Source organism: Myotis myotis, unplaced genomic scaffold (assembly GCF_014108235.1).
Source record: "Myotis myotis isolate mMyoMyo1 unplaced genomic scaffold, mMyoMyo1.p scaffold_m19_p_19, whole genome shotgun sequence".
NCBI classification, from domain to species: domain Eukaryota; kingdom Metazoa; phylum Chordata; class Mammalia; order Chiroptera; family Vespertilionidae; genus Myotis; species Myotis myotis.
Window position 1 is genome coordinate 10,511,859 of NW_023416323.1, and position 67,946 is coordinate 10,579,804.

Genomic DNA, 67,946 nt, shown 5'->3' on the forward strand with positions numbered 1-67,946 from the left:
CCCTGCCCCCTGCCCCCAAATAAACATGGAACACAAAACACTGTTGAGTTATTGCATATCTCTGGGCTGAGGGGATGGGGATATTTGGGGTTCTGGGAGGTTAGGTCATAGACCCAGAAACAGCTAGATGGGAGGGAGGCTTTGGGGACCCTGGTTCTTTGAGGAAGAATTAGAAGTAGAGGTATTTCAGTCGCTTTATTGAATAGGTTTCCTGTGCCACCACGCACAATCCAGGATGAGAGGGTCAGAAGTCAGAGGTCCCAGTTACAGGGGGTCAGCCCCTGCCAGGCATGTTGATGTAGACCTTGCCATCTTCTGGGGGTGGGGAAAAGAAAGCATGAGGCCTGACCACCCACCACCCACCCACATCTCCACCTCCCCAGGGACCTCCTGCTTCAGGGGTTTCCTCAGGAGTTCCCCCAGCAGGGCCCCCAGGGTTTCCCCAGCAGCACCTCCAGGGCTTCCCCCAGGGGACCCCTCCGTGGGGACCTCTTCCCTAGGGACACCACCCCCAGTCCAGGCCCTGCCTTCACCTTGGGTGGGCCTGCCACGTGGGCTGACACACATAAACACCACCACCACGATCAGCAGAGACACCACAGCATCAGCAGCCACAAGGCCTGCCAGAAGTGGCAGAGGGAGGGGCCCACATCCGGAATAGGAACCTGGAGGGTGGAGGCCAAAACAAAAAGGTGGCTGCAGGGGATTCCAGGCTTTCAGGGCTGTGCTGTGGGCATATGGGCAGAAGTCCCTGATGGGTGACCAATTCCCTGGGGTTGCACTTGAGGGATGAAAAGGGAGATGGAGATCCAGAGAGAGTCTTGGGTATTCAAGCATAGTGAGACATGTGTTGGGCTTTGGGCATAGTGGGCACTCCTGACGAGAGGCTGGGGGTTGGCCAAGTCCCTGGGGCTTCAATTTGCTACAGTGAGATGGGGATCTGGAGAGCCACTGGGGGTATTCCAGGATCCTCAAGCTATACTTTAGGGATGGAAACAGTACCTGAAGTAGCATGGCAAAGAGGAAGGAGTTTTGATATCTCACCTGGAGTTACCTGAGCTGCAGCCACTGTGGGAAGAGAAAGAACATAATCAGTGGGAAAGGTGGTTCCCAAAATAGGTGCAGGGAAAGGTGATGTGCTCAGACGTAAGCTCCACTCCAAAAGAGCAAATGAGAAAGAGCGGCCAAAAGGTAGGGGAGCTCCCAGAAAAGCAGAGACAGGAAATCAGCAGAGATCCAGCAGTGAGAAGGGGAGATTAATAGGTAGGAAGTCCAGACTTCAGCTTCCCTCCCCAAAGAACCAGGCCCAGAAGCCAAATGGATCTCCCGGAAAAGAAGGGGCACTGGGAGAAGAATCTGCCCCCAGCACCCCTCCCTTCAGACGCCACCCAAGCCACCCCTTTCACAAATATCTGCCTGCCACTCCCCCACCCCCACCCAGTAACTGCTGGCTTCACCTGGGAGCAAAAGCAGGAGCAGGATGTTGCCTGGAGGGAGCATGGTGGGTTGGGGGCTGGAAGGGATTTGGTCCAGAGAGGTTCTGAGGAAGAGTGGGGGAGTAGAGAGGCAGCAAAAGCGGATGTCACCCTGCTGGTAGCAAGGCTAACTGCTTCCTGTGGGGGTGGAGGTGGGGCGGGGCGGGGGGAGGGGGAGGCGGGGAGGGAGAGGTGGTGGGTCCCTCTGCCTTTGGGGACCAGCTGGGGGAAGGGACAGAGACTAGGGAAGTTGCTATGATTGTCCAGGTGGGAGGTAACAGGTGGGCCAGGGTGTGGGTGGGCACTGGGGAGACTGGAAAGATTTGGGGGGTAGAGCCAATAAAACTTGTTGATGGAGTAGATAAGGTTGAGTGTGTGTGAGAGAGAAAGAGATCCAGGATGACCAAAGCTTACGGCTTAACCGACTAAAAACAGATGGAGCATCCTTAGACAGGATGGCGGAGGGGAAGCAGTTATGGGGCAGGGGGCAGGGAAGTGCTGGAGGTTTGGGCACACTGAGTTGGAAATGCCTGATAGATCTTTCTGTGGAGTTGAGTGACCACAGCTGCCTCTACGAGTCCAGGGGCTAAATCTCATCTGGAGATGTAAATTTGGGGGTTGATGGCTTATGGATGGTATTTAAAGTCACCAGATTGGATGAGATTGCCAAGGAAGTGAGTACACATGGAGCCCCCACGCCCGCCATCTCCCCCATCCCTTCAAAAATGCTGAAGAGGAAGAAACAGCCAGGGAAACTGAGGAGCAGCAAATGAAGGAGAACCACTAGGAGAGCACGAGAGCAGGGGAGACATGCGATTAACATTGTCCATCGGTGTGTGGACAATCACGGAGCTGGGAACTGAGAGCAGCCCCTCCCTGGAGTGTCAGTCAGCTTGAGGGCGGGAATTCCTGCCTGCTTAGGTCACAGCTAGAACACAGCACCCAGCAAAGTGCTTCCCCTGCGGTAATACATTATTTTAAATGAATGTATGAGAACTGACCTCTGAAAAAGGAGGTGATGTGGGGGACAGGGAGAAATTTGAGTCTACCCTTATCACTCTTACCTGCAGACCTTTCCTCCCTGGAGGCCAGGAAGTCCGGACCCCCAGGCCTCTCCTCCCCCAGGACCCAGTCCGCTAGCCCCCACCCCGGCCCAGCCTAGGGGCCAGGTCTCCAGCACCCCCTGGCAGAGACGAGAATTCCAGGCCTCCAGGGCCCTCCTGCTTCAGGAGTCCAGAGTCCCAGGCCCTTTTTGTTCAGACCAAGGTAGGGAGCCCCCGCTCTCTGGACCCCGTGGGGTCGGGGCTCAAGGTCAGCCCAGCCCCTTCAGGGCCTGTGTTTGCTGGAGCGAGACGCGGGGACTCCCGGGCTGGGGGCGGGGCCGCCCCGACGGGCGGGGCCAGACCCATTTAAACACTCGCGGCGAACAGGACCCAAGATCGGGGACCCGGCGGCACTGGCTGCGGGGTGACAGCGAGGCTGGCGCAGCGCCGAGGCCGGGGCCCTGGGGGCCCGCAGTCCGCCCAGCGGAACCCCAAAGGTAACAGAGGGTGGGCGTGCGGCCCGCTCCGCATAGAGCAGTGAGGGCTGGGAGTCGACTCGAAGCCCTGCGTCCTGAGACTGAGGGTGCCCAGAGTTTGGAGGGGAGACTGGACTCGGATTCCGGGTTCGAGATAGAGGAGCGCTTGCGCTTCTGGACTGCGGGGTGGGGGGTGAGGGGCCTGGGGTCAGGACTGCGGGGTGGGGGGTGAGGGGCCTGGGGTCAGGACTGCGGGGTGAGGGGTGAGGGGGCGGTGAGAGGGCGGCTCCCCGGACCCCGGGGAGAGGGCTGGCGGCGGATCCCTTCCCCTGGAAATCCCTGGCGGCACTGAGCGCCGGGGGGCGTGTGGCTTAAATTCAGCCTCGGGTCTCGGTGGGCAAGGTCGGGCCGGCCGCAGGGTCTGTGCGGGAGAGGCCTCCGCCCCCCGCCTGGGACTCCCGAGTCGCCCTCCCCACTGTCCGTCCCAGCGCCGTGGCTGAACGGGAATTCCCCGCGCGTGGGGATTCCGCGAGCGCCAAGCTCGGCCGCCCGCCCCGCCTCCGAGCGGACACCTGGGCGCAGGCTGCGGGGAGGAGGAAGCGGAAGGTTCCCTTGCGTGTGCGCGTGGCGTCAGCGCGTCGCGGCGTCAGAGCGTCGCCCCCCCTCCCGAGCTGCTTCCGGGTCTGGCCCCCCCCCCCCTTAACCCTTCCTCCGCTGGAACTCGGGAGGGTGCGGGTGTGGGTGCGGACGCGGACGCGAACCTCCTGGGTCGTGCCAACGAGGCGTCGGGAACGCGGGCTCCCGGGTCCTGGGAAGGGGCTGCCAGGCTCGCGGACTCGAGTCCGAGGTGCATCTCCGATGAGCTAGGCCCTAGGGGACTATGGCTGATGGTTACCCCAGGAGAGGGGCTGGGGATGCCTGGTTCCCCGAGGGGAGCATCAGGGCAGCTTCTTGGGAAGAGAGAGGTTGGGAACCTGTGTCCAGGCTGTGATGCCCGACCACCCCCGAGGCCTCAGGACTGGGAGGCCCGGAGGGGGGAATTTTTCACGGAAGTCGTGGGGGGATGCGCAGAGGGGCATCCTCCTCCCCCCGTCCCCAGTTTCCACGACGCTGGTGGAAAGTTGGCTCAGAGGGGAAAGTGCGGAGCGAAAGGAAGGAAACAGCGGAGGCGGGCGCCGCACTCGAAACTTTAGATGGGTCTTGGAGTTCTCAGGCGACATCAGTGTGCCAGTTTTTCCGTGCGGGACGGGACGGCGAGGAGGGTGCCCAAATCCCCGTCGCCAGCTTGTGTTCTGATGACTTCTCTCCCCTCTGCACCCCTTCACCCCCCCCTCCCCCCCGCAGTGAGCCGTAATGAGCGCAGCCACTGCCCATCGCAGACCGTGAAAAAGCTCCTGGAAGAACAGAGGCGCCGCCAGCAACAGCCTGACGCGGGTGGGGCACCGGTGAGGCCCATGAAGCCCTGTCCACTACAGCTCGCAGGAGGCCCTGTGCTGTGAGCGGGCCTGCTGGCTTGCTGGGTCCCCAGGGATGATGAGAGATGTAGTGCTGATTTAGACATCCTAGAGCTGGGGAATGGATGTTGAAGAATCTCCAGAGAAATTCAACCATGTTCCTTTTTCCTTATGTCTCTACAGGGACAGTTCCCACCTCCCCTGGCCCAGCCCCTGACTCCATCTGTGAACGAGGGTGAGGTTGGTAAGTCTGGAAACTCACCTGGTTCCTTTAGCTCCCAGCTCCAGCTTCCCTCTAGGACTCACATCCCCACTCTTAGAACTTTGGGGAACTTTAGGAGTCAGGCCCTGGTTCTTGCCAGGACCCAGTGTAAGTTTGATCTTCCAGAGATTCTCTGCAGCCCAGTAGTCTATGCATATGGTCCTTTGGTGCCCAGGGACCTCCCAGCCTTTCCTATTCTGGGAGTCTAGACCAGGGGTGGGCAAACTTTTTGACTCGAGGGCCACAATGGGTTCTTAAACTGGACGGGAGGGCCGGAACAAAAGCATGGATGGAGTGTTTGTGTGAACTAATATAAATTCAAAGTAAACATCATTACATAAAAGGGTACAGTCTTTTTTTTCAATAGTTTTATTCATTTCAAACGGGCCGGATCCGGCCCGCGGGCCGTAGTTTGCCCACGGCTGGTCTAGACCCTCAACCCCTCAGCATCCTAGGAGTCCAGGTCCCAGAAATCCAACCTTCCAACCCCTTGGTGTCCCAGAATTCTAGATCCTAGAAGTACTAGCTTTCAGTACCTTGGGAGATTCCAGGCCCTCACACAGGTCCTCCAGCCTTGGCTGTGACTTTCCTAACTCCAGTAACCAGGCCCGCCCCTGCTCCTCCTCTCACATGCAGGCCATACTCACTTCCCAGCCCACCAGGAGGCTCTGGGTTCTGGACTTGGCATCCTGGCCCCCACCACAGGCTTTCCAGACTGGAGCCCCAACACCCTTGCTGCCTACACAGACAGTGCCTACTCTTATCCTACTTCTGCTGCTGAAAGTTTCCTGACTTCTGACTTCTGCCCACTCTCGGACCCAGGGCAGCCATATCCATTTCTCCTGGGGATGGAGGTAAGATACAGAGTGGGAACAGAATGCTGAAGGGCCCCAAAGTTCCCAGTTGCCTTCATGCAGCATTCTGAGTTGTCTGGGGCTGGGTTAAGATCCCATTCCTCAGATAGGCAAAACTAAGGCCCAAAGGTCTAAGTTCACTTGGCACAGATGGGGCACGCAGCCACTTTACCTGATACTCTGAATATGTATGTGTGTGGTGGGATGGGTTGGGAAGAGGGACTCCTCAGCTGACTGGCTCTCCTCACCACCTGCACCCTTCAGGACCCCCTGGATACCCAGCTTTATGTAGAACCTTCCCTGCCACAGGTGGGATCCTGGAAAGGTTCTGGACTCCCCTCAGGACCCCCACAGTTACCCTCTTCGGTCACTGGACCATCCCTCGACTCAGCCCGTGCTCAAATGCTGGCCTTGGGGCCACAGCGGCTGCTGGCCCAAGACGAGGAAGGAGACACGTGAGTATAGGGGGAATAGAGTCTGTGGGCTCATGGCCCGGCTGGCCATCTGTACTAACTACTGTTCCCACCTGTCCTCAGGCTCCTGCACCTGCTGGCAGCTAGGGGGCTGCGTTGGGCAGCATACGCTGCAGCTGAGGTGCTCCAAACATACAGACATCTGGACATTCGTGAGCATAAGGGCAAGGTGAAGGCCAGGGGCTTGGATTACTGAATCTGAGGGCAGAGGGTCTGGGGGCCTGGATTCCTGCGAGGGGGCTGGGGCTCAGTCTGACTTCTCCTTTCACCTGCAGACTCCTCTCCTGGTGGCTGCTGCTGCCAACCAGCCTCTGATTGTGGAGGATCTATTGAACCTGGGAGCTGAGCCTAATGCTACTGACCATCAGGGACGTTCTGTCTTGCATGTGGCTGCTACCTATGGCCTCCCAGGAGTCCTCTCGGTATGGCTGTGGTAGATGGGGTCATTGATTGCCCAGATTCTGGCTTCTAGGACTGGGAGGCCTGGGGAGACCCTAATCTAGCTCTTCCTTCTCTTCCTCCCAGGCTGTGATTAACTCAGGGGTTCGGGTTGACTTGGAAGCCAGGGACTTCGAGGGTAAGTTGGGTTGTGGGCAGGGCGGATGTGGCAGGTGGGGTTGGGCAGGTGCAGAAGGTGGGGCTGGGCAGGGTGGGTGCTCCAGATGCAGAGCCCTCACTATCTTCATTCTGCAGGACTCACCCCCCTCCATACAGCCATCCTGGCTCTCAATGTTGCCATGGTCTCACCCGACCCATGTTCCCGGGTGCTGAGTATTCAGGCCCGAGACCGGCTGTCTTGCGTCCAAATGTTGCTACATATGGGTGCTGATCACACCAGCCAGGTGAGCTGGGCTACGGGAAGCCAGTCTCTAGGAGGACTTGTGGGATGGGGGCACCTGGCTGCCCACTGATGTTACCTCTTCCCAGCTGCGTGTCTGGGAGCACATTACTTCACTTCTTTGTGTCCCAGTTGTCAACTGGAAATAATATTGTTGACCTGAGCTTATATTTATCAAGCACTGAGTTTCATAGAGTATTGAATTCTCACAAACACCGTTTATGCATGTGCTATTATTTCTCTGTTTTACTGATAAGGAGACTGAAGCACAAGATGTCAAAAATCTTATAGCTTGTGAGTGTCAGAGAGGAGATTAGACCCAGGAAGTCTGATCCCAGAATTGAGCTCTTTATTATATATTTACGAGCTAGCTGAGAAAATTAAACATCCACATATCGCTTTTGGGGTTTTTTTGTTAAATTTTAACACAGATAAAGTACAGAAAATAGTATAATGAACTCCATGTACCAAGCAAACATCAATAACAAGCAACTCATAGCCAGTCCTGCCCCATCTATTCTTCCACTTAGCTATATTACTTTTAAGCAAATCCAAGCATATAAGTTTATTCATAAATATTTGTATGTCTTTAAAATAACCCTTAACCTTAATATCATTATTCCACCTTAAAAATAATGAACAAGCCCTAGCCAGCTCGGCTCAGTGGATAGAGCATCTGCCTGTGGACTGAAGCGTCCAGAGTTTGATTTCAGTCAAGGGCAAATGCATTGGTTGTGGGCTCGATCCCCAGTAGGGGGCGTGCAGGAGGCAGCTAATCAATGATTCTCATCATTGATGTTTCTATCTCTCCCTCTCCCTTCCTCTCTGAAATCAATAAAAATATTTTTTAAAAATAACGAATAATTTCATAATGTCAAATATTCTAGCTTTATTCAAATTTTGTTTGGCTCTAAAGTGACATACATTTATTTTTTTCTTTAAAGAACCCCCCACAGATCCAAATAAAGCTCACATATTGCAATATGTTTGTTTGAATATTTTTTTTAAAATATATTTTATTGATTTTTTACAGAGAGGAAGGGAGAGGGACAGAGAGTTAGAAACATCGATGAGAGAGAAACATCAATCAGCTGCCTCCTGCACATCTCCTACTGGGGATGTGCCCGCAACCCAGGTACATGCCCTTGACCGGAATCGAACCTGGGACCCTTCAGTCCACAGGCCGACGCTCTATCCACTGAGCCAAACCGGTTTCGGCTGTTTGAATATTTTTAAAATTGATTTTAGAGGGAGGAAGGAAGATAGAAACATCGATTGGTTGCCTCCCACTGGGAATTGAACTGGTGACCATTTGGTGCACAGGATGATGCTCAACCAACTGAGTCACACCAGCCAGGGAGCAATGATATATCTTTTAAGTCACTCTTAATCTAGAGCTTCCCCATCTCTATTTTCTCTTCATAATTTATTTGGTGAGCCAACTAGGTTGTTTTGCCCTGTATAAACACCTAACATCTTTAATGTTTATTATCATTATAAACTCTTTAAAGGCACATATTAAAGTTTCATTGTGGAAAATGGCTTGCTTTACTCCAAAATGTGAGAACAGCTTAATATGGAAATGGATACAGGCTTAGGTTAGTCCACTAAGTAATGTTGCTCAGCTCCCATCCTTGTAATAGATAAAGTACCACCCATATAGGATGTAGGTACAATTTACTATGCTTAATAGAATGTGGGGTGGCCAAGGCAGCTGCTAGCCCAGAGAACACCTTGGAGGATTAGAAAGAAGCGTTTTTCTTAGACACTTGGGCTGGAAAATTATCTTAATAAATGTAAAGTTCTGTGATTTGTGTGACGTGAATGGCACTCCCTTAAACTTTTGTATAGTGCGCAGTCCATACAATTGTATAAGGCACCCCTGGGTACTTACAAAGGAGAGGCAGGGTCTCTACAGGCTCTTGGGCTCTGTGACAGGAGGCCTGAGTGTGAGGACTGGCCTGACCTCTGCTGTACCCCTCCCCACAGGAGATCAAGAGCAACAAGACTGTTCTGCATTTGGCTGTGCAGGCTGCCAACACCGTCCTAGTTCAGCTGCTGCTGGAGCTGCCACAGGGAGACCTGAGGGCCTTTGTCAACATGAAGGTAGGGTCCTAGGCTAGAATGTGGAGATTATGAGAGATATGGCAGAGAGGGCAGTGGGATGTTGGGGGTCCTATGGGCTGTGACCGTAGAGGGGACATTTTTCGGGACCTGGATGGGGACTATACAGGTTGTGACTGTAGACTGAGATGATGCATAGTATATAGACAGAGGAGTGCGTGTAATGTGGTTGTGGAGGGAGGTTCTGGAATGTGAAAGGGGTGTATGGGATGTCTCTGTGAAGTGAGAAATCTGTGCTGTGCTGTGGATGTGGCAGAATATGAAGTGTGGTGCTGAGGGCTCAGGTTGGCTGAGTCTGAATCCTTATCAGTCCTCCCCTCATTGTCCCCAGGCCCATGGGAACACAGCCCTCCACATGGCAGCTGCCCTGCCCCCTGGGCCACACCAGGAGGCCATAGTGCGTCACCTGCTGGCAGCTGGGGCAGATCCAGCATTGCGAAACCTGGAGAATGAGCAGCCCATCCACTTGTTGCGCCCTGGGCCGGGCCCTGAAGGGGTGAGCATTGAGTGACCTCTGACCTAACTGGGTGAACCCCTGACCCTACACATTCCTGACCTTAGAGGTAATCTCAGAAGGTGACCTTAACAAACCCTGACTTCAAAATGTGACCTCTTACCCCAGGTTTTGATTCCTTATCTTGTAATGGTGACTCCTCTTGACCTCTACTTAAACCCTGACCTCAACATATGGCCTCTACTTCCAACCCTGAATCCTGACCTCAGGGAACGACCTTTGATCCTCAAGTATGGCCTCCAATCCCTTGCCCATAACCCTGAGTCCCGATCTCAAAATAGGACTCCTGACCCCCAAATGGGACCTCTGGCCCCATGTCTCTACCCTTCAACTCCCAGCCCTCAATGCAGACCCAAAGGAGGGAACTCCCAACCAGCAATAGCTTCCCTTCATCCCCAGTTCTGGCTCTGAGCCTTTTCACCCTCAATTCCAAATCTCGACTCTGAACCTCTGATCTTCAAACCCAACTGACTCCACTCAACTTTTCTTCTTTAACCTCCAACTTCACCAGCTCCGCCCGCCCCCCCCACCCCCCCACCTCTCCTTGCACCTCCAAGACATCTCTCTCTGCCTTGTCTTGTTCACAGCTCCGGCAGCTATTGAAGAGGAGCCGCGTGGCACCCCCAGGCCTGTCCTCTTAGGACTCAAAACCCAGAACCTGGACTGATTTTCCAGTCCCCACCGTCCTGTGGGACAGCCAGCGTATGCTAATGTTGCAAATCCATGATAATGTATGTGGAATGTCCTGCCCTTGGGGTCTTACATTAAAACCTCAAAGTGGCTGCTGTGGTGGGGGTAAACAGTCCCCAATATTTGGGGTGATGTACTATCCCTCTCCCACCCACAAGGAGCCCCCTTGATGATTTCTGTGAAATCGAGGCCCCTTGCTTGTTTCTGTGAAACACCCTGAACCCCTACCCCTATCCTCACTTAGCTCTTCACACCTGGAACCTGAGATGCAATTCCCCTACATGATACTTGGGGCATCCCAAAACAGTTCCCAGTATCACCCCAATAGAGTTCTTAAGATGAACCCCCAGCCTCTTCAGGTCTTTAACCCTAGGTCCTACTGCTTTCTAATTCAAAACTCACCCAAGCCCCTATCTCGGACCTTTACATTTCCAGTGAATCTCTTTATGAAACTCCTTATTAAACTCAATTTGGGCCCGGCTAGTATGGCTCAGTGATTGAGCTTTGACCTGTGAACCAAGAGGTCACCAGTTTGATTCCTGGTCAGGGTTCCCAGTAGAGGGCCTGTAGGAGGCAGCCGATCAATGATGTTTCTCATTGATGTTTCTATCTCTCTGTCTCCCTCTCTAAAAATCAATAAAAACAGATTTAAACTCAATTTGGACTAGAATTGTTGTCATCTAATCTCTGGAGGCATTGGTGTTGGGGAGTGGCTGTGGTGCCTGGCTGAGAAGTAGTGTTTGGGTGACAGCATGTAGCAGATACTGTGGGTGCTAAGTCCATATCTCGTCTCCCTCCCCCTATCAATACATGGTGGTTTGAGTACCAGTGCCAGCACATGAAGCTTTATCTGGGCATTCTCCGACCTCTTTTGAAAGATTGTATGTCTCTAGGAATTTATCCATTTCTTCAGATTGTCCTATTTGTAGGCATGTAACTGTTCATAATATTTTCTTATATTTTTTTGTATTTCTGTGGTGTCAATTGTTACTTCTCCTCTTTCATTTCTGATTTTAGTTATTTGGGTCCTTTCTCTTTTTTAATTGATGTATCTGGTTAATAGTTTATCTTTTCAAAGAATCAGCTCTTTTTTTAAAAAAATATATTTTATTGATTTTTTACAGAGAGGAAGAGAGAGAGATAGTTAGAAACATCGATGAGAGAGAAACATCGATCAGCTGCCTCCTGCACACCCCCTACTGGGGATGTGCCTGCAACCCACATGCCCTTGATTGGAATCGAACTGGGGACCTTTCAGTCCGCAGGCCGACGCTGTATCCACTGAGCCAAACTGGTTTCGGCAAGAATCAGCTCTTGATTTCATTGATCTTGTTGGCTTTTTTAAGACTCCATTTCATTTATTTCTACTCTGAACTTTATTATTTCCTTCTTTCTGCTCACTTTGGGCTTCGTCTGTTATTCTTTTTCTACGTACTTTAGGTGTAAGTTTAGATTGTTTATTTGAGATTTTTCTTGTTTCCTAAGGTAGGCCTTTAGTGCTATGAATTTCCCTATTAAGACTGATTTCACTGTGTCCCATAGATTTTGGGTTGCTGTGTTCTCATTTTCATTTGTCTCAAAGTATCTTTTGATTTCTTCCTTGATCTCATTGTTAGTCCATTCATTGTTTAGTAACATGACATTTAGCTTCATTGTTAATCTATTCATTGTTTAGTAACATGCTATTTAACCTTAATGTGTTTGTGTATTTTTCAATGTTTTTTTTCTCTTATAATTGATTTCTAGTTATGAACCATTGTTGTCAGAGAAGATGCTTGATACAATTTCAATCCTCTTAAATTTATTCAGACTTGTTTGGTGTTCTAATATGTGTTCTATCCTAGCACATATTCCATGCCCACTTGAAAAAAATGTATATTCTGTTACTTTAGGGTGACATGCTCTGAAATATCAATTAAATCCATTTGTTCTAGTATGCCATTTAAGGCTGCTATTTCCTGTTGATTTTTTTGGTCTGGTAGATTTAGCCATTGATGCCAATGGCATGTTAAAATCCCCTACCATGACTGCATTACTGTCAATCTCTCTCTTTATGTCCCTCAAGATTTGCTTTATATATTCAGGTGCTCCTATGTTAAGTGCATAAATGTTTACAAGGTTTATATCCCTTTGTTGGATTGACCCTGTATCATGTAATGTTCCTCTTTGTCTATTATTATAACCTTTGTTTTAAAGTCTATTTGTCTAATATAAGTATTGCACTACCAGCTTCTTTCATTTCCATTTGTATGAAATATCTTTTTCCATCACATTACTTTCAGTCTGTGTGTATCTTTCATTTTGAAGTGGGTCTCTTGTAGACAGCATATATATGGATCTTGTTTTCTTTTTCTTTTTTTTTTTAATATATTTTATTGATTTTTTACAGAGAGGAAGGGAGAGAGACAGAGAGTTAGAAACATCGATGAGAGAGAAACACCGATCAGCTGCCCCCTGCACACCTCCCACTGGGGATGTGCCCGCAACCTAGGCACATGCCCCTGACCGGAATCAAACCCGGAACCCTTCAGTCCGCAGGCCGACACTCTATCCACTGAGCCAAACCGGTTTCGGCTGGATCTTGTTTTCTTATATACTCAGCTACCCTATGTCTTTTTAAAAAATATATATTTTTATTGATTTCAGAGAGGAAGGGAGAGGGAGAGAGAGATAGAAACATCAATGATGAGAATCATTGATTGGCTGCCTCCTGCACGCCCCCCACTAGGGATCAAGCCCACAACCCGGGCATGTGCACTTGACCAGAATCAAACCCAGGATCCTTCAGTCCGCAGGCCGACTCTCTATCCACTGAGCCAAACCAGCGAGGCTGATGCTCTATTCAATGAGCCAAACCCTATGTCTTTTGATTGAAGCATTTAATCCATTTATATTTAAAGGGATTATTGATAGGTATGTATTTATTGCAATTTTATTTTATAACTATGTTCCCTCCTCTTCCTCCTTCTCCTCCTCTCCTTTTTCATCTAGATGTCCCTTTAACAGTCTTCTAATGCTGGTTTGGTCTCTGCCCCTTCAGTTTTCCCAGTGAGGTTTGTACCCCAACCCTTCCCTGCTATTACATCCGCTGGGGCTGCAGCCAGTGCCAGACTGTGCAGCTGTCTCTGTCCTTCCTTTGTCCTGTCTCCCCTGCTTACTCCTGTCCTTCTGTTGTCCTGTCTCTCCTGTTCACTCCCATATGCCTGCCTTCAGATGTCTCAATGCATGGAACTCAGACATGTTTGTGTATTCAGCAGGGAATCCTTTGTTGAATTACAGCTCTCCAACTTGAAACTTCAAGGGGAGAGACCTGGAGGTCCTCTCATGCCACCATGCTGCTGATGTCACTCCCCAGAAAGCCTTTTGACCCATCATAGCCTTCCACTGTTCAGAGCCTCTCATGGACAACAAACCAGGCACACATGTGCCAGTGTCTCCACCACAAAACTGGATGCTTAAAAAACCACCATTTATTCATAATTCCAAAATCTGGGCTGAGCTCAGTTGGGCAGTTCCGTTATCTTGCTTTGGTCACTCATGTGGCTGCAGTCAGGTGGAAGCCTAATTGTGCTGGACAACTTCCCTTACATGTCTGATAGCTTAGCTGAGATGGCTGGAACCCCTGGTGGCTCCAAAAGGAAGTGTTCCAAGAGAACAAGCTCCTGCTTGCATCATGCATGCTGACATCCTATTGGTCAAAGTCAGTCACATGACCAACCCCAGAATTAGTAGGGAGGGAGGCACTACACAAGGCCATGAATATTGGGAGATGGGATCAGGGGCTGCCAGTGTAAGTTTCCTACATCAGCTCCCCTGAACCAGCATACAAGTGCTCTTCTGAGTACTCACATAGTGACAGTTAACCCATGAATTCCTAAGAATATGTTGTATTTCATTGATTCTAAGAACTTAATTGGAATTCATCTTACAATCAATCATGTGGCATAGTTTAATTTCTTGATTTTTTTCCCCTTTGTGGTACATGAAATAATGGTATTTCCTATCACCAATGGCACCTTAGATTCTGTTGACATATAACATGTATAGCCCAACATGTATAAACACACACATGCCACTGACATGATAAAATGTCTCAAAGAAATCTTGCCTTATTAATAACAGAATTATCAGATCATTTTCAATGGGAAAACAAGGATGGCTTAGAGGCACAAGAACATAAAATTGTTTTTCCTGATGGAATTACAATAATAACAGTATTTTTAAATTAATTATTCTAAGAATTGCCATTAAAATTTAAACACAATTAGGAATCAGGCTCTGAGCATATTGAGCAAAATGGCCTTTTATTTCCTATTCTACCCAATTAGAGCTCATTACTTGCTGTTTGCTTGTTGCTCACCCTTGGCTGTCAAATCACAAAGGCAGCTTTTCCCCCTACTTGTGGTGCTAGTTACAGATTTCTGCTAGAGTTGCTAAGGATAACAGATGTTATAACCAGTGTCAGAATATTGCAAATTGGGTTCTCTAATGAAGCTGTGGCATTGTATCCAACTTGCATCATGTAGGCATCTTCCTTTCAATACCTACCAGGTTTATATTTAACTAGAGGCCTAGTGCACGAAATTCATGCACAGTAGGGTCCCTAGCAGCTGCCAGCCGGGGGTGCCTCCCTCCCCCCTGGCCACTTGCAGCCACCAGCGGCCCCATCCCCTGGTCGAACTCCCGGTCAAGGGGACAATTTGCATATTAGGCTTTTATTATATAGGATATACAGGACTTGCATTTACATGTGTATATTATGAAGAGCCACTGTGAGCTCATAGGTCCTTTGGGATAATTAGAAATAGGTACTCCCTCCCTAAGCCATCTGTCAAGAGTGTTATGCTGACATTAGAACATGGTACATTACTGCCACCTCCTGGTAAGTTGTGGTTAAAATGCAACTCTACAATGTCCAGAAGGTGAATAGTATCAATTGGAATTTTGCAATGCACAACCTGAATACCATGTGGAACTGCCACAAACCATTAGATAGCAGGTTAGCAAAATGATCAAGAATATGGTGTTGGAGCCAGGTTGCCAGGGTTGAATTCCTAGCTCTGACCTGTCTTGGATGGTGACCTTAGAAAAGTGATATAACTTCTCCTTGCTTCTATTTCCTTATCTATAAATGAGGATTGTTATAGCACCTACTTCATGGGTACAAGTATTAATGAGGTGTGCCAATATATATAAATTCCTTAGAGCAATGCCTGGCATGAGTACCATACCAGTGTTTGTTGCCATAACATTTTAAAATTTATTCAACAAATACTTGCAAAGTAGCAGGCACTGTTCTAATGTCTCCACATCTATTAACCCTGTAAAAAAATTATTTTATTATTTATCTGTTCGTTTTTCAACATCTTTTTTTTAACCCTCACCTGAGGGTATTTTTCCATTGATTTTTACAGAGAGTGGAAGAGAGAGGGAAAGACAGAGAGAAATATCAATGTGAGAGAAACATCGGTTGGTTGCCTCCTGCACTCACCCTGGAGCCTGCAATCAAGGTACATGCCTTTGACTGGAATCGAACCCGGGACCCTTCAGTCCACAGGCTGACGCTCTATCCACTGAGCCAAACTGGCTAGGGCTATATTAACCCTTTTAATCCTCATAGCAACCCTCTTGTGACAGGTAACACATATGTAGAGGTATAACTACAACATGTCACAAAATAGGCACTTGCAGACACCACAAAACCCTTTCTGGGATATGTGACTGAAATTCCCACACCCAGGAGGATTCCTATTATCTACCCAAGGAAACATGAAGGCTTGGAAATGAGAAGAATGGTTTAAGATTCCCAGGCCCTCATCAGGCTCTAAGGTTGGAGGCTGTGTGTGTGTGATTGTGTATGAGAGAGAGTAGGAGGCAGGGGATACTTGTCAGAGCTCCGCCTCCAGAGGTCACCCTGGGACCCAGCCCATTCAGCACCCAGGAAAGCTCCAGGGTGGGCACAAAGAGCTTGGCCCAGATTTAAAGATCCCCTGGTAGGGATTCACAACAGTGTCCAGAGCTATGATTACTCACTGATTCCCCCACAGAGATGCAGGATGGCCTGGTGGGGAAGAGAACTTTATTGGGATGCTAGTGGGCAATACGTGGGAGGGTGAATTCCAGGGACCAAGCTGGCGGTCACCTTAAAGAACAATAAATTAATTTACAAAATAAATAAGGTGAGGAGGTTCTAAGCAGAGAGGCAGCTGGGAATAGCTGGGGATTTCTTAGGGATGGCATTAGTAATTGGAAAGGGGAAATAAGAATTTCCATCCCCCTCACGAGGGTATGAAATTAACTTTTTCAAAACCCTTTCTCCAGTCTGGGAGTTAGGGTTCTGGGGCTCCAGGAATAGGAAAGGTCTGGGTTCACCCAAAGGGATGAAAGGGGCTGGTTCAGGGTCGTTCCTCCAGAAAGCGGTAAGTGGGGTTCTCATAGCCATGATGCTGCAGTTCCCGCAGCTGCTGCTCCTCCAGGGTCAGCATGGGGTCCACCTGCAGCAGGGCAGGAGAGGGAGAGTGGGGCATTGGGACCTGACTTGATCTTACAGCCCCTCCATGCCCAAGCTCTGGAACTTCTCCCCATACCACGTCTTTATGTCTCTCACCTCCACCACTCCATGGCTGATAGCCCCGTAGGGCTTCTTTCTGCGCAAGAGCAGCATGGAGAGGACGATCAGGGAGCCCCCACCCGCTCCCATGATCAGCAAACCGGACACGGCCTCTCGAGACACTCCTGTCCCAGCTGGTGCCTGTAGGAGAGGAGATGGGGCAGGGCTCATCTTTGAGGCTCACCAGAGGCCAGTGTGGCTTTGGAAGTCACAGCCTAGCCACTGGCCTCTGACCTTTCCCCCCTAGGTACCCAAAATATTCCTCCTCTTACCAGCTCATCTCTCTGAATCTCCGATGAGTGGGAAGGAAAACCCCTTGGAACAGACACATTCACCTGGGGGAGCAGGAGGTGTTAGGGACCCAGGCATATGGACCCCAGCCTCCTCTTCCCCTAGTGCCAGAGAGGGCATCTCCCAGCCTTCTATTTCCCTAGAATCCGGAAGTCCGTGTCCTCAGTTACCTCTTCCCTTAGTTAAGGAATCCAACCCCCTGGCTCCCTCCTCCTTCAGACCTTTGAGTCTAGGCCCCACCCCCAGGCCTCCCACAGGAGCCCATAGGGGTAACTTACCTTCCGTTCATACTGTTCCAGGGGGGACAGCTTCTCTTTTCCAGGGGGTGCAGCATCTTGTTCTGTGGACCCTACCCCCCAAGTTCTAGCTCATTCCTGAGAGTCCAGAGTAGTGCTGCCCGCCCCCCACCCTGAGGAGGGGTTCAGAGGGGTACCGGACTCCACCACAGGAGGTTTGGGGTTCCTAATATATGGACCCTTTTCCATTTTGGGCTCAGAGACTTAGTGGGATCTGATGGCTGTGGTCTACTCTGTGAGATACCTTTTGGAAGGGCTATGGGGATGTCTGTTGGCAGCCAGAGGAGGCAGGGGGAACAGTGAAGAGAGGGAGGGCTTCACTGAAGAAAGGATGGAGAAATACCCTCCCAGGGTCCAAGGCAGGAGGATCAAAGATTCTGCAGAACCTTAGGCATTCCTCCCCATTCTCTCCCACTCACTGTGGTAGCTGAGACACCCCCAGACTTGGGAGATTAGAAATTAGGTTGAGGGCCTGTCTCCCAAAGTCTGAGGTTATCTATAGTTGGGTTATCTCACCATCATTGGAATCCAGAGGCTGCAGCCCACCCTTGTCCTCACTGCTATTCCCGAGGACAGGGATTTCCAATTCACTGGGACTCAGGTGTTCAGAGTGGAGGAATTCCTCTGAGGGGAACACATAGAAAGGTGGTTGAGGTTGTGAGCATAGGAACATCACACACACACACACACACACCATATGCAAAGTGATTGGGGGTTGCCATAAGTGTGACCTGGGAAAGAGGGGAGCTGGTAGGAGGCAACCCTGGCAGGGAGGATAGAGGCCAAAGGTGCAACGGGCTTAAAGAGCAGGAAAATTACGGTTAGATGTGGGACTGCAAAGGAAGTCACAATAGATCTGGGGGCTGTGACAAGTCACACTGTCTGGTATTCCTGCTCTTGTGTAGGCTCTTCCCCTTGGATCAGGACTGGGGCTGTAACTTGCTTTAACCAGCAGAATGTGGGCCCATGTCTTAGAAGACCTGGCAGCTTCCACTTTCATATTTGGGAGCCTGAACCACCATTAGGAAGTCCAGGCACCCTGTGTACAGACAACACGGAGGGTCTCTCTGGAGAAGAGAGGCTTTGAGCCTACATGGAGAGGTAGAGAGGCCCAGTTGTGCCAAAGTTCCAGCCCCTAGCTGATCTGCTAGCTGAATGTAGCTACATGTTTGACTACTAACAAGAAGCACCCAGTAGAACCCAGACCAGACGGCAGAATCATGAACAAAGAAGATGGTTAATTTAAGTTTTTAAGTTCTGGTGTTTGTTACACAGGAATAGATAACTAAAGTGTCTGTGTGTGTGTGTGTCAAAGATTGGGGGTCAGGATCTGCCCTTAGAGATCTGGAATGGGAAGCAGGGGTCATATGTACTCACGGATCTGGGGCCGCAGCTCCTGAGCCAGATGGGGGTTCCGATCAAGCAGCCCCAGGCTCTGATTCATCCTTTCCTCAATTACTTGAAGGTGGGTCTGCACCTGTGGGGGAGTGATTATGAAGGATGAACTGAGAAATGTGGGCTAGAAATGGGGAAACTGAGGTAGGGTGAAGGAAGAGCAATACAATTCAAGGGAAAAGTAGTACATACAATGTACAGAAGTAGCGTACAAGGGCCAGGAATGGGCCATAAGAAGAAGGAATTGAAGGAGGAGAAGCAGAATACAAAGAAAATGAAAAGATGTATAGAAGACAGGAAGTGAGAGGCTTGGAAAAAGAACTAAGGTGGAAGAGAAAGGAGTGATTGCTGGGAAAAGTGGGGCACAGGAGACAATGTAAGTATAGGAAACAAGGAATGTGGTACAGAAGATAGGAAATGGAGGCAAGTGGGTTGGAGGGGCAGAAAGTAGGATCTGAAATAGAAAGTGAGGTTTGAGGGAGGTGCAGAAAAGGAAGTAGCATTGGCATGTCATATGGAAATGATGTGGTTCAAGGGCAAGTCTTGGAGTTCAAGAGCAGGAAGAGAACATCCAAGAAACAGAAATTAGGACCTGAAGGCACAGAACAGGGGTTCCAGGGAAAACAAGTAGGGTTAGGGAGAAAGAAGAATAGAAGGACAAGAACAGGGTTCAAAGCACAGGAAGGGGATTCTGGGAAAGGAAGAAGAAATCCAAGGGACAAGAAGGGTGTCAAAGATACAGGAGCCAAGGGACCGGAAAAGGTTCCAAGGCACAAAAGAGGGGTTCCAGGATAGAAGGTGGCCCAAGAGACAGAAAGAGGGCCTGAAGGACAAGAAAAAGCCTGAGGTATGGGTCTCAGGGACAGCAGGGTATTAGAGTGAGAAGAATCAGCACCTGGAAGCTCATCTGCTGGGCCTTCTCAGGCTCCACGGCAGCCACATGCTGGTAGTGTCGCAGTGTGTGCCTTTGCTCCTTCTGCTCGGCACGCAGATAGCGCCGCAGGGCCAGCAGGACACGCTCTGGCTGTGGAAGGGATGAAGGCTGCCTAGGCCTGCCCCAGCCCTTTCCATCCTCTGCCCTCTGCCCCCACAGCTCCCACACCTGAGGCGGATCTCCCTGCAGTGCTGCCAGGAAACCTTCCAAGGCAGCCCGGCGTTGGTCGTTGATTAGGGCGATGACTCGGGTGGCATGGGTCTCCACCAGGCGCTGTCGCTCACCAGACACCTGTTCCTCCAGGGTCTGCAGAATGGACTGAAAGTGCTATCAAAGGGGTGGACACAAGATCAGCAGAGGTAAATATGGGTGAAAGCCTAGGTCAGTGGCATTCTGGAAAGGCAGGGCTATAGGGCCAAGCAGGGTGGGTGCAGTGGATCTAGGTCTGGGCAGAGTCAACCTGGGGTTGGGACTAGATCACAGGACACTGACTGGAAAGGGTGGGGATATAGGGTAGGACTAGGCCTACTGGGAGCCAAGCTGGAGGTGTAAACTGTACTGGGAATGAACAATCTAGGAACAGAGTTGGCCTATTAAGATCAAAGGGAGCAAGTATTTTAATAAAGGTAGAGCTCTAGGCCTGGGTAGGGCAAACTAAAGACAGACTATGCCTAAATGAGGCTAAGGTGGGTAGGGAGCAAGAGTCAGGGGACTGGAGCTAACCTGAGTGGGGACTATAGGAAGTAGGTCTGTACCAAAGTGAAGTTGAAAGAGGTGGGATGGAGAACATGAGGCTGGCCTACTGAGGAGGGATTGAGTAAAAATGAGATTAGAGGGGTAGGACCAAAGTCAGGGGGCATGGCCTAACAGGGACAGGAATGCATCAAAGAGGCTGAGAGGATCTGCTGGACCTGAGGGGTCAGCATGGGAGAGGACTCCAGAGCCAGTACTCAGAGATAAGAATCAGGTTAAAACAGGGCAAAACATGGCAAATCAGAGAAGAACAATGTCAGGTCCCACATAGGCCAAGAGGGGCGGAGCTAAATGTATGGGTGGGGCAAAGAGAGGCTGATATAAGTAGGAAGGGGTGGAACTGGATGAGGCTGGTGGGACAAGGCCTAAGCCAGGTTGAGACTGGAAGTGCCCCACTGGAAGTTGTCCTACCTCATTCAGGGCCTGTCTGTCAGCTTTAGGCAGATTCTTGGACTGGTTGTCCGCCATGGCCCATTCACGCATCACCTGGGAGCAGGGGAACTTCAGGATTCTATAATCCACCCTGCTCCACCCAGTGAGTTCCCCAATCCTTCTTCAAGACTTGGAGGCTCCAGATAGATCCCTTAAGTCCCATTGGTTCTTGGGTTCCCAACAGAGAAGACTCAGAAGAAATTTAAGGTGGAAGAGTACCATCCACCAGTTTCCTTAGAATCTGTTGGCATCTCAATGGGATTCTATGGGTTAGGGATCCCTGGTCATTTTAGGGGTGGCATTGAGGACTGGGAATTGACAGGGGTGTGGGGAGCTTTTGGAAATAGTCCCAACTTGTCCTCAAGAAATTTCCTTATATTTATGGAGCTCTATGTTATGGGTGATCCTGGGACCCCCACCATCATTACCTCATTAATCTGGCGCATCCTTCGCTCCTCCAGGTCCATCTTGGCCCGTAGGAAACCCTCATGCTCACTGATTTCTCCAGGCATGCCAAAGTACACATCCACACCATCTGTGGGCCTTGGGGTGGAAGTCACTGCAATGCCAGGAATCAGATGGTCAGCCTGAACCCTATCTCCAGATCACCTTTTCTACCCAGAGAACTACATTTCCTAGAGTGCACTGGAAACCACCATGTGTCCACTTTAGCCATAGCTTCTGCCTAGCATCATGGGAAATGTAGTTCAGAACTAGGCAACAGTCCTGAATGTTCTTGCAAAGTTTAGGAATCCATTACACCATCCTCTAACCCAAAATAACCCTTAGATTTACCAAGGGCTCCTTCACTTCCAGGTACCTCCAACCACCCTTTTCAGTCTTCACAGGCCAGGCCTCCCACCTCTACTTTACCCAAAACTGCTCTCATCCCTTCCATTCCTTCCGAGCAGACCCCTCTCCTATTGGTCCCTCCCAAAGATGTTCCTACACCAAGACTCCCCAAATCAGCCTCCCTTCAGAAATGGCCTCACCTTTGCTGATCCCTGCAGGAAGATGGGAGCTTGAAGGTGGGACTCTTTCCTCCTCTTCTTCCTCTTCAGCCTGTAGGGGCTCCACAAAGTAATCGTCTACTGGCTGTAGGAAGGATTCCTCCTCTTTCTCATCCTCATCCCCCTCTATTCTGCTCCCCGGGGGCCAGGACCGGGTGGAGGAGTCGCTGAGGGAGCAGAAGACACAAGGCAATAAGAACCTGGGTCCAGGCCCCAGGCTTCCAACTCCTGCCTCAAGAAGCCTTGGGATGGGCAGGGAAGATTCCCTCTCACTCACCCAACTTCTGTCCTAGATGGGTCAGGGGTCACTGGAGGGGGGCAGCACACATACTCCACACCTCGGAACCGATCCATGCCACAGGGCAAAAGCATGCCCGAGCCATGCAGGATGAGGCCCTGGGAGCTGCAGGCCTGTAGGAAGAGTGGGTCCAGATACCAGGATTGTGGGGTAGGAGAGGGTAAACGAGGGGGGCCTGGATGCCTGAGTGTTGGAGGCTGATGGGGCTGGGAGCCTGAATTACTGGTTCTGTCCTGATGGGAAGAGGGGGCAGAGGCCCAGATTCTTGGGTTCTGCAGGAGGGGGTGTTCTGGGTGTGAGGATGAATGTGCCAGGGTCCTGACCTCCTGTGCTTCCTGATGCCTCCGGGTTGAACTCTCACACTGGTCCATGCGCTCCTGATGCAAGAACCGGCAGCCTTCGGGCACCAGCAGGGCCTCACTCACGAATTCACCCGCTGGGAAATGGGGGCACCAGAGTGAGATCCTCTCATAGCCACTAGCCTTACCCTCCTCAGAATCCAGGTTTATTATCCTCAGAGGCTTCTCTACCCCCCTCAGGACTCAAGCATCAGCATCTAGCTCTCTAATGTGACCCTTGAGGCCAGGGCCCAGGATCTCCCCCTCAGACTCCCACCTCCATTTCCCTCCCCTAGCCTATGACTCACGCAGGCAGCGGAAAGGCACAACCTGGTGGTGAGGGTGGGTACAGCGGCCACCCTGGGCACCTCCGCACCAGCGCTCCATGGGGATGGCCTGCGCCGCCTGTTCCACACGTGCAATCTGCAGCTCCGGGTACATCTGTGGGCACCGGGTGGGGCAATCAACCCACTGTTAGAACCCAACCAGTCATGCTTCTCTTCTGGCCACGTCCCTTTTCAAGACGCCAGTGTTCATAAGGCATTCTTCTCCTTAGGCCCTGCTTCTTCATAAAATTCGTCTTAGATATCTAAGTCCCGTAGGCCCATTGGCCACGCCCCTAGTAACTCCCCCTTACCCCTCCCTCTCTCTTCCCCGCACCCCGCTATCCTTAGGCCTCTCCCCTTTACCTGGCCAGTTCCTTTTCAAAGGTCTCTCCATATACCCACAAACTCAATTTTTCTACGCCCACCTCTCTTCTGGTCACCTTGCCGCTCTTCCCCAATCAGGTTAATCTCTCCGTAGATTCCACCAACCTTTAAGTCTCGCTCTTTCCCCGTTAGACTTCTCAGTGTCCCTTCTCTCGGTAATAGCCCTTCCTTTCATAGCCACGCCTCCTAGCTTTCCACTTTTTAATTGGGCTCCACCCCTTTTCCTATCTTCTAGGTCCCTAAGGACTTTTTGTCAGACCAACCTCTCCTTTGGCCACGCCTCCCTATACACCTGCTCTTTAAGGAGCCCACCACTTCACTGGGTCACCTTCCTTAGCCGGACTTTGCACGGTTCTCCCCTTTCCTGACCTAGTTTCTCTCTTTTCTTTTTTGTTTTGTTTTGTGACCTTTTCTCAAAAACAGGTCCCGCCCTATCTAACTTCGCCTCTGGCCCCGCCCCCTGGCTTCCTAGCCTTCTTAGTTCCCTGGTCTCCTGGCCTTAGGAGTCTGGCTGGGAAACAAACAAACAAACAAACAAACAACAAAACCCACACCAGCCTGGCTAGACCGCGCCCCTCGCTGGCCGCCTTCGCCCCTCGCGGCGGCGCGCCCACCTGTCTGCAGTACTCCAGCGCGCGCTGCGGGTCCCGGAGACAGCGCCGCGAGAGCTGTGCGTCTGGTTCCCAGCGGCCCGTGCGCAGGTCCCGATGAAGGGCTGGGCGCCCGCATAGTCCAGCCACCTGAGCGGACCCCCGGGCCTGGGTGTGTGGGCGAAGGGGTCAGTGAGGGCCGGGGGACGTCGGCACGCTGGTTCCTGGGTCCTTTGCTTTCTAGGACTCAGATATTTAGACCCCAGAACCAGCCCCTTCACCAAGCACTGAGCACCCGCCTAGGTAGAGGTACCGTTTCCCGGGATACAGTTACTACTGGGCGGGGCGCCCCAGCTCTCCTGTTGCTATGGCGACGCGGGTCCCCCAGGATTCTCGCGCCTTGGAGGTGGCTGAGTCAAACTCACGCCCACCCCGGCGCTGCCGCACTAGAGACGGAAGGGGTTAAACCTGAATCGCTGGGGAGGAGGTCAGAACCCAGACGTTCTGGCCCCTCCTCCCTCCATCCCTAGCTCAGGCTCCCGTTCTTGGGTGCAAAGATGAAGACAAGGCCTGGCTTCAGACCCTGCAGGCCTGGACACCAACCCTTGAGGGCTGGAGAGCTATCTCCTGGGTCAGGGAGCGGTGGCTGGAGGCCTAAACTCCTGGGTTCTGGGAGGGCCCAGAGGATGAAAAGGGACCCAGATTCTTGGATCTAAGTGCCTTATTGCTTGGTGGGTCATATGTTCAGGTGGGCAGGGGCTGGGGCTGAGTCACTTAGGTCGAGAGGATCTGAGGGGCTGGATTTCTGGGACCAGGAGCTCTGGGAAAGTCAGTTCCTATGCTGGGGGCGGGGGGTGGCTGGGACGACACAAGATGGGAGGCTGGGGCCTGGACTCCTGGGTTCGTGAATGCCTAGCGCCATTAGGGGACCCGGGGCGGGGGGGGGGGGGGTCCACCTGGCTGGAAAGACTGCACTTTCCGCCCTGGACACGTCCGCGTCGGGTCGAGGCCGGGTCCCGCCCCTTCCCCCACCCCCCAGTCCTCACCTCCGCCGCGCCGGGGCTCCCACCGGCCAGGCTCCCGACGGCGAGCTGCGCGCGCAGAAGCAGCAGCAATAGTGGCAGCAACAGCGGCAGCGGCGGCGGGGCCCGGCGGCGGCCCAGACCGCGTATGGCGGGGCTTATGTGCCCCATGTCTGGGCTCTCACGCCCTCACGTCCCCAGCTCTCCCGCCCAGCCCGGCCCGGCCCCAGCGGTGACAGGAGCTCCCAGCGCCACAGCCACCTCCTCCCGCCGCCCCTTGGCTGCGCCGGCGCCTCCAGCCCCGCCCCACGCCGGCCCCGCCTTCCTGGCCAGGACAATAGCATGCCCGCTCTGCGCAGGCAGGAGCAGCTCCCGAACGCCATGTGGGAGCCTGCGTCAAGCCCCCACTCCCTTAGGATTCCAGGTGTTCCACCCCATGCCAGGATCTAGCCGGAGGTCTGGGTCATGGGCTCTGGGTTATGGATTTTGTGTCCTTCTTCGGACTCAGACACTCACAAATCAGCTTCCTTCTCTTCCAGGAATTATCAGCATTGAAGACAACACCCACCTCCTCACCCTGCTCCCAACCCCAACCAAATTTCTTCTCTTGAGTTGCCAGAATGTAGTCCTCCAAAATTTCCCCAATCAAGAACACAGCAGTTGCCACCCGGTCCTCTTCTCCCTCAGATCCAGGAGTCTGGGCCCCAGGAACCTTTCCTATCAGAACCAGAGACCAAGCCCCCAGCCCTTTCCCCCTAAGACCCAAGAGTCCCAGGCCTTCTGCTCTGCTTCCCAAGGTTCTCAGCTGTCTGGAACTTTAATTCCTTGATCAAGGATCCATGACACGAAGTTCCCAGGCCCCCTTTTAAAAGATGACACAAGTCAGGTACTCAGCACCTCAGGACAATCTTTGCTCTAAGGACCAGGGGATTTCTAATTCCCCACCTCTAGCCTCTCCCTCTCAGCCTCCCCTTCAGGGCTTACTGCTTTGTCTCTTGCAATGACAGTGTAGAATCCTGTCTTCCCCAAGCCCAGTGGAGTAGCCCTGTCATGTGTGTGCATCTGTGCATGTATGTTTGTGTAGATGTATATTAAAAGAGCCCAAAGCATTAAGCGGGTAGCAAGGGGCTTAGGTGTGGCTCCTGGTTTTGTTCCTAGAGTCACTTCCGAGCCTAGGGTAGAGGAAGGGCCTTAATGCCAAGAGAATCCTGAAGACAAATTTTAATTTTTTAAATTAAACATATATCTTCTCATCCCCAGATTCCACCCCCACCCCCTCCAGTGACAATCTCAGCCTGTCCTCACTCCTTGGACCCAATTCTTCCAGGCCTTTAAGGAAGGTGGAAGGGATCAAGATGGTGGCTATCTTGGGTTCCCAAGGAGTGAACTGCCACCTTGGCTTCACTTCTATTGGCCAAGAAAAGTGTGCCTCACGGAGAGCCAGGACAGGGCCTGGTCAGGCCTCTATCTTTTTTTTTTTTTTTTAATATATCTTTATTGATTTCAGAGAGGAAGGAAGAGAGAGAGATAGAAACATCAATAATGAGAGAGAATCACTGATAGGCTGCCTCCTGCACATCCCCTACTGGGGATCAAGCCTGCAACCCGGGCATGTGCCCTTGACCGAAACTGAACCTGGGACCCTTTAGTCTTCAGACTGACACTCTATCCACTGAGCCAAACCAGCTAGGGCTCCATCTTAATCTCTCTATGTTATCTTTCTTCTCAATGCAAGTGCTCATCTTGAAATATCTTCCTTCAGCATCTGTAAACAACTTCTACATCTGCCTCTAACTCCCATCACCCCATCTCTATTCCTCTGTGAAGGGACCATTTGACATCTTGAATCTCTTTTATACAGGGGAATAGGTGGACATAGTGGCCATCTTGCTCCCACTTAGGGCATCCCCTTTGGCTGAGCAAATTGTCCATCAATAACCTAGGCAATAGTAATGATCTATCACTCTCCTCAATGTTTAGTTTTGGAGGAGTAGGTTCGCTAACTTGCTCTGGTTCTTTAGAAATCAGGACAATCTGTTATGGCAAGTTGAAGATCCCAGCACTTTTGAGTTGGAGAGATGCTACACATGCGTTTGGAGACGAGAGTGGCTGGGTGTGGGGAAGGAAGCATATGGGAAGTGGGGAGTCCTGGGGTCCATATCTGGGGGCCCAAAGGATGTGGGTTTGATGTAGCTGGTAAAAGCTCGAGAATGGGGTGTGGTGAGATAACCTGCCTGGGCTCTATACAGTTTGCAGGGGGGAAGCATGCCTAGGTGTGAGTTGAAGTCATAGAAAGGAGGGGTACCCAGAGGTCCAATAGGGGGAGAGGGTGGCAGGAAGAGGCCATCTCCAGGGGTTTTGCCAAGGCTCAGGCTCACACTGACTCCTTGGACCTTGTAGTAACCGTTGGTTGGGTCCTGAGGAGACAAATGAGATTTGTGAGTATGTGAAGGTATAGGGAAGTGAGGACCACTGATGGAGATTGAGTCAGACCTAGTGAGAGGCAAAAGATAGAAATAGGAGCAGGCAGAGACAGAGAGACAGATGTATAGACTGGTAGGAAGACAAAGTAAGACAAACACAGTGACAAGAGAGAAAGGAACAGAAAGAGATGGGCAGAAAGAGACAGTGACAGAAGGATATAGGCCTGCTGAGGGATGGTGGTGTGGAAGGAGGTGCAGAGGGAGCAAGAGAGAGAGAGATTGAGACCAAGATATTTATTCACACATCTTCCCAACAGCCCCATGGCTTTGATTTTGTGTCATGCCCTGTGCAGCTGCTGGATAGACCTGGCCCTGTCCTCATGGAGATACTAGGCCAAAGGAGAAGTGACAGATAACCAGACAGAGCCCAAAGGAGTCAGCACTGTACTGGGGGAAGTAAGGCAGAGTGGCTGGGACTGTGATGATGGGACTTTATGGAGAAGCACAGGCAAGATGATTGGGGTTGTGATGGGGGAACCTTCAGCATAGAGATCAGGCTGTGATGGAGAAGCCTAGATCAGAGTGGTCCTGGCTGTGAGAGGTGAAACATGAACAGAATGATCAGAGCTGGGAGGGGAGGAAGGAAGGAAGGGAGGAAGGAAGGAAGGAAGGAAGGAAGGAAGGAAGGAAGGAAGGAAGGGAGGGAGGGAGGAGGAAGGAAGGAAGGAAGGAAGGAAGGAAGGAGGAGGGAGGGAGGGAGGGAGGAAGGAAGGAAGGAAGGAAGGAAGAAAGGAAGGAAGGAAGGAAGGAAGGGAGGGAGGAAGGGAGGGAGGGAGGGAAGGTCTTGTAGAACCAGAAATATATGAATTGAGACTAGAGGAATTGAAGGAGAGAATTAGGTAGGTATGGGAAGGAAGTTAGGAGGGGTTTAGGCCAAGAGAATAGTGGAATAGCATGTGCTAGGTACAGAGGAGAAAGAAAAGGGATCCTAAAGGTGGGGCAAGTCTGGGGAGATGTGAGGCAAGTGTGGAACCTGGTAAGTGAAAGGGGCCTAGGGAGGCAACCAAGGTGAGGCAACCAGGAGGCCTGAAACATGAGTATGATAGGGAAAGCACAGACAGAGGGAACCCTGATCTGGAGCTAAAGATGGAGTGCAAGGCTAGGACACATATGTGGGCAGAGATAGCAGATAGCAAACGGAGAATGTGGAGGTGGGTGAGACAGCCCAGGAGGCATGAGAAAGAGGACAGAGGGGGCTAGATCCCTGCTCTGTGGGCAACAGAATAAAAAAGGAAGGGACAGAAGTAGTGAAAGAGTTGGAGACACAGAGAAGGGAGTCCTTTCTCTTCCAACATTCACCTTAGTCTCCAGAGCCCCCTCTTCATCCAGAACCAGGTCACTGCTGTCCATGTGCATGATGGGGCCCTGGAGTAGGGTGCTTAGTGAGAGGGAGTGGCCACAGGATCCTCCTACCCCAGCCGGGGTCTAGGCTCAGGAAAACAATGGGCCCTGGGGACATATTGAATCTAGGGAATAACTTGGTCAGGGGCATATTTGAATCTGGGGGACATTTGGATCTGGGGTCAATGTTGGGACTAGGGCCCAATTTGAGTTTAGGGGACCAGTTAGGACTAGGTTACAATTTGGGTCTAGAGGTACAATTAGGTCTGGGGACCCTGGCTTCCTACCTGGTCCTCACTGCTGCCTGTCTCCTCTTCCTCAGGGCCCCGCAAACTGGAACCATGGCTGCTGCCTGGAATGTGAACCTGGTTCTTTTGCTTGGAGAAAGAGGCTGAGGCCAAGGACAGTGGGTGAGGGTGGGAGGACGGAGGCAGAGATAAGCAATGGGGTAGAGTCACAGTTTGTGGAGACCAATGAGCAGGAAGAGAGAGGACTGGGAGGATTAGGTTAGAAACCACTGAGAGCCCTGGTCTGGGAGGGCAAGTAGTAATTGACCTTGAGGAAGTGGAGTTAGGGCTTTAGGAAGGAACCAGGGCCTGAATTTCCACCAGGGGCTAGAGAGGCAGCACTGGGGCCAGGTCCCAAGGCCAGGCTTTTAGGATTCTGTATTTGAGGACCTGTCAGTGAGCAGGGCAAGTGTGTGTGTGTGTGTGTGTGTGTGTGTGTGTGTGTGTGTGTTTGGCAGGAGCGGGAGGGGGAGTTTGAGGGGGTTGGAGTAGAGCTCGGGTACTAACCCTTGCCTTGGCACCAGCAGCAGAGGGCCACCCCAGTGATGACTATAATGAGAGTCGTGGCCAAGGAGGCCACCCCAGCCACAATCCGCATAGTAGGCAGCACATCTGCAAGGAGAAGAGGGGTGGTCTGAGGAGGAACTGGGGAACAGGACTAGGGCTTGGGTTAGGGTCTCTGGGTTCAAAAGTCGCTAGATTTGGAGATACCCAAGATTTATAATATCCTGGGGTTAAGGGCTTATGAAATTGGGGTTTCACAAGTAAACTCCCTGGCTTTAGGGAGTCTTAGAATTTGAGGGATTTTAACTTTGGAGATTCCCATTTGGGGGGCACCAGAATGTGAGGGGTATCTCCATTTAGGATTCTGTATTTGAGGTAATTTATTTTGAGGGTGTCTCAGGATTCAAGGGACTTATAGTTTTGAGGCTCTCAAGGTTTAGGGGTCTTTGCATTTGGAGGTCCTCGGTTTGTAAATTGTAGCCTTTGGGGGTTGGAGGTCTTCAGGTTTCAGGTCTCACCTCTACGGCCCAGGCTGATCCAGGTATCTCCCTCACCCAACCGGTTACGAGCACTGCAGTTGAAGCCCCGGCTAAAGTCAGACTCCTGGGTTCCCGAAATGTGTAGCACAGAGATCAGGCCTGGACCCTGTCCAACTCGGCCCTCCGGGGCTGGGAACGTCTCCACCAGGAACCGACCCCGGGAACCCTTCTCCAGGAAGCCCTCATCCCAAGACCAGACCTTGGGACACAAAAGGAGATCAGAGGAGACTGGGGAGGAGGGAGGGAAACAGCCAGGGTGTTGGGAGAGTCAGAGGGAATCATGCAGTTGTGGGAGTCTGGCTGGGTAGTCAGGGGTCATAGCTCGGTGGGTCATGAAAGCAAGGACATTTCCTTACCACGGCTTCTGGGGCCGGGGAGGCGAAGACTAGACACTGGAGCCGGGCGGGGCCCCTCAGAAAGGCAGTCGATGAATGCAGGGCGGTCACTACTGGGGGAGCTTGTTTGGAGATTGTGGTTCAATCAGAGGAGGGGCCCGACCCTCCCAACCAAAGTCTGTTTCGATAAGGCCAGGCCAGGCACTCCTCACTAACCCCAGCCAACCAGGCCACGCCCCTCAACAAACTCCAAGCCCCGCGGAGACTCGCCTTCACCACATCCCACTGGGACCCCAGGCCCCGCCTCTATCGAGCTTTCACTATGGAGGCCACACCCACTTCGTCCGCTCTGCCCAGTCCTCTAGGAAGCACCGTTTCCTCACCGTTCACAGTCAGCCTAGCCTCTGCAGCGCCGCCCCCCAGGCCGGAGAGCCCCGCCTCGGCCCTGCACACATAGTCGCCTGCATCCTCTGGCCCCACCGAGGGAAGACGCAGCGTGGGCCCGTAGCCCAGCACCTGGGATATGAAGGGGCGTCAGGGGCAGAACCTTGGGAGGAAGCTCCGTCCACTGCCTGCCACCAGTACTAGCCCCAGACACGGCCTTACCTGTGCACCGCCATGGCGGGTCCAGGTCACCCGTGGGAGCGGATTCCCGTGCCAGGCACAGCTAAAGGAAGCTTCTTCCCCCTGGTCTACAGACATAGGCTCAGGCTTTGCCTGTAGAATCGGCCCGACTAGAGGAAAGATAAGGTCACATGACCGGGAGGGCTGCAACTTCTGACCTGGGGTCAGCCACTCAGATTTGGCAACCTCGCCAGCCCTGCGTGGCTCAGTGTTTGAGCGTCGACCTACGGACTAGGAGGTCACAGTTCGATTCCAGGTCAGAGCACATGCCCGGGTTGCGGGCTCGATCCCAGTGGGGGGCATGTAGGAGGCAGCCAATTGATGAGTATCTCTCATCATTAATGGTTCTATCTTTCTCTCTCTCCCTCTCCCTTCCTCTCTGAAGTCAATTAAAATATATTTAAAGAAAAAAGAATTCTTATTAAAAGAAAAGAAAGAAAGAAAGAAAGAAAGAAAGAAAGAAGAAGGAAGGAAGGAAGGAAGAAAGAAAGAAAGAAAGAAAGAAAGAAAGAAAGAAAGAAAGAAAGAAAGAAGAAAGGAAGAAAGGAAAGAAGAAAGAAAGAAAAAAAAAAAAAAAGAAAGAAAGAAAGAAAGAAGGAAGGAAGAAAGGAAGGAAGGAAGGAAGGAAGAAATGGCAACCTCAAGGGCCCAAGTATAGGCCCCTGGTCCACAACCCTGCTTACATGCCCTGACCCCGCCCTGCCCCTGCCCCTGCCCCTGCCCCTGCCCCTGCCCCTGCTCCAATTTGGCATTGACCCAGCACAGTCAAACTCTGCCTACATTTTATGTCCCCCCCACCCACCTTCCACAGCCCATCGCAGCCATGCCCCACTCAATCCTCCGCCCCACTCAATCCTCCACCCCCCACCCCACCTGCCCATTTCAGCAGGTCCCACTTTGCCCACATCCGTGGTCCTGCCCTGGCTCACACTGTACATCCAGTGCGGTGCTGCGGTTGGCAATACCCACGGCGTTGCTGACTTCGCAGGACACTGGCGCAGTTAGGAATGAGGCATCGGCCACCACTTCCAACATTGGTCCTCGGGCCCCCAGCACTGGGGAGCCCCCTTTTGCCCACCTGTGGAGGTAGTGGGATTGTTAGTATTGTCTCTGCTCCCCAGGCTCATCTACTCATGTCCCAGCTCCACCCCTTTCCAAGCTAGTGCTTTGGGCTTGGGAGAGGTGATCATCCTCACCGATAGCCAGTCACAGGAGGCTGGGCCCTGGCCTGGCATAGGAAAGTGACCTTCTCTCCCTCCTGCACAGTCTGTGGTTCTGCAGACAGAGTCACCACTGGGGCGTCTGTGGAGGTGGGCCAATAGTCAGCAATGGTCAAGGACCTCCACTGATGACCTAGGAGTCCAACTCCCAACCCCTCCACCCCAGTGCTGTGGATCTCCAGTTCCCCCTTCCCTTTGAGCTAGGAGTCCAGGCAGGCCTCCAGTTCCGTATTCCCTCAGGAACTATAGATCCACAGCTCCCTCCTTCCTCATACCCTAGAGTCCAGGTCCCAGGCCCCTATTTCACCAAGGACTCCAGGCTCAGGGACCAGTGTCCAATGCACTTACACTGCAGGCTCAGTGTGATAGCTGTGTCCTTTCCCGCAGGCAGGGCCTGGCTTCGGGCTCGGCAAACCAAGGTGGCTCCGTCATCATGGCTGGAAGGGGTAAAGGATAAGATGCTCTCCACGGACTCAACGGTCCCTTTCTTCAGCAGGGTCTGGAGGTTATGAATAATAATAATGATTTTATCTACCCCTAATACAGTGCTAACTATGTGTCAGGCTCTCTTCTAAGCACTTAGAAGAAGTATTGCTTTATTTAATCCTCACAATTACCCTATGACAGTGATAGCGAACCTTTTGAGCTCGGCGTGTCAGCATTTTGAAAAACCCTAACTTAACTCTGGTGCCGTGTCACATATAGAAATTTTTTGATATTTGCAACCATAGTAAAACAAAGATTTATATTTTTGATATTTATTTTACATATTTAAATGCCATTTAACAAAGAAAAATCAACCAAAAAAATGAGTTCTCATGTCACCTCTGACACACGTGTCATAGGTTCGCCATCACTGCCCTATGAGGTACATACTATTATTATCCTCATTGTACAGATAAGAAAACTGAGGGACAGAAGAGGTTAAGTTAGTTACTTACTCAAGATCAATCAACTAAGGAGTGACTGAGCCAGGTAGTCCAGACCTAGAGTCCTCACCCTTAATCATACACCAAGGGTCCCAACCCTTTAACCCCTGCCCTCCCATGCCCTTTTCTTCTCTGGATGAGCCTGTAGTCTTAGTGAACACCCACATTTCCCTGAATAAACAAGGGCTGGCACAGAGACTTGCATCTGACCTGATAGGAGGTAGCCCCATCCAGCTGGACCTCATCTCGAAACCACAGCAGCTCAGGGGTGGGGCGGGCATCCCCACGGCTCCGACAGGTCAGATTTGCAGGAACCCCAGCAACCAGAGACACAGAGGGGCTGCCCAGCACCTGAGGGGCTTCTGGGGGCACTGTGGATGGATCTGGGGTCAGAGCTGGATTCTGGGCCCAGAGACCCTGATCTTCCCAGCTCTATTTGATCACTCCTTTGTGCTCCCTGGACTCTGATACTCCCAGCTAGGACTGGCTATCCCTCTGGGCAACCCTGGGGAGATGAGTGGGCTGGACCCTCACCCAGCACATGCAACTGGGCTGGTCGAGAGCGGAGGCCTGCCTGTGTAGCCTGACACTCATATGCTGCTTGATCCTCTAGTTCCACAGGCCTAATGTGAAGGTTGTGCTGGCCTCTGGCTGCATCCCCTGATATCCAGTACCTGGACCACCCTGGAATCAAGAAAGAGGCAGTCACACCACTGTTCTGAGTTCCTGTTCCCATCCCCAAAGTGGGTGCTGAGATAAGGAGACACTAACCCTCTCCCAGTCCAGAGTCACTTCAAACTTTGGGGGTGATAAATTCAGAGAGAAAAAAGTCAGAAAACAATTGCCATAAAAGGCAGATTAGATGCTACCCCTGGGGTAAAGAGGAAGGGAGTTATGATAGGGGAAAGGAATAAGAAGGGCTCTGGGCCTGAGTAATGGTTATGTGAGTGTCTACTTTATAGTTACTTGGCAAATCTTCTACTTATGTTTTATATGCTTTTCTGTATTTATGTAATATTTTACAATAAAAATTAAAATCTTCAAACCCTATGGATCACCCCCAAAGTATAAACTGAAAGTTCAAGACAACCCTGGCTGGCGTGGTTAGAGTGTCAGACCGAAAGGTCACAGATTCAACTCCTGGTCAAGGGCATGTACCTGGGTTGCAGGTTTGATCCCCCACCCAAGCAGGGGCCCATTCCAGAGACGATCAATTGATGTTTCTCTCTCTTTCCCCCTCTCTGTCTCCATTCCACTCTCTAAAAATCAATGAAAAAGTATCCTCGGGTGACTATCAACAACAACAAAATTTTTTAGGACACCCAAATGTTTACCTGAGCCCATTAATTTTCCAAACTTAAAAATGTCAAAATAGATACTTCAGTTACAGCCTAAGCCCAGCATCTCCTGAAGCTGATGCCAGCCCCTCCCTGAGTACTGAGAACAGCCTCACCTGGCAGGTCCCTCTCACCCCCTAGAGCCAGCCCATCCTTAGTCCACTGGACCACTCCTGAGTATGTGCCCAGAGCACAGGGCAGCCGGGCCTCGTCCCCTAGCAGGACCACCAGGTCCTCCGGCTGTTGCAGGAAGTGGGGTGACAGGCCTAGGAGAATGCAGAAGAAAGGAGCAGAGCTGAGTATAGCATGTTCAAGAGTTCTCTCATTCAGAACCCGGGAGTTAAGTCCCCAAACCCCTCTTCCCGCAGACCCAGAAGCCCAGGCTCCCAGACTTCTGCTCCCTCAGATCCAAGAGTCCCAGCCCTCAGCCCCATTCACTCCAGTAAAAGCGGGAGCTGGCAAGCAACCCTCCCCATATTTACCGCCTCCCCCGCCCTTCCAGGTACCTGCACGCCCTCTGAGGCAGAATAAGAGGACGAGGAGGGCGGGGACCAGCATACTGAGTGTGTGTCCCCCAAGATGCAGCAGACTTGCTGTAGCACTGCCTTCCTTGCCAACTGCTTCCTGGACAGCACACCTCCCACGACTCAAGCCTGGAACCTTCTTCGAGCCCGACTCTTCATTCACCCTTGTCCCTGGCCTGGAGTTTCCCAAATCTGCTCAGCCGCTGGCTCCGACGTTCTGAAACGCAGGCGAATCCCGCTCGCTGCATCTCTGAGACCCCGGCTGGGCCTGATCTCATTCGCGCGCCCCGCCCTCTTTCCATTAAGAAACTCCGCGACCGAAAGGCCGAGGAGTAGGGCTTTCCTCTTGGGCGGGCGCCCCACCCCCATTGGGATCTGGGAGCCGGAACATCTGGATCGAAGGAGGGGGTTTCGGCTGGGTTGGACACCTGCACCCTGCCGGGGTTGCAGGAGTACGGGGGTGAGGAGAAGTAAGGGGAGGGAGTGGAAGAAAGTTGCTCAGCCCAGGTCCTGGAGGGACTGCGCTGAGTGGAAATCGAGCTATAAATGGGAACCCCTGGGGCATCGCTAGTTTCTGCGCCCTAAGGAGGCGGGGCTCGGGGCTCCTCTGAGCCTACAGGTCAGGAAGAGGGCTCCAGTGTGGCTGGGGAGGAGGGGGGACAGCTGGAACCCCCGAGAAGAGGGGGGCTTCTGCTCTCCCCGCCTCAAACCCCCTCTTCAAAATAACCCTTTGCCTGCCTAGTCACTGCCGCAAACCACAGCACGTCTTAAGATCTAGGAATCCAGGCTCACAAACCCTCCTTTCCCAAGACCCCGCAGTCCGGGCTCAGCCCTTCGCCCCACTCAGCTGTGGTTGCCGGGCGACAGCTGGGAGGCGGCGGTGCTGGGTCGGGGCTGGCAGGGAGGCTGGGAACCTCGCAGCTTGTCCTGACGGCTGCATGCAGCCCAGCTGGGGTGTTCTCACGCTGCACGCTGGCGAGTGCGCTGCGCAGCTACGCGGCAGGTGGGTGGGACCCCCAGTCGGCTGAGGGGCGTTTGTGGGCTTGGGACCTGGGTCTGACGTTCCTGAGCCTGTTGGGACTGGGGGTCCATACTCAGGTTGTGAATTGTTCCTGAGCTCAGAATATTGAGTTTTTCACTAAGTAGCGGGGACTTGGACTTCCAGGATTCTAAGACTGGCTGTCAGACCTCTGTTGACTGAGAAGTTGGGAACTCAAACAGGTCCTCTGCCTGCAGCAGGGCGCAGTTGGGAGAGGATGACAGGGGCCAGAAAATCTGGTCTTAAGTCTTAGAGTCAGTGGATTTAAGCACCTGTCTCTCTCCTACTCCCTACACAAGCCCAGGGGGAGGATTTGAAAATCAATAGACAGTGAACATCTACCATAAATTCTGTGGTGGTGGTGGGGGTGGGGGGGGCGGCGGGGAAGGACTTATCTCTTGGGAATGTGGGGAGAAGGGGCTTCAGGCCCGAACTCCTGAGTCCTGGATCCTTGGGACCCAGGCTTGTGAATCCTGGTGGCCCAGACTCTGGGTCGGGGGGCCTGAACTCCTGGCTTCTGTTTTGGGGATCTAGCACCTGGATTTTATTTTATTTTTAAATATATTTTATTGATTTTTTACAGAGAGGAAGGAAGAGGGATAGAGACTTAGAAACATCGATGAGAGAGAAACATCAATCAGCTGCCTCCTGCACACTCCCCACTGGGGATATGCCGGCAACCAAGGTACATGCCCTTGACCGGAATCAAACCTGGGACCTCTCAGTCCGCAGGCCGACGCTCCATCCACTGAGCCAAACCAGTCAGGGCACAGCACCTGGATTTTAAAACAGGATGAGCTTGGGGCCAGCATTCCTGAGGCTTGGGGACAAGTCAGGCAGTAAGACTGTTTTTCTAGACACCTGATATCACTTCCCTTCCTGGCTCTCTGGGGCTACAGGCATGGAAAGATGAAGAGCCTGAGGTCCCAGGAGCATGCAGAGAAGGAAAACAGTCAAAGTAGAGTGTGGAAGGTTTGTGCTAATTAAAGGCCCCAGCAACTGACAGCTCTACACCCTGGCCTCGATGGATACCATCTGGTGAGGAGCCCTATGACAGAACCTCCTGCTCTGCATCCAGCCCATTCCCTAGGGGGTGTGGGCAGTTGGGAAAGAAAATGTGGGAGTGCAAGGATTTAATATGGGAGGGAAGAAGAAAGACTAGAGGCAGCATCAAGGATAGAACTGTAGGGGCTCAGCCCAGATGCCTCATTTTGTTCCTGGAGGAGGATCATATAGGGGGTCGTGGCGGGGGTCCCAATTCTTGTAGGAGATAAGCAGGCAGAAGAAGCTTATCCTATGTGTATGAGCACACTGGGGTGGGCAGGGCCAACCAACCAACATACGGTTATAAAATTCAAAGACGTGGCAATCAGGGGAAACAAATAAAACAAACAGGTGTAGTCATAAGATGACTGAGAACAAATATTTATTGAGCTCCTGGTGTGTGTGAGAGAGTATGGGGTTGGGGGTGGGGGGAGATAGAGATGAAAACAGAGACAGAAAAGTAGAGACACATAGAGGTATATATATATATATATATATATATATATATATATATATATATATATATATATAGAGAGAGATAGAGAGAGAGAGAGAGAGAGAGAGAGAGAGAGAGACATAGTTAAAGGTTGACTGAGATTAACCACCTAATGGAGAGAAAGGAGAATAGAGAAAGACATGGAGACAAAAGAAACTCAGATAGAGAAAGATAGAAAGATAAATCAAGCCCTGATCAGTGTGGTTCAGTTGGTTATATATTGGGCTGTGCACCAATATTGTTCTGTTGCTGGTTCAATTCCTAGTCAAAGCACATGCACAGGTTGTGGGCTCAATTTCTAATAGGGGCTGTGCAGGAGGCAGTCAATCTGATGTTTCACTCTCACATTGATGCTTCTCTCTAAAAAAATCAATAAAAATAGAAAGATAAATCAAGATGGATAGATGGAGAGAGACAGACACAGAAGAGACAGGGAAAGACAGAGGGAAGTTACATGAACTAGATAGAATTCACAAGGCCCTTGCCATAGGGTACCTAGCTGGGCTCAGTGCTGACAGCTCTATACCCTGGCACAGTTAGTGCTGGTGATCTTAGACACTACCTTTCACTCCCACCCATGCTGGCTGCCTTGAACCCTGCACACTTGCACCTTAGACACTCATATACACTCACACACTTGGCAGATACTTTCACAGATCACAATTCACTCACCTTCCCCACACTCACACGAATGCTCACTCACAATGAACTTCACACACACGTGCACAGAAAGGGAAAGATAGCTGCACTCTCCCAGTCTCTCATACACACTCTTGCACACTCCCCAGCGACATTCCTAATGTCACTGAGGGGGTAATGTTTACTCAGGGAAGGAAGGGACTTGCCAAGGTCATGTACCAGGGCAGGGAAGAGCCAGGCCCAGCTCTCTGCTCTCCATGATGAGCTGGGACCGCCTGGGTCTGACTTGCACTCCTTCATGGAGTCATGGGGGCTGGGGAGGCACCAAGGAATATGCCTGGCATGTGCTGACAGGGGATTTCATGCTCCAGCTGGGCTGGGAGGAGCCTGCTGGACAGAGTACTGGAGCTAGAGACTTGAGAGGGTGTCTCGGGAAGGTAGCAGTGCAAGGACACGATCAGGTTGGGTCCCAGAATGAGGCTCAGCTCTGCTACTGACCTCATCGGCCTCATTGCTCTCCTTGGCTTGTAGGGCCTGCTGGACTCTGACAGCGGGTCTTCCCTGGGGGGCTGTGAGTGGTGAAAGGAAAGCAGGGATTGGGGTGGCAGGAGAGAAGAAAGACAAATAGAGACTTATGGGGAAGGAGAGAGAAATAGAGAGAAAGACAGGAGAAGGTAGAATGGAAGGTACTCAGGGCAGGGAGAGAGATAGAAAGACAGAAGGGGAAAGAGAGGGAGAGAGTAAGAGAGGGAGAGATAGACTCATGGAAAGAAAGAAAAGCAGGGAGAGAGAAGGAGACAGATGGCAAAAGAGAGACAAAGAGAAAAGCAAGAGACAGAGACATAGGGAGAGGGACCCAGAGAAAGCCAGGGGCAGACACAGGAGGCAGCCAGTGGGCATTGCAGGAGCCACAGACAGAGAGCATGGAGTGGCCCTGAGGATCCCCATCCGGGCTCCCTTGCTCCTCATGGGAATGCTGACCACAGGTAAGTGGGATCCTGGCCTTGTGATCTAGTGTTAAGACGCCCTCATTTCCCACTCACATTCTCCAGACAGACCCTCTGTCCTCCCCTGCTGACTTTTCTGTCCCCAGGCCTGGCCCAGTTGCAGATCCCTGCCTCAGCCTCCAGAGGCTTCTGGGCTCTGCCTGAAAACACGACGGTGATGGAGGGGGCTGCCGCTGAGCTTCGATGTGGGGTCAGTGCCCCTGGCAGTACCGTGCAATGGGCCAAAGATGGACTGCTCCTAGGTCCCGACCCTAGGATCCCTGGCTTCCCACGCTACCACCTGGCAGGCAACCCTTCTAGAGGTAAGGGATCAGAGCCTGGACCCTGAGCTGTCAGCAGAAGCTGACTGTGGCCCTGACCTTGGGTCCTACCTGCAGGTGAATTCCACCTGCATATTGAAGCATGTGACCTCAGTGATGATGCCGAGTATGAGTGCCAGGTCGGCCGCTCAGAGACAGGGCCTGAGCTCGTGTCTCCCAGAGTGATCCTCTCCATTCTGGGTATGGGTGAGAGATACCCCCTGCCCCCAGAACCCATGAGTCTGTACTCCCAGTCCTCTCCTACCCCAGGACCCATGAGTACAAGCCCCCAGCCTCTCCTTCCTCAGATCCAGGTTGCAGAACTAATTTCATGAGCAATGAGACTCAAAGCCCAAACCCTCATATCCTTCTCGGTGGTGTCGGCTTACCCCAGACCCTTTCTCACCAGTGCCCCCCAAGATGCTTCAGCTGACCCCTGAGGCAGGGAGCACAGTCACGTGGGTAGCTGGGGAGGAGTACGTGGTCAGCTGTGTGTCTGGGGACGCAAAGCCAGCACCTGACATCACCTTCCTTCAAAGTGAGTGTGGATGAACTGCTAACGGGAGTGTGAGGCCCCCGGAGTTGGGAGGTGGTGTTCCTGCCCAATACCCTTCTAGGGGCCCCAGAAAATATGACATTTCTGAGGTGGGGACACCAGCTTGGGGAGATGCTGAGGCCAGCATGGAATCTGGTGGAGACATCCAGGGAAAGGCACCAAGGAAATCACAAGGCTGCTGGTCTGGGACTCAAGGAAGAGGCTGAGGCTCCAGATAGAGATATGGTGTCATCGTTGGTGCAAAAAATGAGAAGCTGAGTAATGGATGTGGGTGATACACCCAACAAGGATGGGATGGGATGGGAGGGGAGGGGTGAGGAGAGGCCCAGGACCCAGCCCTGAGGACTCTGGGATTCAGGAAGTCCTGAATGTGTGAAGGGAACGAAGCTAGTGCTTTTCCTCCAGAACCAAGAGAGAGGGGACAGTATGTCCACCCTATGATTTCCAGGCCAGGATCCCCAGGACCCACCTTGGGGAGAACCTGGCACCCCTTCTGCTCTCTTATTACCCCAAGGTGGACAAATAATTTCAGACATCACTACTAACGTGAATGAGGGATCCCAGGAGAAACTCTTCATCACAGAGGCCACAGCCAGGTATGGGAATTGGGATGCCCTACCCTTAGCCTGAACCCCAAAGTTCTCCATGAAAATGCCATGCCCCAGGGATTCAAGCATGGAAACCTGGGTCAGGTATGAATATCTGGGACCCAATTCTTCACTATGATCCTCCAAAACTTCTTCATGGGAATCCCAGTTCCAGGACAAAGATTTTGGCCATGTGTGGGCCTCTGGGACCCCAATTCCCATTCCTGATCCCCCAAATCTCTTCCATGGAACTCCAGATCCTAGAAGAAATCAGCATGGAGACTTAGACCAGGTGTGGGGACCTCTTTACCCTAATTCCCCAGATTTAAGATAATGACTGAGTTTAGAACTCCAACCCCTCCCCCACAGGGTGACACCCCAGAGCTTGGATAATGGGCAGTTACTGGTCTGTGAGGGATCCAGCCCAGCTTTGGATATCCCTATCAAGGTCTCAATCACCATGAATGTTCTGTGTAAGTGGGGAACTGAGTGGATTATGGGCACTGGGGACAGGGAGCAGGAGTTGGACGTACTTGGGGCATACATGGATTATGAATGGTTCTGGCTCTCAAAGAGAAACATGAGGGTTCAGACTGGGGAGCTTGGAAAGAGTGGATGGGCTCCCCAGACCCACCAAGTGACTGCTGCTCTCCAGTCCCCCCAGGACCCCCTGTGATTGAGTGGCCAGGTCTGGAAGAGGGACATGTGCGGGCAGGGCAGAGCTTGGAGCTGCTGTGCATGGCCCGAGGAGGGAATCCACCAGCTACACTGCAGTGGCTGAAGGTGAGGGCAGAAACAGGCACGAGGGTGGGGAGCAGGGCAGATATAAGGAGCTGGCCTTGAGCTGGTCCAGCTTTGTTCCTATCTCCAGAATGGCCAGCCCATGTCCACAGCATGGGGCACAGAGCACACTCAGGCAGTGGCCCGAAGCATGCTAGTAATGGTCATACGGCCAGAAGATCATGGGGTGAGGCTCAGCTGTGAGGCCCACAACAGCGTATCTAAAGAGATCCAGGAACGTGGGATCACACTGCAGGTTACCTGTGAGTCCTGGTGCCACATGTCCATCTGTCAGACCGTGCACCAGAGAACCATTTGTTTGTGTCTCCAAAGCATGCCTGTCTAATGCCAAAGATCTTGTCATCTGTCCCCAGTTCCCTGTCTTTCTGGGCAGGTCTGTGAGGCATCTAGCCCTGCTTAGTGTCTCTCCCCTCTGTCCATCATCCCTGCAGTTCCTCCCAGTGCTATTACTATCCTGGGATCTGCATCCCAGACTGAGAACAAGAATGTGACTCTCTCCTGCATCACTAAGTCCAGTCGCCCACGGGTCCTGCTGCGGTGGTGGCTGGGCTGGCGGCAGTTGTTGCCCACAGAGGAGACGGTCATGGATGTGAGGCAGGGGCCAGACTCCTGGGTCTGAGGGAGGAGGGAGTTGAGGGCATTTTTCTTGGATCTGGGAGAGAATGCCTTGGGGAGCATGGACTGGGGCCTGGACCTCCTGGGTTACTGCTGGGGTATAGAGTGGGCTCAGGCCTTCTGGTCCATGGATGAGGGTGCTCTAGTCCCTAGTTCTGAAGCTCTTCCCTGCCAGGGCCTTCATGGTGGCCACATCTCCATGTCCAACCTGACGTTCCTGGTGCGACGGGAGGACAATGGTCTGACCCTCACCTGCGAGGCCTTTAGTGAGGCCTTCACTAAAGAGACCTTCAAAAAGTCACTCACTCTGAACGTGAAATGTGAGCCCCCATTCTCACCCCGGCTCTCACCCCCGCGGGAGCGGGGGGGGGGGGGGGGGGGGGGTTGGGGAGGGGGGGGCCGCAAGGCCAGGCAGGGGACTGCCTCCTGACTTAGAGACCCTACCCTTGGGCCTCAGCCCAGAGAGAAAGCCACTCTTTCTGTCTCAGATCCTGCCCAGAAGCTGTGGATCGAGGGGCCCCCAGAGGGGCAGCCCCTCCGGGCTGGAACCCGGGTGAAGCTGGTGTGTTTGGCCATTGGAGGCAACCCAGACCCCTCCCTCACCTGGTACAAGGTCAGTGCCAAGCAAGGGCTGGAGTGGCCAAGAATGTGAGGAAAGGATGAGGCCCTGTCTCTTCTCCAATCTTGGGAAATCTTGAAAAATACTAGAGATTTCAAGTTTTGGCAGGGAATTGGAAAAGGCAGACAAATACCATAATAATTAAATTGAATCCAAGGGAAATCTTGGGAATTCTGGGAAATCAGTGAGAATCTTATCTCAAATGAAGGAATTTTTAATCAGGATTGGGAATTCTATAGAAAAGGCAATTAATTTATTAAAGGAAAATCTGGTGAACCTCAGAATTCAGGTGAAATGGCAGAGATTTTAGGGAAAGACTAAGAATTCCAGGAACAGCCGAAACCGGTTTGGCTCAGTGGATAGAGCGTTGGCCTGCGGACTGAAAGGTCCCAGGTTCGATTCCGGACAAGGGCATGTACCTGGGTTGCGGGCACATCCCCAGTAGGAGATGTGCAGGAGGCGGCTGATTGATGTTTCTCTCTCATCGATGTTTCTAACTCTCTATCTCTCTCTCTTCCTTTCTGTAAAAAAATCAATAAAATATATTAAAAAAAAAAAAAAGAATTCCAGGAACAAAGACAATGATGGGTAAAGGCTAGATATTTGGGGAAAGATAAGTAATTCCACAGAGCATTGAAAATCCATTAATTAATATTAAATTGAATTCTTAGGATTTGGGGGTAAGTGAATAAAATTCTGGTAAAATTAAAAAGAAGTCTGACAGGATTCTGGGAAGATCTTGGGAATTTAGGGAGCTAGTAAAAATTCTAGGGGAAAAACTAAGAATTACAGGGATGAAATGAAACTTCATTTAATTGGATGGAATTCTGGGGAAATGCCAAGACTTTGGGCCACACAAAGGATTCTAGTAAAAGATGAGGATTCAGAAATCTGTGGAAAGACAATTGGATTAAAGGAATGGTCAAAGGAAATTTGGGGAGAAAATGGGAATGCTAAGAAAAAGAATCAAAGGGAAAAAATGAAGGAATTCTGGGAAAGGCTTGGGAATTCCAAGGGAGTTTCCTAGAGTTTGGTGTTTAGTAAATGTAGCTGGAATGGATTTTGAGGAATGCGCCTGAGGGTTGGCAGGAGCACCACAATCGCAGGCCTCCGGAAAGCAGAGGAGGCTGGACAAGGGTGAGGCGGTGGAAACGGAGGAGCGATCAGACAGCAACACAGCTGGGCTTGGGAGGCCCAGGTTGGTCAGGAGAGATTCCAGCTTGGGGCGATCAATTCCAGTCTCTTCCTCTGCCCTAGCAAGGTGCCCGCGGAAGGGGGCGCCTTTTCTTCATCACACAAGGCTTTGTCTGGGCTAGTGACTGCCAACCCAGTGGGAGGTCTCGGGCGGGAATGGCAGGGCTACCCCGGACCTCTAGTCAGTCTCCGCCCTCAGGACTCACGCACCGTGACCGAACCGCGGCTGCCCCAGGAGCCGCGGCGCGTGCAGTTGGGAAACCTGGAGAAGTCAGGGAGCACCTTCTCCCGTGAGCTGGTGCTCGTCACGGGTCCATCGGACAACCAGGCCAAGTTCACGTGCAAAGCGGGCCAGCTCAGCGCGTCCACGCAGCTTGTGGTGCAGTGTAAGGGCTCCAATGGCCGGGTTGATCGGGAAGGCTTGGCCAGAGGGTAACTGAGCCAGAGCCGGTCTGGGGGCGGGGGGCGGGGCTGGGCCCGGCCTGGTGTCAGGACCTGGGCCTCCTCTTCACCCCCGAATCTCACTCTTCTGACCCGTTCTCGAAGTTCCCCCAACTAACTTGACGATCCTGGCCAACGCGTCGGCGCTGCGCCCCGGGGATGCCTTAAACTTGACGTGCCTCAGCATTAGCAGCAACCCTCCGGTCAACTTGTCCTGGGACAAGGAAGGGGAGAAGTGAGAGTGCGAGTGGCCCGCCCCTCCCTTGCTCCGGCCAAGTCCCTGTACCTTCGGAGTCCCGCTCCTGCCCTGCCTGCTGTCCTGCCCAGTAGCCATCCCACCTCTGCCTGTGCTCCCACCCCGGCACCAGCCTGACGCGACCCCGCCCCCGCCCTGTCCACAGGCTGGAAGGCGTAATCTCACCGCCCCGGAGCGCCCCATTCAAAGGCTCTGCGGCTGCCAGGAGCATTCTCCTGAGAATGTCATCTGGTGACCATGGCCACCGTGTGACCTGCCGTGCCCACAGCATTCAGCTTCGGGAAACCGTGAGCGCCTTCTACCGACTCAACGTGCTGTGTATGTGTGCTGGCCTGAAGGCCTGGAACCCCTCCATTCCCTCCTGACCCCATATCACTGGGGTCTTCACCTTGGTACGGTCCTTGACCTCCATCCTAACCCTTAAAACTTTCCTGACCTTTATCCTGACCACAGCCAGGCATCAACTCCTATCCTGCCCAAACCCCCTCTTGCCTTTGTCCCCATAACTCCTGGCAGATTCCCATTCCGAACACTCTCTCCATCCTTAAACCTGACTCTGCCCTCTACCCCTTTCCTAAACTGGATCCTAACCACTAACCTCCAAGCTTAATTCTGTACTTGTCCAATTGAATCTAGTTGCAATCCCGACTTTAAACCTGTTTATCTGTACCTGATTGCAAATTTGTCCCAGTCTCAAACCTTAACAACAATCTTGACTCCCAACGGTGCCCCCTCCGCAGACCCTCCAGAGTTCTTGGGGGAGCAGGTGTTTGTGGTAACTGCAGTGGAACAGGGCCAAGCACTGCTGCCTGTGTTAGTGTCTGCCAACCCGGCCCCGGAGGCCTTCAACTGGACCTTCCGTGGTTACCGCCTCAGCCCAGGTGCAGGAATGGGCATGAAAAGGGGTACAGGTATTCAGAAAGGGAGCACCTGGCAAACCCCTCACCCTGACCTCTCCCAGCTGGTGGGCCCCGGCATCGCATCCTGTCTGGTGGAGCTCTGCAGCTGTGGAATGTGACCCGCGCTGACGATGGCTTCTATCAGCTGCACTGCCAGAACTCAGAAGGCACTGCTGAAGCTCTAGTGCGGCTTGATGTACACTGTGAGCCCCTTCATCACCCTAGGAAACTAGGCAGCTCTGGGATTCCCACCCATCATGGAAATGATATCCACCCAGGAACCTTGCTCACTGTGGAGTCTCCTTATTGTGGAAGCTCTGCCCACCCAGGGATATTCACCCATCCTGGAAACCTCTCACTCTGGGAGCCCCAACTTTAATGGAACCGTGCCCACTTTGGCTACACTGACCACTAGAGAGATCCTACATGATTTCTGTCCAGACAGTGGATCCACCTACATGGATCTACCTGTTAAGCCCACTGTGGAAGCCCCACCTCCATGCAATTCTGGAAGTCTACCCGACCTGCCCTCATCACCATAGAGACACAGTACAGGGTTGGGACAACCTCACTAATCCTGGGAACTATTCCAAGTGCTCCACGTAAAGGGCAGACTGTATCATACCCATAACTTCCAAGGACACCTCTAAGATACCTCTCCCACCTGGGACCCTCTTCCACCATGGCCTGTCTGGGTCCAAGTGCTTTCCCCAAGTTCCTGCCTCCTTTTCCAGATGCTCCCACCATCCGAGTTCTCCAGGACCCTACTGAGGTGAATATTGGGGGTTCTGCAGATATAGTCTGCACCGCTGATGCCAATCCCATCCTTCCAGGGATGTTCAACTGGGAAAGACTGGTGAGGATCGAATCTTTGGTAAATGGAGGTGGGGCTTGGAAATGTGGTTTCTTAACTGTTAGCTCCTTGGGAAGAAGGGTCACATCTATATGACCCTAAATAACTGTATACATATCAGGGCATTCTCCAAGAACTAACTGTTGAATGGCAGATGAATGGATGGATAACTGGATTGATAACCAGGTGGGCAGGGGGATGGATATGTAGATTGATAGGTAAATGGGTTGATGAATAGGTGGATGGAGGGATGAGTAGATGGAAAACAGATAAACAAATGGACAAGTGAATGAATGGATAAAAGGGTAAATGGATGGCTAGATAATCGAATGAGAGAAATGAGTAGATGAATGGATTAGATCAGAAAGTAGATGGAAGGATAGATACTCCATCAGTATAAAGATGTCTGTGGTAGGATGATAAATGAATGGATGAAGAGATGGAAAGATGGATGAATTGATAAACAGATGAATGTACTTATGAATGTGTGCATGTATGAGTGAATAGATAGGACAGATGGGTGGAGAGATGAAAGGGCAAATAGATGGATAGATATAAGGAAAACAAATGGTTAGATGAATGAATGGGTAAATGGATGAATGGATGGGAGGAAAGGTGGATGGATTGGTAGACAAGTGGATGAATAGGTGCATGGTTAAATAGATGGATATGTGGATAAATGTCTCCATGAATGAATGGTTGGATAAATGGGTAGGTGAATGGATGGATGATAGGGGGGATATTTTTCTTTGCTATCTCTATAAAGAATGATTGTGGCTAGGAGAATGAGGCTACAGAAGGGACCCAGTTTTGGGGATAATGAAACTGGGGCAAGATGGGAGGCCATTTCCCTGATTCTTGGGCATCCAGGGAGAAGAGGAGGAGGACCAGAGCCTAGATGACATGGAGAAGATATCAAAGGGGTCCACAGGGCGTCTTCGTATTCACAATGCCAAGCTGGCTCAGGCAGGTGCTTACCAGTGCATCGTGGACAATGGTGTGGCACCTCCAGCCCGAGGGCTGGTCCGACTTGTGGTCAGATGTAAGTAAAACCCATGCCTCTGACTTCAAGGGCTGCCGCTAAACCTACAGCTCTCATGTCCTTCCAAATACTTCATGCTGACCTCCAACCTCTCCTAGTTTCCCCCCAGGTAGAACACCCCACACCTCTAACTAAGGTGGCTGCAGCTGGAGATAGCACCAGTTCCGCCACCCTTCACTGTCGTGCCAGAGGTGTCCCCAACATTGTCTTCACATGGACTAAAAATGGGGTCCCTCTGGATCTCCAGGATCCCAGGTGAGCCCAGGCCCAGCCAGATAACACTCCAGCCCCAGTCACGCTCCCTGAGTTCCTGTCATACCTCCTCTCCAGGTACACAGAACACACATACCACCAAGGTGGAATCCACAGCAGTCTCCTGACGATTGCCAACGTTTCTGCAGCCCAGGATTATGCTCTCTTCACATGCACAGCCACCAACCCCCTTGGCTCAGACCACACCAACATTCAACTCGTCAGCATCAGTACGCTGGGAGAGGACTGTGAGGGTGTTGGGAAGGTGCTTCCTGGGTCAAGCCCTAAGTCTCTAATTGGTCCCATATTGGCAGTGTTTCTGAAACCAGTGTTTTAGTAAGAATGGAGTTTTTGCCAACCTGAAAATTCTAATAGAGATTGGATCTGCAGGGAACCCACAACAACCAAAAAAAAAAGAGGAGGGGTCTTATTGGCTCAAGTAACTTAAAAATAGATTTTCAGGAGTCACTGAATCTAGGTTCAGCTGTCATCAAGCACTCTCCGTCTATCAGGTCTGCTTTTCTCTGTTGGCTTTTTTATAAGGCTTCTCATAGTGGGCTGTTAGATTTCCCAAGGAAACAGAATTTTTTCTTCTCTTAAAAGTGGTATGAAAAACAACAACAACAACAACAAAGAGAATAGTGGTATGAAAATACTGAACTAAGGTTTATTGGATCTACTTAGCTTCCAGCTGTAAACCAATCATGTGATCAGGGGAAGGTAACTCTTGTTGTCCAGGCCCTGTCATATGTCCATCCTATAAGTGGAGTCACTTCTATCAGAAGCATGTGGCCTGAGAATGTGGGCAAATGTTTCTCCAGAGGATACTCAGGGTTCTGTAACCAGAAGAAATAAGGGGAATGGAAGTGAGATAAGCACACAAAAAATCCACTGCAAGAAACATATATTATACAGTTGATCCAGTCATTCAGGGACATGTATAGAATGGGTCGGAAATATGAGTCACCCAATGAGCACGTTCTCAGCCAGGTAGAACAAAGCCACAGGCTTCCTTCTTGTTTCAGCTCTCATATGTAAATAAGTGCTCTTTTTGAAGTCTATTTGGTGCTACATATTTTTGTGCTCTTTATTAGTGGCTTTGCTATTTAAAATGGCTTCCAAGCATAGTGCTGAAGTGCTATCTGCTGTTCGTAAGTGCAAGAAGACTGTGATGTGCCATATGGAGAAAATACTTCTGTTGGAAAAGCTTTGTTCAGGAATGGGTAGAGCTGTTGGCTATGAGTTTGATGTTAACAAATCAACAAAATATATTAAATCAGGTGTCTTTCAACAGAAAAACACAAACAAGATCATGTAGTGGTTGTCTAATAAAGATGTGTGACTAGAGTCTTGTAGGAACCTAACCCTGCATTTTTCCTGGAAACAATCGTATGGTATTTGTTAATTCAGTGTCCACAATAACTTTATAGAACATAACCACCACAAATAATGAGAATTGACTATACATTTAAAGTCATTCTTAGGAAGCCCTAGCTGGTTTAGCTCAGTGGATAGAACATTGGCCTGTAGACTGAGGGTCCCAGATTTGATTCCCATCAAGGGCACATGCCCGGGTTTCATGCTCGATCCCTAGTAGGGGGCATGCAGGAGGCAGCCAATTAATGATTCTCTCTCCTCATTGATGTTTCTATCTCTCTCTCCCTCTCCTTTTCTCTCTGAAATCAATAATAATAAAAAATTCTTAGGAAGAATCTGGAAGGAATCTTCCAGGATCCTTTTGTATCCTCTGACTACTTTCCTCTTCCTTTTCCTTAAAGGCCGCCCTGATCCTCCATCTGGATTAAAAGTTGTGAGCCTGACCCCATACTCAGTGGGACTGGAGTGGAAGCCTGGCTTTGATGGGGGCTTGCCACAGAGGTTCCAAATCAGGTTGGTTCCTGTTAAGACAGGAAGAGGTGGCAGCCAACAGAGCTGGGGCACCCCCCTGAATGGCAGACCTCTCTCTCTTGCAGGTATGAGGCTCTGGAAACCCCAGGGTTCCTCTACATGGATGTCCTACCACCCCAGGCCACCACCTTCACACTGACTGGGCTGCAGCCTTCTACACGATACAAGATCTGGCTGCTGGCCAGTAATGCGCTGGGGGACAGCGGACTAGCTGACAAAGGATCCCAGATCTCTATCACTACCCCAGGTCAGAAGGGACAGTTTTGAGCAGAGTTCTTCAGAGGACTTAAAGGGTGGCATAGTGAAGTCAGTGCTATTATTACTCTTTTACAGATGAAGACACTGAGGCTCAGAGAGACTAACCTGAGCATGTTGACAACAACCTTAGCATATTGTCAAAGGCCACACGGCTGGAAGGAGCTAGAGATGAAATTAAAACTCAGGCAGATGATCTCCAGAGACTAGATTTTAGTAACTGAATGCTGAATGATACTGTTTGATGTGATTAATAACACAGGAAAATTAGAAAAGAGTTTGAATTGAATGAAAATGAAAACATTTGAAAATTGTGGGTGCAGCTAAAGCAGTGCTTTGCAGGAAATTTATAGCATTAAGTGTTCATATTAGATTTTAAAAAGATGGTCTCAAATTGATACTGCAAGAAACTAGAAAAAGAAGAGCAGATTAAACACAAGTAAACAAAAGGAAGGAAATAATAAAGGTAAGAACAGAAATCTGTGAGCTCAAAAACAGAAGAACAATAGAAAAATCAATGAAGCCAAAAGCTGCTTCTTTGAAAAGATCAATAACATTTATAAAGTTGATCAAGGCAAAAGAGAGAAGACATGAGTTAACCAATATCAGGAATGAAAGAGGGGACATTACCTTAAGGGGATAATAAGGAAGTATTATAAACAAATTTAGGCCAATAAATTCAGCAACTTTGATGAAATGGATAAGTTCTTTGAATATGACTAATGAGAACATTTTTGCCCCTGACAGGCCAATCAGTAATGTAATGACTAATCACAGTCTTATTCTGAGAAGTCTAGGTTTAAGTTCCAGCTCTGCAGAGTACTAGTTGTGAGACTGTAAGCAAGTTAGTTTAACCTCTTTGAGCCTCAGTTAAACCTCTTTGAGACACAGCTTCTAAAAATAAGGTATGCCTTAGTTTCTGAAAGTAAGGTTTATCTCACACAGTTGTGAGGATTAAATAAATAAATATATCTGAAGTGTTTAGAACAAGGCCCTGCACAAAGTAAGTGCTTGCCCCATGAAAGCACCCTCTTTCTGTCCTCCCCTTTCTGACAGAGCAGTCTTTTATCCATAGATGTATGGACCCGTTCCCATCTCTAAAATATTCCCTTCTCTCTCTCCTCCCTCCTGCCCCATTCCAGTCTTTCCTTTAAGAACTAAAGCATAAAGTATGACACTCAACTCCCTTTATCTAGAATTTATACCCCTATTAAGGGACCCTGAGAGCCAGCATATTTTTTAGTTAACCTGAAAAACTGACAATTCATGTTAAAAGAACCTTGCACACCATAAAACACTAAGCAACAATTATTATTATAGGCATTAGAATGGTTATTAATAGTATTATCATCCTTATCAGCAATTTCTAGTTCTTCTTGAAATATTCCTAGAAGCCATAAACCAGTTCCCATGAGTATCAAAATGGGATGAAAAGCTTAATAGGGCCGAAACCAGTTTGGCTCAGTGGATAGAGCGTCGGCCTGCCCACTGAAAGGTCCCAGGTTCGATCCCGGTCAAGGGCATGTACCTGGGTTGCGGGCACATCCCCAGTAGGAGATGTGCAGGAGGCAGCTGATCGATATTTCTCTCTCATCGATGTTTCTAACTCTCTATCTCTCTCCCTTCCTCTCTGTAAAAAATCAATAAAATATAGTTTAAAAAAAAAGAAAAGCTTAATAGGAAACTGAGATATTTAGGGCTTATCCCAGATTTTTTATGTTAATTAACAATCTTTTTATCTACCCCCTAGGTCTAGACCAGCCTTCTGGAGAACCTGACTACCAGCTGCCCACAGAGCAGCCTGCAGGTAAGTCCTCAATCCCCTGCAAATCCCTCTCTCCCCTGAGAATAGAACTTTCTGGTCTCTAAACCTGTCTCCTCTGCCTTACGGACATAGTCCCATAACGCTATTCCTGAGGCCCAAAACTATTTCCTTAGTTCTTACTCTTGCCTGAAAGAATTACCTGTTTTTATTCTCCATGTAGGGACTGTATCAGTTGGCTTTTGCTGCATAACAAACCACCCTAAACATGGGCACTTAGAGCAACAAACATTTCTCATGATTCTATGAGTGGCTGAGCAGTTCTAGTCTGGGCTTCAGTCAGTTGGCAGCTCAGCTGGGACTGGTTGGTCCAAGATGGCCTCCTCTTCACATATCTGACAATATGGCTCTTGGTCAGAACAATGGAAATAACTGGGCCACATATCTCTCCTTGGTTTGTTCACATGGAGGTGGTCTCAGGCGTCTCAAGAGCAGCAAGAGAGGGCACGCTCTGATTTACAAGCACCTTTCAAGTTTCTGATTCTGTCACATTTGCTATTGTCTCAGTGGCTGATGCAAGTGACATGGCTCACCTCCAAGTCAGTGTGGAAGGGGACTACTCGGAGTATGGATACAGGGGAAAATTATGACCATTTTGCAAACAGTCCCCTTCAAAACCTGAGAAAAAGGTTGCAAGTGACAGAAATTTGGCTGTTCTCAGTAATAAAAGGAACTGCATGGCACATGAAATTAAAAATTCCATGTATGGCTGGATTCAGGTCCTTAAATTTTTCACCAAGGATCTATTTATCACGCTCTCTCAACTTTGTCTTCATCTCAAGATGACTTCCTTCTCAGGTTCTTTCATCACAGGTACAAAATCTCTCACTCCTCCAGCTTTCATTCCACTTCTTAGCAGTCTGCAGAGGAGTGTCCTAAATGTTCAAGCAAAAATCTACCTTGGGTCAACTGCTGGTCTCTGAACTGATTACTATGAAAAGAGGGATGATTACTGTGTTGGGCCAGGCTGGGACATGTGGCCTCCATGAGTCCCACAGAACCATACCAAATGAGAGTGGGGGAGTGGCTATTTTCTCAAAGGAAAATGAGAGCTGTTATCAGAAGATGGGGAATGAATCCTGAACAAATGTCTACTTAGAAGGACTTAGTCTTGTCCTCAGAGATATAGCAGAGAAGTCTGATATTGTCTAGGATGTAAGTTTGTGCAAAGAGGAAGTCATTTGGGATAGAGTTGGAAGGGTGAATGGAAGTTGAGAAGAAAGGACATTTAATGATAGACAATTGACTATTTCAAGTGTTTATGGAAATAGCATGGTTAGTTTGTGTGGCTGGAGGGTCTAATACCAGGGTTTATGGTTGGCGGACAAGGCTGGAGATGTTGTAAGAGGCCAGATCACAGAAGGTCTTGAATCTCTAGCTGAGGAGCTGAAGTTCCTGCCTGAGTTCCTACATGGGGCTCAGGCAAAAGAAAGGCCCTCTGCTAGTGGTTTGACTTGAGAAAGGAGCCACCTGTCCTGAGGTGGCAAGGAGTGGACATGGAAACCCCAGTCCATCTGCTTCCCTGATCTATGAAGAGGGGTTTTGTCTGGTCAGGGATGGCTTTTTTCAGAGAACCCTGCTCTGAACTTAGAGTCAGCTGTTTTGAATTCACTAAGGGGGGTCCCTTCTACTCTCAGACTCCTCAGAGCTGCCCCTGATGCCTGTGCTGTTTGCTGTTGGGGGTCTTCTGCTGCTTTCTAATGCCTCCTGTGTTGGAGGATTCCTCTGGCAGCGGAGACTGAGGCGTCTTGCTGAGGGTGAGAAGACCCTTTCCCTGTTGGGGTTGAGGCCCAAGGGTGATGGGGAGCCCTGAAGGTCTTCCAAGGCCAGGTGGGCTTGGGGTGGGGGGTGTCTCTAACCCCCTTTTTTTTACTTTCCTCAGGCATCTCAGAAAAGACAGAAGCAGAGTAAGTGGGAATATTTTTCTATAAAAAGGCTCTGAGGGAGGAGGTTTGGGAGTGATTGGTGTCCGAGGGTCAACACCCAACTGCCTCCATACCTCTAACCTGGAAGGTCGGAGGAGGGCCCAATCAGAAATGAATATGAAGAGAGCCAGTGGACTACAGACCTGGACAAACAAAGCTCCACAGTGAGTGGGGGTGCTCCTGACAGCCCCAGTGACAGGGCATTGACAGCGACTAAAATCCCATTAGCTTCAGGTTATTGACCTTTCCAGGGAGTCAAAGGATGAAAAAACTATCTTGGTTTTTTTTGGGGGTGGTGTTGACAGGTTAGCACAACAGATGTAGAGCCATATTATCACTCCATGAAGGATTTCAGCCCCCAGCTGCTACCAACACTGGAGGAGGTATCTTATCCCAGAGGTGAGTTATGACCACATCAGAACTCCCCACTCATAGATACCCCTGACATCTGGACTGGGTACATGATCATTCCTTCTTTCTACTCCAACTTCAGGTCTCACAGGTCTTGAGGAGGAGAATATGGCTTTTCCAGGGCACCTATATGATGAGGTGGAAGGACTGTATGCCCCTTCTGGGACCTGGGCACCCCTCTACGATAAAGTACAGATGGTGAGATTTGTAGCTAGAGAAGTCTTTCCTGGCTAGTGCCCCAAACCCACATTCTACTACTTAGGGTAAGCTAGCTGCTATAACAAACAGGCCTGGCAATAACCCAGTGCCCTAAACAAGACAGTCTATTTTTTTTTCCTTACATAGTCGTCAGAAATGAGTGGCCCTACCTCACATGGTTATTACAGAATCCAAGTTCTTTCCATTATGGTCCTCTGCCATCCCCTAGAACATCATCCAAGCTTGCATTGATGGGCCAGGTCACTGGGGGCCTCAACCAGTGGAAGAGGAAAAGAGAATGTGATGGAGGCACAACTATGCCTTCTGGTCCAGGCCCAGAAATTACACATTCTACTCATTCTCCTGGTGAGAACATGGTCACATGGCCAAATCTAACTACAAAGGAGGCTGAGAAATGTAGTCTAGCTTGGCAGTTTTATGTCTTACTACAGCTATATTATTGTAGAAGAAAAAAGTATGCATTTTGTTGGATAGTTAGCCATCACCACTACACTGGCTAATCAGAGAGCTACGAGGGAAAAAATTTGACTCATTTAATCAAAATGTGAAGGCATAGAATTGTCTTCAGACCCACACAGCTGGACCAAGAATTTCCTCCTTAAAGATGTCCCCAGTAAAGCCAGGTTTGAACCCGATTAGACCGGAAACCTTCAAGGAAAAAGAATGCCTCTTTCCATTAGCTCCAATGCCCCAAATCTGACACTTATTGGTCTAGCTTGGGCCACATACTCATCATTGAACTACTGAGGCAGAGGGTGAAATGTGCTAATTAAACAGGTCTGGATCAGTGTCCACTCATGGCATTAGGGAGTAGGAGCCAGCCCCACTCAATGAACTGGATTGAGAGTGAGTGGCAGAGAGAACAGGAGAAGTGAGCATGGTAGCAAGACAGGCAAAAGCAACGGACAGTCACTTTATCATCAACTAACCCCCACTAACTGCCTTACAGTAAGGGAGGTGGGGCAGAACACCTGACTTTTGGTGTAGCCTTGGCTAATCCTGGCACCTCTGGGCCAAAGATTTCCCTCTGTAACATTGTCCCCAATGTTGTCCCTACCAGGGTGGACATAACTAGTACTATATAAAATGCTGTCCATGGTGCTGAACCACTTTTCCTGTAAAGGACCAGATAATAGATATTTTGGGCTTTGCAGGACATACTGTCCTCAAAACTACTAAACTCTGCCATTGTAGTGTAAAAGCACCCATAGACAATACATAGACAAACGAGTGTGGCTAAGTTCCAATAAAACTTTATTTTTGGGCACTAAATTTGAATTTCATATATAACAAATATTATTCTTCCTTTGATAGTTTCTCAGCCATCAAAAAATGTAAAACTGTTCTTAGCTTTTGAACAGTACAAAAACAGGCAGCAGGCCATATTTTGGCCCCTGGAAAATCTGCTGTAAAGTTTTCTGAGCTGAAACAATCATTTCTCCCAAACTTAGGGCAAAGCACATCCCCAGTAAGGACTGCTCTATGCGGTCTTTTTTCTTTTTTCTTTTGTGAGGAAATGTTTTGGCAATTCATAGGACTAACAGAATCACTATTCACATTTCACAATTCCCTTAGCCAATATCATGGGCTTTTAAAAGTTTCATAATCTTACATTAAAATTCTTTTTCTGACTGGAAATCTTGAGATATCTTGGTCTTGCTTAAAAATAATCCAGTTAGGTCCACCGGTGTGGCTCAGTGGTTGAGCATAGACCTATGAACCAGAAGGTTATTGTTCTATTCCCGGTCAGGGCACATGCCCAGGTTGTGGACTCGATCCCCAGTGTGGGGCATGCAGGAGGCAGCCAATCAATGATTCTCTCTCATCATCGATGTTTCTATCTCTCCCTCTCTGAAATCAATAAAAAATATATTAAAAAATAATCCAGTTAGTGGGGGTAGAGGATGAGAATATAGAGATATAGATAAATCAAGATTGACCAAGGGTTGATATCAAAGCTAGGTGATGTGGGAGTTCATTATAATCACTCTCATCTTTTTATATGTTGGCATTTCCCCCCATAATTAGAAGGTGAAACATTTTTCCCCTCTAGGAAGTTGCGTACGAGTGTGTATCCTCCACAGCTGCAATGGTGACCCACAGGGCATCTCTCTATGGTTCTAACTCCACCTTTGTTTGTCAGGACCCCTGTGACCTCCACTGGTCTGAGGACAAATATGAGGATCCAAGAGGAATCTATGATCAGGTGGCAGGAGACTTGGATCCTATGGAACCTGATTCTCTACACTTTGAGCTGAGGGGACATCTGGTGTGACAGGCTTCTCAACACCATTTTCCTACACTTGCAGGACATAACATTTCAGTGGTACCTTTCATTCCAGCCAGGGCTGCACTTGTGAGTTCCATAAGACACAAAGGGACTGGACTTTTTCAGAAGAGGACATGGAGGGCTGTGTGTAAGTGACAAAAATGATTCAAACTGGTGTCAAAGTATAACACCAGTTATACTGTGTTTAGAAGTTTCATTTCTAAAAGTAACTCCTGGGGTTACTTTTAGAAATGAAACTTCTCCGAAGGGACATTTCAATAATGAAAAGTTATCCTGAGGGTTTTTATGCTTTTTCAGATATGGAAAAAGATATTAAAAATTAAGCTCATTTATAGTTTAATTTGCATCTTAAATAGGTAATAATAAGTGGAATTTATGAACTATTCTTGTGTCCTACTTGTTTTATTATTTTTCAGTTATCTAAAATGTGATGTATAGCTCTAGCTGGTTTTGCTCAGTGGATAGAGCGTCGGCCTGCGGACCAAAGGCATGTACCTTGGTTGTAGGCTCCTCCCTGGCCTGGGCCCTGGTCAGGGCCCATGCAGAAGGCAACCAATCAATGTGTTTCTCTCAAATCAATGTTTCTCTCTGTCTTTTCCTCTCTCTTCCACTCTCCCTGAAAATCAATGGAAAAAATATCCTCGGGTGAGGATTAACAAGACAAACAAACAAAAAAGCATAATGTATAAACAGTACATACATGTAAACATAAATAGACTCTACAGAAAATAAAATAGACTATCAAAACAAGCTAGAAATAAATGAATTCATACTGCATAATTTCACTTACAGAAATTCTAAAATAGGCAAAGTTAACCTATGGTGAGAAGATTGGTGGTTATCTGGGGCCATGAAAAGGGAATTGACTGTAAAAGGGCATGGGGGATTTTTTTTGGCGGGGGGTGATGGAAATGTTGCATATCATGATTGTGATGCTGGTTACATGGGTGTATTGATTTATCAAAGATCATTAAACTGTACAGTTAAGATGAGTGCGTTTTGTGGTATGTAAATTATACCTTAATAAAGGTGACTTTAAAAACAGGCGCCATAATAAAGCAGCACAGCAAGATAATTCTTATTCTTTACATTGAATAATAGGAAAACATAACAGAAATCTATTTCCATGGAGAACAGAATATAGTTAAGTATAATCTTTCTTTAGGTATCCACTCCTACTTTATTTTTTTAAAATATATTTTATTGATTTCAGAGAAGAAGGAGAGAGAGAGAGAGAGAGAGAGAGAGAGAGAGAGAGAGAGAGAGAGAGAGAGAGAAACATCAATGATGAGAGAGAATCCTTGATTGGCCGCCTCCTGCACGCCCCACACTGGGGATGGAGCCCTCAATCGAATTGAGACATCCTGGTTGACCCTCAACCACTGAGCCACGCTGGTCAGGCCACTCCCACTTTATTAATAATGTTATTAAAACTTTATTTCGCCACGGTCGCTGCGCCCCACACTGAGAGGCTAGAGGCGGCGCCAGGCGTGGCCCTGAGGGAGCGACTGGGCAGACGGAGTGGGCGCGGGAGGGGGCAGCGGGCCAGCGGGAGGCGAGCCCGCTAGGAGAGCCCTCGCTCCCGCCGCTCTCCGCCAACGGGGCGAAATAAGCGGCGCCGCCAGCAGGGGCTGCGCCTCCAGGAATCCCTAGGTTTTGTGTGTGTTTTTTCCTTTCCCCGCTCCTCACCGCCCTCCCGGGTCCCGTCCAGGTGGGGACTCCAGAGCGGAATGCAGTGGCGTCCAACCCCAAAAGCGGGGCTTGGGGGCGGGGTGGGGGGGTGGGTGCGGGGACCTGCTCACAGAGCTCCAGGGAGATTCCCGAAGCCTTCCCTTTTCTGAGAATGTGAGTGCTGTTCAAAAATTAGACTTTTCAGATACAGTGGTGCAACAGAAACTGGATGCTATCAAGGATTGAATCCAGAGAGAAATAAGGAAAGAACTGAAAATCAAAGGAGCTGAAAATCTGAGGAAAGTCACAACAGATTTAAAAAAAAAAGTTTGGCTTATGTGGACAACATTTTGAAAAAAATTAAATAAAAAATTAGAAGAACTGCATCACTAGCTACAGGAACTAAGTGCACATATTGTATCAGGTCCAGAAGATGTTACAGAGAGTGGAGGGGAGGGAGAAGGTAGGTAGGGAAAGAGAGAGAAACATTAACTGGTTGCCTCCTGCACTCGCCCTGACCAGGGCCTGGGATCCAGCCTGCAATGAGGTACCTGCCCTAGACTGGCAATTGAACCCGTGATCCATCGCTCTAACCACTGAGCAACCGGCCAGGGCAGATGCTTAGCACTTTAGATTTATTATCGTCTCTAATACATTCATTCAAAGTTTATGACTATCTTCTAAGTATTGCGTTAGTTGCATCACAAAAGTTTTGATATGTAAACTTTTTTTTTTAAATATATTTTATTGATTTTTACAGAGAGGAAGGGAGAGGGATAGAGAGTTAGAAACATCGATGAGAGAGAAACATCGACCAGCTGCCTCCTGCACATCCCCTACTGGGTATGTGCCCGCAACCAAGGTACATGCCCTTGACCGGAATCGAACCTGGGACCTTTCAGTCCCCAGGCCGACGCTCTATCCGCGGAGCCAAACTGGCTAGGGCGATATGTAAACTTTTTAAACAATTATTTTTATTGAAAATATAATTAATAAGTAGCATTATGTAAGTTTAAGGTGTACAACATGTGTACATTTATATATTGCAATATGATTATCCCTATAGCATTAGCCAACACCTCTATCATGTCACATAATTATTACTTCTTTTTGTGGATGAGAACAATTAAGATCTAGACTCCTAGCGACTTTGACGTTTACAGTATTGTTGTCTATAATCGCTATGCTTTGCATTAGCATTCCAGGACTTATGTATCTACTAGTTTCTAGTTTATATGCTTAAACAGCATTTCCCAATTACCTTACCCTCCAGCCACTGATAACCACCTTTCTACTCTCTGTTTTTACAAGATCTTGGTTTTTTTAGAGTCCACATATAAGTGACATCATACGGTATTTGTCTTTCTCTGTCTGACTAATCTCACTTAGCATAATGCCCTCAAGCTCTAACCATGTTACAAGTGGCAGATGGTTTCTTTCTCATTGCTTAATAATATTTCATATTTTATGTGTATGTACACACATACATACCACATCTTCTTTATTTTTCACCTGTTGAGGAACACTGCAGTTGTTTTCATATCTTGGCTATTGTGAGTAATGCCACAATAAACATGAGAGTGCATATCTCTCTTTGATATCCTATTTTTATACCCTTAGATACTCGGGAGTGGGACTGCTAGATCATGTGGTAGTTCTACTTTTAATATTTTTTAGGAACCTCCAAACTGTTTTCCATAGTGACTGCACCAATTTACATTTTCATGAAAGCTGTACAAGGTGTCCATTATCTGTACAGTCTCGTAGCAGTCGCTATCTCTTAATGATAGCCATTTAGTTCCTCTGCCCACATTGTAATCAGATCATTTGTATTTTTAAAATGTATTTTTATTGACTTCACAGAGGAAGGGAGAGGGAGAGAGCGATGGAAACATTAATGATGAGAGAGAATCATTGATTGGCTGCCTCCTGCACAACCCCCACTGGGGGTTGAGCCCACAACCCAGGCATGTGCCCTTGACTAGAATCAAACCTAGGACCCTTCAGTCCACAGGCCGACGCTCTATCCACTGAGCCAAACCAGCGAGGGTGGCTCTGTTTTCCTTTGTGTTGATTTCATTCTCAGGTCGACTTCATTTGACCGACAAAGATGACCATTTACAGTTCTAAGATGGCATTCCACACGCTCAGTAGCCAAAGCACATCTTTTGCTAATAGTTCTGGAAAGTCCTGGGGCTGTCTTTCAACAGCTCAGCTTGGGTCTTCTGCCCAATCCCTGATCAATCATTGCCACCAGAAAACAAAATATCCTCCAAACCACATAAACCATTTGGTCAAGTTTCCCCAAAGGAACCTCAGGCTGTGACTGCATCTCTTCATATACTTCCCACTTTCTTTTTGCTATTTTCTGAATCAATGTAGCAAATATCTATTGCTTCTCTCTGCCCAGAATATTGTCCCTCTTAATTATATAGACACTAGAGGCCCGGTGCACAAAATTTCAATGCTGGGGGTAGGGGGTCGGGTCCCTCAGCCTGGCTTGCGCCTTCTCTCAGTCTGGGACCCCTCACTCCTTACTGCCCACCTGCTCACTGCTCCTTACCTGCTTGGCTTGCTGCTCCTTAGCACTACTGTGGAGGCGGGAGAGGCTCCTGCCACCACCGCTGCTCTTGCCAGCTGTGGCTTCTGTCTGAGCAGGGCTCCCCCTGTGGGAGTACACTGACCACCAGGGGGCAGCTCTTGCATTGAGCGTCTGCCCGCTGGTGGTCAGTGCATTCCGCCTTAATGGTTGCTTAGGCTTTTATTATAGAGACTAGAGGCCCAGTGCACGAATTTGTGCACAGGTGGGGTCCAGCCAGCTTGGCCCCAATCGGCAGATCAGGGCCAGGCCTGTCAGGAGGAGGAGATTGTGGGAGGTTGGTTGGCCAGCCTGCCCCTATTGGGGCCTCATCAGGGCTGGGCCAGCGGGGGGGAGGGGCCACAGGCAATTGGCTGGCAGGCCCCACCCCCAATTGGGAGTGGGGTTGGCCATGGGGAGGGGCTGTGGGAGGTGGGCCAGCCAGCCCCACCCCAGATTGGTGTTTGGGGAGTCGATTGGGGGGTGGAGCTGGCTGGGGGAGGAGCCATGGGCCAATCAGGGTAGGGGGCCAATCGGGGGCCAGCGACCTGGGGAAGGGCCCAACCCCAATCAGGCCAGTTTGCTGGCTACAGTGGGTGTCATAGCGACCGGTTGTTATGGTGGTTACTGCGTTCAGGTCGCTGGCTTTCTATATATATATAGATTGTTGAATGAGACAAGTTCCTGATTACACCAAGCCCCTGGATTCAGCTAAACCCAAAGTCAGAGCTGCTCTTGGACTATAAATTCCCCTCCTCCTTAAGTCAATCTGAATGGTGTCTTCAGTAAGTTGCAATAATAAGAAATTACCCTCTTCCTTAAGCCAGTTTGAATGGGGTTTTAGTTAACTGATACAAAAATGAATAATTTGCAAGGGACAGAAACTCATTCAAGCTAGTAGAGCTAAAAAAAACCCATTTATATTATTAGTTACTAAGAGAAACATAGTAACTTTAGAATGGAGGAAATGTGATAGACGGCACCTTAACCAAATGATCAAAGTTACCATTACCAGGCAAATTGACACCATGGACTTTCTGATATGAAATATTGAGAATACACATGCTACCTGATAGCAAACTATACTACAAGGCTATATTAATTAAACCAGCATGGTACTGACATAAAACCAGACATATAGATCAATGGAACAGCATAGAGAGCCCAGAAATAAGCCCACACCTATATGGTCAATTAATGTTTGACAAAGGAGGCAAGAATATACAATGTGGGTAAAGCCAGTCTATTCAATAAGTGGTGTTGGGAAAATTGGACAGATACATACAAAAAAATGAAACTAGACAAGACCACCTTCTTACACCATATACAAGAATAAACTCAAAATGGTTTAAAGACTTAAATATAAGACTCAAAAACATAAAACTCTTACAAGAAAACATAGGCAGTAAAATCTCGAACATTTCTCTTAGCAATATTTTTTTCCTGATATATCTCCTCAGGCAAGGGAAACAAAAGGAAAAAGAAACAAATGGGACTACATCAAATTAAAAAGCTTTTACACAGCAAAAAAACCCCATGAATAAAACAAAAAGACAGCCTACTAAATGGGAGGACATACTCACAAATGATATACTGGTAAGGGGTTAATATCCAAAATTATGAAGAACTCATACAACTCAACACCAAAAAAAAATCCAAACAATTCAATTAAAAATGAGAGAGAAACCAAGATGGCGGCATAGGTAAACACCGGAAATTGCTGCCTTGCACAGCCACTTCAAAAATACAACTAAAAGATAAAATAAACATCATCCAGAACCACAGGAAGGCTGGCTGAGTGGAAATTCTACAACTAGAAGGAAAGAGAAAAGCACACTGAGACTCAGAGGAGGTGCAGATGTAAAGTGCAGAGGTATGGGGGCGTATGTGGAAAGGGTTGGCAACTGAGGATGCGGTTGTCTTTTTCAATCTGGAGGGCGTCTCAAGCTCCCGACTGCTCTGAACTCCAGTTCTGGGCGAGTCTCTGGGGACCCAGACTCATACAGGGAGAAACTGGACTGTCTGGTAGCAGGCGGACTCGAGGGCGGCTTTCTCTCAGAGGTGCTTGCAGAAATTACCGGGACACTGAGACACAGGGCCTCTTAGGGTAGGACTCAGGAGCAGCCAGCCATAGCTGCTTGCTCCTCCCTGTTGATCCCCTGAGACCCCACCCCACCCAAGCTGTGTGCAGAGGCTTTTGCATATGAAAGGCGTGGCCCTTTGCAATCTGAAAATTACCTAGCAAACTGTTCTGGGTCAGAGAGACCCAGAACTTCCAAAAGAAGGCCCAAGGCCCCACAGCAGCTTGCATTGCTTGACAACTGGGCCTCATCTGGACACCTCCAAACCCCAAACAAAGAAGAGGAATCTGCAGATCTCTCCATAGCTCCTGCTGGGTAGCCTCCGGCAGAGGCTAAATTAGTACCTCCTTAGAGATCCAAGAGTCAGTGTACCCAGTGATCAGAGTGGGACCATCCAGATTACAACTCCTCAGATTCATAAGGGACACACTCAGGGGGCAGACTCAGTGAGCACCAAAGCCCCACTGAAGCAAGTCTTGCCCCAGAAGGGTATCTCCAGCACAGAAGTTCTCCCAGTGCAGACACAGCTGATTCCCACAGGCAATTGGCCTGGAGGTCAATTCCTCCCAGTGATACCTACAACAATCAAGGCTTAACTACAAGACTGTGCACAAAGCCCACAAAGGGGTACACCAAGAGTGTCCACCTCAGGTAATTGGGGAGGCTGAGCCACTGGGCCCTATAGGACACCTAGCACAGAAATCCACTCTATCAACACAGGGAAGCATTAAAAATGCAGAGACAAAGAAACAGATCACAAATGACAGAAATGGAGGAAAGCAAACGACTGGATATAGAGTTCAAAACCACACTTATAAGGTTTTTCAAGAATTTTCTAGAAACAGCCAATAAATTTAGTGAGACCCTCAAGAAATCTAGTGAGACCCTCGAGGTTATGAAAAAGGACCAACTAGAAATTAAGCATACACTGACTGAAATAAAGAATATTATACAGAGTTCCAACAGCAGACTAGAGGATTGCAAGAATCAAGTCAAAGATTTGAAATACGAAGAAGCAAAAAACACCCAACCGGGAAAGCAAAATGAAAAAAGAATCAGAAAAAATATGAAGACAGTGTAAGGAGCCTCTGGGACAACTTCAAGCGTACCAACATCTGAATTATGGGGGTGCCAGAAGATGAGAGAGAGCAAGATATTGAAAACCTATTTGAAGAAATAATGACAGAAAACTTCCCCTACCTAGTGAAAGAAATAGACTTACAAGTCCAGGAAGCGCAGAGAACCCCAAACAAAAGGAATCCAAAGAGGACCACACCAAGACACATCATAATTAAAATGCCAAGAGCAAAAGACAAAGAGAGAATCTTAAAAGCAGCAAGAGAAAAACAGTCAGTTACCTACAAGGGAGTACCCATAAGACTGTCAGCTGGTTTCTCAACAGAAACTACGCAGGCCAGAAGGGAGTGGCAAGAAATATTCAAAGTGATGAATGCCAAGAACCTACAACCAAGAATACTTTACCCAGCAAAGCTATCATTCAGAATTGAAGGTCACAGATCTGAGCTTCACAGATAAGAAAAAAGCTAAAGGAGTTCATCACCACCAAACCAGTATTATATGAAATGCTGAAAGGTATCCTTTAAGAAGAGGAAGAAGAAGAAAAAGGTAAAGATACAAATTTTGAACAACAAATACACATCTATCAACAAGTAAATCTAAAAATCAAGTGAATAAATAATCTGATGAACCGAATGAACTGGTGATTATAATAGAATCAGGGGCATAGAAAGGGAGTGGACTGACTATTCTCAGGGTGGAAAGGGGTGTGGGAGATGCGGGAAGAGACTGGACAAAAATCGTGCACCTATGGATGAGGACAGTGGGGGCGGGGGTAAGGGCAGAGAGTGGAGTGGGAACCGGGTGGAGGGGAGTTATGGGGGGAAAAAAGAGGAACAACTGTAATAATCTGAACAATAAAGATTTAATTTAAAAAAATGAGCAGAGACCTGAACAGAAACTTCTCCAAAGAGGACACACAGATAGCATTTGACCCAGTGATCCCACTTCTAGGAATATATCCTAAGAAGCCTAAAACACCAATCAGAAACAATATATACACCCATGTTTTCATTGCAGTTATTTACAATAGCTAAGATCTGGCAAGAGCCCAAGTGCCCATCAGTAGATGAGTGGATAAAAAAGCTGTGGTACATTTAAACCATGGAATACTATGCAGCTGTAAAAAGGAAGGATCTCTTACCCTTTGAGACAGTATGGATGGACCTGGAGAGTATGCTAAGAGAAATAAGCCAGTCAGAGAAAGACAAGTATCACATGATCTCACTTATATGTGGGATCTAATAAACAAAATGGTCCAGAGACATGCAAACATGGAACAGACTGAGAGATCTCAGAGGGCAGGGTGGAAGGTGGGGCTGGAAGAGATTAATCAAAGAATTTATATGTGTATATACATAGCCCATGGACACAGACCATAGTGCAGTGAAGGCCTGGGGTGGTGCAGGAGCCGGGTGGAAGCAGGGGAAAGGGGGCAGTGGGGGAACATCTGTAATACTCTCAACAATAAAAATAAAATAAATAAATAAAGAGCTTTCAGTCCCGAACATAGTGTGTGTGTGTGTGTGTGTGTATTGGGTGGGGAGACATGACAGCCCCAAGCTGAGATGTCAGAACCCAAGTAGAATGGAAGGGGTATGCAATGCACAGGAGGGCTAACTAGTGCAAAGGATCAGATCCCAGGTCAAGGGATAGCAGCAATAATGGGAGATCAGTTACATACAGAGTGATTGATCAAAGAAATAAATATATTAATAATAATCAGATTGTTCGCTATCAGTGAAAGGGCTTTGCATAAACCAGAATGCATCATGAACCAAGGATAATGGCTAATCCATTTGATGTCCCTGAGGTCCAGAAGAAAAAGAAAACAAAACAAAACAAAAACATGTGCTTATGGGAGTGTAAAATAAAGGAACCATTTTGCAAGAAGTATTTGTATCTGTGAAGTGTGAACATATGCATTGCCCTTTGACCCATAATTATACCCCTAGGTATATACCCAATAGATATGCTTACATATGTGAACAAAAAGACATGAATTACAAAGTTCATTGTTACTAGAAACTGTAGACAACCCAAGTGTCCATTAAAGGAGAATGAATAACTAACTTGTATAATCATCCAATGACCATGACATTGAGGATAAATGAATTACTGATATACATAACAACATGGATGAATCTCACTAACATAATATTTTTTTCAGACTGAAAGTGAAAATATTTAGTACACAAATAACTGTTACAAAGGAGTAAAATAAGCTGACCATCCTATTAGAAAAGTAGGCAAGTACAAGCCGGCCACAAAAGAAAAACAAGTGACAAATATGTGAAAACATATTCAAGATAAAAAATTACAAAGACAAATAAAATATAATTTTTTATGATCAGGTGATCAAAATTTAAAAGAATGCTCATATGCAGTGTTAGCAATGACATAGCAAAAAAGGGCCACTGTTGTAGGGTATAAATTAGTAACCTTGTCCTAGACTTCCCTAGATTTCTACAGCTAAGACTAAGGTCAGACACATATGCAGACATTTATTGCTAACCCCTGAAATATTTATAACAGTATACAACTGAAAACAACCCAAATGTCCATCAGTATAGTAATAATTAAATTAATTAATTCACTAAAATGGACTTGTGAATTACATTTATTTACCTAGGCAGATGTCCATTATTATTTTTAATTTTTCAATTGCAGATGACATTCAATATTATATTACTTTCAGGTGTACAACATAGTGATTAAACATTTACATAACTTACAGAGGGATTCCCTGGTAAGTACAGTACCTCCAACACCACACACAGTTATTACAATATTATTGACTGTACCCTATGCTGTAATTTACATCCCCAGGACTATTCTGGAACTGCCAATTTGTACTTCTTAATCCCTTCACCTTTTTCACCCAGCCCCCCAACTCCCACCCACCTGGCAACCATCAGTTTGCTCCCTGTATTTATGAGTTTGTTTCTGTTACAAAAAATAATATTGAATCAAGGAAGTGAGACCCAAAAAGAGACCATACTGTATGACTTCATCTATTTAAAGTTAAAAATAGGCAAAACTAATTTTTGGCAGTAGGAATCAAAATTGGTCATCTTTGGGGGGCAGGAGGAGAGAGAGATTACAACGGTTCACAAGGCTTCTAGGAGGCCAATAATGTTGTTTCTTGACCTGGGTGCTAGTTACACAGGTGTGGTCACTTTCTGAAAACTTGTCATACTGAACACTTGTAGTATGGGCCCATTTCTTTACGTCTGCTTTACGTCATTAGAATTCTACATTATATCTCATAGGTGCCATTATGGTTGAAATTGTGATTTTCCAATATGGTGAACAGTCTTTGATACTGTGCTGAATAACAACTAAATTTTTATTCTATTTACATCATAGTTTAATTCAAGAAAAAGTCAGTATATTTTCAACCATACCAAAAATGTCCATGTATGTATATATTATATTAATAATTTCAGATTATTATAAAACAATTTTTACCCACATGAGTGCCTTTAAGAACATTTTAAAGTTTTCAGGATGGAGAGTAAGTGTCCAGCATTTCTGGTCCCTGAACTGGAAGTCTGTAACACCCTCCAATCAATGTGGCAACCAACGTTTGTGCAAATTTCCAAACTCCCACCAGGGGGCGGTATCGCCCCGTTTGAGAAAAGCCAGTAAAGCCTGAGATTCTAAGTAAATTGTTGTATATTGGAGTCTGGAGTTCAACGGAAAGGTCTGTGCTGCAGAAAAAACTTGTTGTTGTTGTTGTTGTTGTTGGTGGTGGTGGTGGTGGTGGTGGTGGTGGTGGTGGTGGTGATGATGGTGGTGGTGGTAGTGGTGGTGGTAGTGGTGGTGGTAATGGTGGTGGTGGTGGTGGTGATGGTGGTAGTGGTGGTGGTGATGGTGGTAGTGGTGGTGGTGGAGGTGGTGGTGGTGGTGGTGATGGTGGTAGTGGTGGTGGTGGTGGTGGTGGTGATGGTGGTGGTGGTGGTGGTGGTGGTGGTGGTGGTGGTGGTGGTGGTAGTGGTAGTGGAAGTGTCCTCCGCACGGTAAGTGGTCACCAAGCCCCAACATTAAAGGCCAAGTAGCTCT

General features: G+C 49.3%; 6 protein-coding genes across 13 annotated transcripts in view; 3 read left to right on the forward strand and 3 right to left on the reverse strand.

The window, feature by feature from the left end:
- Positions 1-40, forward strand: part of LOC118674665 (transmembrane immune signaling adaptor TYROBP) — a 2,470-nt gene extending 2,430 nt beyond the window's left edge. For all 4 annotated transcript variants that reach the window (XM_036346716.1, XM_036346717.1, XM_036346718.1 and 1 more), the window contains one exon: positions 1-40. This exon is cut by the window's left edge and continues 191 nt beyond it. The gene's annotated coding sequence lies outside the window, so the exon portion shown is untranslated.
- A 140-nt stretch (positions 41-180) lies between these two features.
- HCST (hematopoietic cell signal transducer) lies at positions 181-1,587 on the reverse strand. 3 transcript variants are annotated; one of them, XM_036346721.1, is made up of 4 exons: positions 1,458-1,587; positions 1,051-1,068; positions 534-671; positions 181-315 (listed from the first exon to the last, which is right to left on the reverse strand). In XM_036346721.1, exons 1-4 carry the CDS (start codon positions 1,498-1,500, stop codon positions 275-277), a joined length of 240 nt encoding a protein of 79 aa, XP_036202614.1. In that variant the 5' UTR covers positions 1,501-1,587; the 3' UTR covers positions 181-274. The 3 variants fall into 3 exon arrangements, with proteins under 3 accessions (XP_036202614.1, XP_036202615.1, XP_036202613.1); XM_036346722.1 differs by having other exon boundaries at positions 181-312; positions 534-665; positions 1,045-1,068; XM_036346720.1 differs by having other exon boundaries at positions 534-665; positions 1,045-1,068.
- Positions 1,588-3,370: 1,783 nt separating this feature from the next.
- NFKBID (NFKB inhibitor delta) lies at positions 3,371-11,203 on the forward strand. The gene is made up of 12 exons (XM_036346591.1): positions 3,371-3,841; positions 4,339-4,439; positions 4,632-4,692; positions 5,347-5,564; positions 5,829-6,019; positions 6,101-6,206; positions 6,313-6,459; positions 6,563-6,614; positions 6,731-6,879; positions 8,865-8,981; positions 9,331-9,495; positions 10,101-11,203. The coding sequence occupies exons 4-12, from the start codon at positions 5,559-5,561 to the stop codon at positions 10,152-10,154; spliced, it is 987 nt and encodes a 328-aa protein (XP_036202484.1). The 5' UTR covers positions 3,371-3,841; positions 4,339-4,439; positions 4,632-4,692; positions 5,347-5,558; the 3' UTR covers positions 10,155-11,203.
- A 5,059-nt stretch (positions 11,204-16,262) lies between these two features.
- On the reverse strand, positions 16,263-25,167 carry APLP1 (amyloid beta precursor like protein 1). Of its 3 annotated transcripts, none has more exons than XM_036346575.1 (16): positions 24,907-25,167; positions 23,885-24,028; positions 22,869-23,001; positions 22,546-22,658; positions 22,202-22,335; positions 21,907-22,091; positions 21,343-21,473; positions 20,894-20,983; positions 19,898-20,056; positions 19,691-19,819; positions 18,778-18,877; positions 17,917-18,024; positions 17,383-17,444; positions 17,086-17,148; positions 16,811-16,954; positions 16,263-16,697 (listed from the first exon to the last, which is right to left on the reverse strand). In XM_036346575.1, the coding sequence occupies exons 1-16, from the start codon at positions 25,051-25,053 to the stop codon at positions 16,599-16,601; spliced, it is 1,941 nt and encodes a 646-aa protein (XP_036202468.1). In that variant the 5' UTR covers positions 25,054-25,167; the 3' UTR covers positions 16,263-16,598. The 3 variants fall into 3 exon arrangements, with proteins under 3 accessions (XP_036202468.1, XP_036202469.1, XP_036202467.1); XM_036346576.1 differs by having other exon boundaries at positions 17,383-17,453; positions 20,894-20,968; positions 24,907-25,166; XM_036346574.1 differs by having other exon boundaries at positions 17,383-17,453; positions 24,907-25,166.
- A 1,319-nt stretch (positions 25,168-26,486) lies between these two features.
- Positions 26,487-35,039, reverse strand: KIRREL2 (kirre like nephrin family adhesion molecule 2). The gene is made up of 15 exons (XM_036346189.1): positions 34,988-35,039; positions 34,598-34,747; positions 33,679-33,828; positions 33,355-33,515; positions 32,564-32,714; positions 32,192-32,297; positions 31,925-32,073; positions 30,978-31,105; positions 30,755-30,887; positions 30,393-30,493; positions 30,016-30,235; positions 29,501-29,605; positions 28,994-29,097; positions 28,665-28,730; positions 26,487-27,299 (listed from the first exon to the last, which is right to left on the reverse strand). Exons 1-15 carry the CDS (start codon positions 35,037-35,039, stop codon positions 26,964-26,966), a joined length of 2,112 nt encoding a protein of 703 aa, XP_036202082.1. The 3' UTR covers positions 26,487-26,963.
- A 3,592-nt stretch (positions 35,040-38,631) lies between these two features.
- On the forward strand, positions 38,632-56,968 carry NPHS1 (NPHS1 adhesion molecule, nephrin). The gene is made up of 29 exons (XM_036346907.1): positions 38,632-39,209; positions 39,317-39,532; positions 39,608-39,730; positions 39,939-40,067; positions 40,600-40,681; positions 41,042-41,145; positions 41,328-41,455; positions 41,544-41,715; positions 41,905-42,062; positions 42,264-42,408; positions 42,577-42,701; positions 44,101-44,287; positions 44,448-44,577; positions 44,744-44,916; positions 45,339-45,479; positions 45,560-45,700; positions 46,232-46,353; positions 47,221-47,392; positions 47,491-47,647; positions 47,723-47,874; positions 49,423-49,534; positions 49,618-49,799; positions 51,558-51,614; positions 53,267-53,386; positions 53,512-53,536; positions 53,643-53,718; positions 53,860-53,953; positions 54,048-54,163; positions 56,328-56,968. Exons 1-29 carry the CDS (start codon positions 38,858-38,860, stop codon positions 56,457-56,459), a joined length of 4,023 nt encoding a protein of 1,340 aa, XP_036202800.1. The 5' UTR covers positions 38,632-38,857; the 3' UTR covers positions 56,460-56,968.
- Positions 56,969-67,946: the final 10,978 nt, after the last annotated feature.

Excerpts from the sequence above, each read along its gene's own strand:
- HCST (XM_036346721.1), bottom strand. The coding sequence starts at position 1,500 with ATGCTCCCTCCAGGCAACATCCTGCTCCTGCTTTTGCTCCCAG. Across the intron at positions 316-533 it reads ACGTGGCAGGCCCACCCAAG|AAGATGGCAAGGTCTACATC; the intron begins GTGAAGGCAGGG and ends CCCCACCCCCAG.
- NFKBID (XM_036346591.1), top strand. Across the intron at positions 6,460-6,562 it reads GCCTCCCAGGAGTCCTCTCG|GCTGTGATTAACTCAGGGGT; the intron begins GTATGGCTGTGG and ends TCTTCCTCCCAG. Across the intron at positions 9,496-10,100 it reads CTGGGCCGGGCCCTGAAGGG|CTCCGGCAGCTATTGAAGAG; the intron begins GTGAGCATTGAG and ends TCTTGTTCACAG.
- APLP1 (XM_036346574.1), bottom strand. The coding sequence starts at position 25,053 with ATGGGGCACATAAGCCCCGCCATACGCGGTCTGGGCCGCCGCCGGGCC. Across the intron at positions 23,002-23,884 it reads CGCTGGAGTACTGCAGACAG|ATGTACCCGGAGCTGCAGAT; the intron begins GTGGGCGCGCCG and ends CGGTGCCCACAG. Across the intron at positions 21,474-21,906 it reads TCCTGCAGGGATCAGCAAAG|TGACTTCCACCCCAAGGCCC; the intron begins GTGAGGCCATTT and ends CTGGCATTGCAG.
- KIRREL2 (XM_036346189.1), bottom strand. The coding sequence starts at position 35,039 with ATGCTGGTCCCCGCCCTCCTCGTCCTCTTATTCTGCCTCAGAGGGCGT. Across the intron at positions 33,516-33,678 it reads AGCCCAGTTGCATGTGCTGG|TGCCCCCAGAAGCCCCTCAG; the intron begins GTGAGGGTCCAG and ends ATCCATCCACAG. Across the intron at positions 30,236-30,392 it reads CCCCGGCCCCAGAAGCCGTG|GTCTGGTCTTGGGATGAGGG; the intron begins GTAAGGAAATGT and ends TTGTGTCCCAAG.
- NPHS1 (XM_036346907.1), top strand. The coding sequence starts at position 38,858 with ATGGGGAAGGAGAGAGAAATAGAGAGAAAGACAGGAGAAGGTAGAATG. Across the intron at positions 44,917-45,338 it reads CTACCGACTCAACGTGCTGT|ACCCTCCAGAGTTCTTGGGG; the intron begins GTATGTGTGCTG and ends CCCCCTCCGCAG. Across the intron at positions 45,480-45,559 it reads TGGTTACCGCCTCAGCCCAG|CTGGTGGGCCCCGGCATCGC; the intron begins GTGCAGGAATGG and ends GACCTCTCCCAG.